General features: G+C 44.6%; 1 protein-coding gene and 1 pseudogene across 1 annotated transcript; one reads left to right on the top strand and one right to left on the bottom strand.

Annotated features, from left to right (window-relative positions):
* Positions 1-44,525: 44,525 nt before the first annotated feature.
* LOC125523371 (L-ascorbate oxidase homolog) lies at positions 44,526-48,351 on the bottom strand. The gene is made up of 8 exons (XM_048688417.2): positions 47,927-48,351; positions 47,701-47,810; positions 46,384-46,654; positions 46,198-46,300; positions 45,744-46,092; positions 45,251-45,616; positions 45,073-45,151; positions 44,526-44,988 (listed from the first exon to the last, which is right to left on the bottom strand). The coding sequence occupies exons 1-8, from the start codon at positions 48,056-48,058 to the stop codon at positions 44,776-44,778; spliced, it is 1,623 nt and encodes a 540-aa protein (XP_048544374.2). The 5' UTR covers positions 48,059-48,351; the 3' UTR covers positions 44,526-44,775.
* Positions 48,352-51,967: 3,616 nt separating this feature from the next.
* Positions 51,968-52,886, top strand: LOC147961150 (uncharacterized; annotated as a pseudogene).
* The last annotated feature ends 19,203 nt before the right edge of the window (positions 52,887-72,089 follow it).

Genomic DNA, 72,089 nt, shown 5'->3' with positions numbered 1-72,089 from the left:
ATTATCTCCTCTCATATATTTTAATATGAAAAAATTTCGAAGAGAGAAATAATTAAAACCAAAATCCTCATTTCAAAATTTGATAAAATCAAATTTGAAAACCGGGGAAATCCCCAACTCTCTCCGAGGGTCCTTGAGTTGCTTAGGATTTTGAGGATTGCGAGACGAAATGCAATAAAATATGATATGCAAGAATGATCTATGTATAACATTCCAAATTGGAAATTTGGGATGTTACAGTATTGTTGCCATCGAGGATAACAAGATGGGGTTTTTATCATATTGCATGAATTTATCCCTCTACATCATGTCATCTTGCTTAAGGCGTTACTCTATTTTCATGAACTTAATACTCTAGATGCATGCTGGATAGCGGTCGATGAGTGGAGTAATAGTAGTAGATGCAGGCAAGAGTCGGTCTACTTGTCTTGGACGTGATGCCTATATACATGATCATACCTAGATATTCTCATAACTATGCTCAATTCTGTCAATTGCTCAACAGTAATTCGTTCACCCACCGTAAAATGCTTATGCTCTTGAGAGAAGCCACTAGTGAAACCTATGGCCCCCAGGTCTATCTTCATCATATTAATCTTCCAATACTTAGTTATTTCCTTTGCTTTTATTTTACTTTGCATCTTTATCATAAAAATACCAAAAATATTATCTTATCATATCTATCAGATCTCACTCTCGTAAGTGACCGTGAAGGTTTGACAACCCCTTATCGTGTTGGTTGCGAGGAGTTATTTGCTTTGTGCAGGTACGAGGGACTCGCGCATAGCCTCCTACTGGATTGATACCTTGGTTCTCAAAAACTGAGGGAAATACTTATGCTACTTTGCTGCATCATCCTTTCCTCTTCAAGGAAATCCAACGCAGTGCTCAAGAGGTAGCATTGTCGCTCTCTAGCTAGTCGCTTCCCAGTCTCTTTGTAGCCTTCACTTGTACTAAGCAGGAATACTGCTTGTGCATCCAATTCCATAAAACCCAAAATTTATTTCATATGAGTCCACCATACCTTCCTATATGCGGTATCTACTTGCTGTTCCAAGTAAATTTGTATGTGCCATACTCTAAACCTTCAAATGAAATTATGTTTTGTATGCTCGAATAGCTCATGTATCAACTAGGGCTATCTATATCTTCCATGCTAGGCAAGTTATTCTCAAGAGGAGTGGACTCTGCTCCTCACTCACGAGAAAATGGCTGGTCACCGGGATGCCCACTCCCATGCTCAAACCAAATCAAAATAATTGCAAACAAAACTCCCCCGGGATTGTTGTTAGTTAGAGGCACCCATTGTTTCGGGCAAGCCATGGATTGATGCTTGTTGGTGGTGGGGGAGTATAAACTTTACCATTCTTCTTGGGAACCGCCTATAACGTGTGTAGCGTGGAAGATATCAAGATCTCTCGGTTGTTATGTTGACAATGAAAGTATACCGCTCAAAATATTATTCATCTCTATTTCAAAACCGAGCTCTGGCACCTCTACAAATCCCTGCTTCCCTCTGCGAAGGGCCTATCTATTTACTTTTATGTTGAGTCATCATCCTCTTATTAAAAAGCACCAGTTGGAGAGCACTGCTGTCATTTGTATGCATTACTATTAGTTTACACCGAGTATGACTGTCACTGGATCTCTTTTACCATGAATTACAATTTCTAGTCAACCCTTGATATTTAGGGGTGCTCTGCATTTATGATTTGTAGTCTCAGAAAGGGCTAGTGAGATACCATCTTGTTATATCATATTATGATTGTTTTGAGATAGTGTTGTCATCCGAGATTTATTATTATTGTTGGCTAGTTGATTATGCCATTGATATGAGTAAACATAAGACCTAAATGTTATTGTGAATATGGTTAGTTCATAATCTTTGTTGAAAACTTGAATGCTAGCTTTACATATTTACAACAACAAGAACAAACAGAGTTTGTAAAAGTTTTTCTTTATCACTTTCAGTTTGTCAACTAAATTGCTTGAGGATAAGCAAAGGTTTAAGCTTGGGGGAGTTGATACGTCTCCAACGTAACTACTTTTCCAAACACATTTTCCCTTGTTTTGGACTCTAACTTGCATGATTTGAATGGAACTAACCCGGACTGACGCTGTTTTCAGCAGAATTGCCATGGTGTTATTTTTGTGCAGAAATAAAAGTTCTCGGACTGACCAGAAAATCAACGGAGAACATTTTTGGAATATATAAAAAATACTGGCGAAAGAATCAAGGCCAGGGGGCCCACACCTTGTCCACGAGGGCGGGGGCGCACCCCTTGCCTCGTGGGCCCCCTGGTGCTCCACTGACCTCAACTCCAACTCCATATATTCACGTTCGGGGAGAAAAAAAATCAAGGAGAAGGATTTATCGCGTTTTACGATACGGAGCGGCCGCCAAGCCCTAATCTCTCTCGGGAGGGCTGATCTGGAGTCCGTTCGGGGCTTCGGAGAGGACAATCCGTCGCCATCATCATCATCGACCTTCCTCCATCACCAATTTCATGATGCTCACCTCCGTGCGTGAGTAAATTCCATCGTAGGCTTGTTGGACGGTGATGGGTTGGATAAGATTTATCATGTAATCGAGTTAGTTTTGTTAGGTTATGATCCCTAGTTTCCATTATGTTCTGAGATTGATGTTACTGTGACTTTGCTATGCTTAATGCTTGTCACTAGGGCCCGAGTGCCATGATTTCAGATCTGAACCTATTATGTTTTCATGGATATATGTGAGTTCTTGATCCTATCTTGCAAGTCTATAGTCACCTATTATGTGTTATGATCCGTTAACCCTGAAGTATCCCGATTATTGTCACTTCGGGGTTAACGGATCATAACACATAATAGGTGACTATAGACTTGCAAGATAGGATCAAGAACTCACATATATTCATGAAAACATAATATGTTCAGATCTGAAATCATGGCACTCGGGCCCTAGTGACAAGCATTAAGCATAGCAAAGTCATAGCAACATCAATCTTAGAACATAGTGGATACTAGGGATCAAACCCTAACAAAACTAACTCGATTACATGATAAATCTCATCCAACCCATCACCGTCCAGCAAGCCTATGATGGAATTACTCACGCACGGCGGTGAGCATCATGAAATTGGTGATGGAGGATGGTTGATGATGACGATGGTGATGGATTCCCCTCTCCGGAGCCCCGAACGGACTCCAGATCAGCCCTCCTGGGAGAGTTTAGGGCTTGGCGGCGGCTCCGTATTGTAAAACGCGATGAATCCTTCTCCCTGATTTTTTCCCTGAAAGTGAATATATGGAGTCAAGGTTGAGGTCGGTGGAGCGTCAGGGGGCCCACGAGGCAGGGGGCGCGCCCAGGGGGGTAGGGCGCGCCCCCACCCTCGTGGACAGGTGGAGGCCCCCCCTTACATGGATTCTTCTTCCAGTATTTTTTATATATTCCAAAATAATTCTCCATTGATTTTCAGGTCATTCCGAGAACTTTTATTTCTACACAAAAATAACACCATGGCAATTCTGCTGAAAATAGCGTCAGTCCAGGTTAGTTCCATTCAAATCATGCAAGTTAGAGTCCAAAACAAGGGCAAAAGTGTTTGGAAAAGTAGATACGATGGAGACGTAACAACTCCCCCAAGCTTAAACCTTTGCTTGTCCTCAAGCAATTCAGTTGATAAACTGAAAGTGATAACGAAAAACTTTACAAACTCTGTTTTCTCTTCTTGCTGTAAATATGTAAAGCCAGCATTCAAGTTTTCAGCAAAGATTATGAACTAACCATAGTCACAATAACATTTAGGTCTCATGTTTACTCATATCAATGGCATAATCAACTAGCGAGCACTAATAATAAAGCTCGGATGACAACACTTTCTCAAAATAATCATGAGATATGATATAACAAGATGGTATCTCGCTAGCCCTTTCTGAGACCGCAAAACATAAATGCAGAGCACCTTTAAAGATCAAGGACTGACTAGACATTGTAATTCATTGTAAAAGAGATCCAGTCAAGTCATACTCAATGTAAACTAACAGTAATGAATGCAAATGACAGCGGTGCTCTCCAACTGGTGCTTTTTAATAAGAGGGTGATGACTCAACATAAAAGTAAATAGATAGGCCCTTCGCAGAGGGAAGCAGGGATTTGTAGAGGTGCCAGAGCTCGGTTTTGAAATAGATACGAACAATATTTTGAGCGATATACTTTCATTGTCAACATAACAACCAAGAGATGGCGATATCTTCCACGCTACACACATTATAGGCGGTTCCTAAACAGAATGGTAAAGTTTATACTCCCCCTCCACCAACAAGCATCAATACATGGCTTGCTCGAAACAACGAGTGCCTCCAACTAACAAGAGTACCGGGGGAGTTTGTTTGCAGTTATTTTGATTTGATTTGCATAAAGCATGGGACTGGGCATCCTGGTGACCGGCCATTTTCTTGTGAGTGAGGAGTGGAGTCCACTCCTCTTGAGAATAACCCGCCTAACATGGAAGATACGGACAGCCCTAGTTGATACATGAGCTATTCGAGCATACAAAACAGAATGTTTATTTGAAGGTTTAGAATTTGGCACATACAAATTTACATAGAACGGCAGGTAGATACCGCATATAGGAAGGTATGGTGGACTCATATGGAATAACTTTTGGGGTTTATGGAGTTGGATGCACAAGCAATATTCCCGCTTAGTACAAGTGAAGGCTAGAAAGAGACTGGGAAGCGACCAACTAGAGAGCGACAATAGTCATGAACATGCATTAAAATTAATCAACACAGAATGCAAGCATGAGTAGCATATAATTCACCATGAACATAAATATCGTGAAGGCTATGTTGATTTTATTTCAACTGCATGGGTGAACATGTGCCAAGTCAAGCCACTCGAATTGTTCAAAGGAGGATACAACCCTATCATACCACATCACAACCATTTTAATAGCATGTTGGCACGCAAGGTAAACCATTATAAACTCCTAGCAAATTAAGCATGGCATAAGCAACTATAATCTCTAATTTTCATTGCAAATATGTTTCATTCATAATAGGCTGAATCAAGAACGATGAACTAATCACATTTACAAAAACAAGAGAGGTCGATTTCATACCAGCTTTTCTCATCTCAATCAGTTCATCATATATCGTCATTATTGCCTTTCACTTGCAAGACCGAACGGTGTGGATAATAATAATAGTGCACGTGCATTGGACTAAGCTGGAATCTGCAAGCATTCAATAAATGAGAGAAGACAAGGTAATGTGGGCTCTTTGTTAGATCAACAATAATGCATATGAGAGACACTCAACAATTTCATCAAGGTCTTCTCCTCTCGACCCCCAAAGAAAAAGAAAAGAAACAAAACTATTTACACGGGAAAGCTCCCAACAAGCAAAAGAAGAACGAGAAATCTTTTTGGGTTTTATTTTTAATCACTACTACTACAAGGATGGAAAGTAAACTAGCTAAAAGCTACAACTAGTTTTTTTTTTGTTTTTCTTAAGGTTTTTCAAAAGCACAAGAAGAAAGCTTAAAAGGAAAATAAACTAGCATGCATGATACAATGAAAAAGTATGAGCACCGACAACTGGCATGAGTGTGTGAACATGAATGTAATGTCGGTGAGAGATACGTACTCCCCCAAGCTTAGGCTTTTGGCCTAAATTGGTCTATGCCCATGGATGGCCTGGTGGATATCCAAAGTTGAAGCTGGGGTCATACTGAGATGCATCAGCTACTGCTTGAAGAGCTGCAGCTAGGAGGCGAGCTGCCCCCGTCCTCCTCTCGTACTCGTTCACCTCCTCCCTCGTTATAACATATCTCCTTTTTGCCTGAAAGTCAAAGAAAGTAGGAGCAGGGAGAGCGATGTGATAGGTGCGTCGTCTGTCAAAGATTAGTCGGTACTAGAGGCACTGATCGTTCCTCTCAACAAACTGATGATGAACCATGCCATTATAATCTAAATAAGCAGGAGGCAACTCAATATCATACCCACGTATGGGTATCTCAAGAAAAATCAGCTAAATGGGTTGCATAAATTTCACCGAAGAAATCTCCATTAATACTATTATTATGCAACCTACGTGCAACAATGGCCCCCAAGTTATATTGTCTATCTCCTAATAAAGCACTCTTGAGAACACTTAGGTCGGGAACACACATGTGACATGCTTCATCCTTACCATTAATGCATCTACCTATGAAGAGAGCAAAATAGTGTATGGCAGGAAAACGAATGCTCCCTATGGTAGCTTGTGTGATTTCCCTAGATTCCCCCACAGTTATACTAGCAAGAAAGTCTTTATATTCAGATTTGCGAGGCTCACTAGCACTACCCCAATGTGGGACTTTACAAGCAGTATTAAAATCTTCTAAGTCCAGGGTATAAGATTTATCATAAAGATCAAATAGGACAGTTTGAGAATTGCGTGATGATGTAAACTTAAATCTTCTCACAAATGAATCAGTTAAGTAGACGTATTGCCGGCACTTATCTGCCTCGAAGCTCTCCAAATTAGCATTACGCACATATGCGTAAATTCTTCCTTGATGCATGCCCGAACCATGAAATCCTCTGACAGCCATTCACAAGTCCGCACTTGAGCCTCCCTTGGTAGTTCATTGTCCGGCTCGCGTATTGCGGGCCTTGGGCCTTGCTTCCTTGAGGAATGATAATCCCCAAGTGTAGGGAATCATCATAGCAATTCCCAATGGTGGAAGTGATAAGTATGGATTGTCGAACCCACAAGGAGCTAAAGGTAAGATCAATATTCTCTCAAGTCCTATCTGCCACTGATACGACTCTACGTACACCGAACGTTTTCTTCCAACTAGAAACGAAAAATAAAACTACGTTGTGGGTATGAAGTGGATAACTTTGCATGATATCGGAGAGCTAAAATATGAAAGTAGGTGCTGTTATCATAAAGTTAGAATATATTACTAAATATTATAAATAGCGAGTGTGGAATAATGGTGGATCGGTGTGCGGAATTGTCCGAGGAAATTGTTAACAAGACCGATAGTCGTCATTGCAATTTCATATGAGGGAGAGGCATAAGCTAACATACTTTCTCTTCTTGGATCATATGCACTTATGATTGGAACTCTATCAAGCATCCGCAACTACTAAAGATCATTAAGGTAAAACCCAACCATAGCATTAAAGTATCAAGTCCTATTTATTCCCATACGCCATGTCCCGCTTATTCGTGTTTGTGTTTCAGTCACTCACGCAACGCAGACAATAAGCAAACCATGGACATATTGCAACACCCTACAGCGGGAATCCCTCACGCTTGCGCGACACGGAGGGTACCATAGGACAGCACCAAAGTAAAACATACAACTCATACCAATCTAGATCATCAATCAACCCAAAGACAAAGGATATCTACTCAAAACATCATAGGATGGCAACACATCATTGGATCATAATATGTGGCATAAAGCACCATGTTCAAGTAGGGATTACAGCAGGGTGTGGGAGAATGGACCGCTGAGGGAGTCCTGGATTAGGGGGTCTCCGGACAGCCGGACTATCTCCATTGGCCGGACTGTTAGACTATGAAGATACAAGATTGAAGACTTCGTCTCGTGTCTGAATGGGACTCTACTTGGCGTGGAAGGCAAGCTAGGCAATACGGATATCGATATCTCCTCCTTTGGAACCGACCTTGTGTAACCCTAACCCTCTCCGGTGTCTATATAAACCGAAGGGTTTTAGAACGTAGGACAACAACCACAACATACAATCATACCATAGGCTAGCTTCTAGGGTTTAGCCTCTCTGATCTCGTGGTAGATCTACTCTTGTACTACCCATATCATCAATATTAATCAAGCAATACATAGGGTTTTACCTCCATCAAGAGGGCCCGAACCTGGGTAAAACATCGTGTCCCCTGCCTCCTGTTACCATCCGGCCTAGACGCACAGTTCGGGACCCCCTACCCGAGATCCGCCGGTTTTGACACCGACATTGGTGCTTTCATTGAGAGTTCCTCTGTGTCGTCGCTATTAGGCTTGATGGATCCTACTATCATCGATAGCGATGCGGTCCAGGGTGAGACTTTTCTCCCCGGACAGATCTTCGTATTCGGCGGCTTTGCACTGTGGGCTAATTCACTTGGCCGTCTGGAGCAGATTGAAAGCTACGCCCCTAGCCGTCAGGTCAGATTTGGAAGTTTGAACTACACGGCCGACATCCGCGGAGACTTGATCTTCGACGGATTCAAGCCACAGCCGGGCGCGCCGCATTGTCGCGATGGGTATGACCTAGCTCTGCCGCCAAATAGTACCCCAGAGGCCGCGCCCGCATCAGCTCCGACCTTTAGCTCGGAGCCAACTGCGCCAATCGAGGACGGGTGGTTAGACACCGCCTCAGGGGTTGCATTCTCAACGGTGATCGAGCCAAACACCAGCCTAACCCTCTGCGCAGCCCGTGACTCCAAGGTGCCGGACTCTTTTTCTGACTCCAAACCGCCCGCGCCCCTGCCAATCGAATCCGATTGGGCGCCGATCATGGAATTCACCGCCGCGGATATCTTTCAGCACTCGCCCTTCGGCGACATTCTGAATTCACTAAGGACTCTCTCTTTGTCAGGAGATCCCTGGACGGATTATGGCCAACAGGATTGGGATGCGGACGACGAAGAAATTCGACGCCCACCCACCACCCACTTAATAGCCACTGTCGATGACTCAACCGACATGCTCGACTTCGACTCCGAAGACATCGACGGTATGGACGACGATGCAGGAGGCGAAGAGGAACCACCACCCACAGGGCGCTGGACGTCCACTTCATCATATGACGTATACATGGTGGACACACCAAAAGAAGACGACGACGAGGAACGGAAGGACGCACCAAAGGCTTGTTCCCTCGAGAAGAAGTCAAAGCGGCGGCGCAAGCGCCGCCCCAAATCCCGCCTCGGCAGAAATAACGATCATACAGACCCAGCGTTGGAGCAGGGTGAACCACTGCCAGACCACGGCAATACGGAGAATCGAACCGAATAAACCAATTCTATGAAAGATAATAGTCCGGACGACATAACGCCGGACAAGCACCCGGAGCAGCAGAATGCCCGTCAAAGGCTTGTTGCCACCGCGAGGAGTCTGAAAAAGCAGAAGCAAAGGCTCAAGGCTATGCAGGACACACTCCAAATCAGATGGAGTAAAGTACTCAACACAGCAGCGAAGTACGGCGACAATCGCCCCACCAAGAGCTACCCAAAGCAGAAGTTGCTACCTGAATTCGATGAGGACGCCTCAGACCCCCCACAACCAAAAATAAAAACAACCACCTGGCCGGATAGACGACCTCACGGCCAACATAGAATGGCAACCAATGCCACTCACAAGACAATACGCGATCCACGCGAGGGCTCGCACCAAAAGGACGGCGCAACCAGATCCATCTATGGACCACGCAAGCGCACCCCAACATACGATGTAACACAACAAACATCCGAACAATGCGGTACACCCAGATACAGGGGTGTCGCACACCCCCTATGTTTCACCGATGAGGTGCTGGACCATGAATTTCCAGAGGGATTCAAACCCATAAACATAGAGGCATACGACGGAACAACAGACCCTGGGGTCTGGATCGAGGACTATATCCTCCACATCCATATGGCTCGAGGAGATGATCTCCACGCCATAAAGTACTTACCCCTCAAGCTCAAAGGGCCAGCTCGTCACTGGCTTAAAGGCCTCCTCGAAAACTCCATTGGAAGCTGGGAAGAGCTTGAAGACGCTTTTCGGGCAAATTTTCAATGGACTTATGTCCGACCTCCGGACGCGGATGATTTGAGTCATATAACTCAACAGCCCGGAGAGTCAGCCCGAAAGCTTTGGAAAAGGTTTCTTACTAAAAAGAACCAAATTGTTGACTGTCCGGATGCCGAAGCCTTGGCAGCTTTTAAGCATAGCGTCCGTGACGAATGGCTTGCCAGACACCTCGGCCAAGAAAAGCCGAGAACAATGGCAGCATTAACAAGCCTCATGACCCGCTTTTGCGCGGGTGAGGACAGCTGGCTAGCCAGATGCAGCACCAGCGACCTCAGTACATCTGAAGTTAGAGATGGAAATGGGAAATCACGGCGCAACAGCAATAACAAATGCCGGAATAAAGAAGACAGCACGAAGAGCACGGCAGTAAACACCGGATTCAAAAGCTCTCGGCCAGGTCAGCAAAAGCCGCCCTCTAAAGGCGCCAGAGACAAACTGTCCAGCCTAAACAAAATTCTGGACCAAATATGTCAGATCCATAGCACCCCTGGCAAACCAGCCAATCATACCCACAGAGAATGTTGGGTCTTCAAGCAGTCCGGCAAGCTCAACGTCGTACACAAGGGGGAGGATACACCAAGCGAAGATGAGGATGAGCCTCTCAAGCAAGACACTGGGGAACAAAAGAAATTTCCACCAGAAGTCAAAACAGTAAACGTGTTACACGTGATCAAGGGAAGAAACAAAACGGCACTCCCAGAAAAATATGCCCAAAGGCCTATCACCGCGGAGTCCTGCCACTGGTCGTCTCAACCGATCACTTTCGACCATCGTGATTACTCAGCAAGTATCCAGCGTGCAGGATGGGCTGCCCTGGTATTAGACCCAATAATTGACAGATACCACTTCACACGAGTCCTAATGGACAGTGGCAGCAGTCTAAACCTGATATACCAGGATACAATCCGCGAAATGGGGATAGACCCAACAAAAAGTTGCCATAGCAATACTACCTTTAAAGGAGTAACGCAAGGCCCAGGGGCTCATTGCACGGGCTCCCTGCTACTAAAGGTTATATTCGGCTTCCCCGATAACTTCCGTAGCGAACATTTAACCTTCCACATCGCTTCGTTCCAAAGTGGCTATCAAGCACTACTCGGGCGTGAAGCTTTCGCTCGCTTTAATGCAATACCGCACTACGCTTCCCTCACACTCAAGATGCTCGGCCCACGTGGCATCATTACAGTGAACGGAAGTATTAAGCGATCTTTGCACGCCGAAGAGCGTGCGGCTGCCTTGGCAGCCGCACACTAAAAATGGCCTCACCAACTAAAGCATTTAACAGGTCATCATGACCTCGGACACGGTTAGACGAGTCCGGCGCAGCTATATGCAATTCATACCGGATCAATGGTCACACCCCTATTACAAATACAAGGGGCTCAACGCGCGCAGACAACTGGCAATTTTTACTCATCTTGAATTATACATGGTTTCTTTGAAAACTATCTTTTTGCACGACAACTTTTTCACCTAAGTTCCTCTCTTTTACAGATGATCATCGTGCTACACCCGTCCAGGATACGGCACAACGGAGACACAGGCGCAGACGTGTAGCAGGGACCCGCTCCAAGGATTCTTTTTAGATTAAGACCCTGCGTAAACCTTTTTTACTGTCTCTTGTTGATACATATCCACCGAATTCTCAACACAGTTGAGAAGGATGCTGACGTCTTGGCATGTGTCCACGTCAGAATAATGCACGTACCTGGACACAAGGGGCTTCTTACAAAGGGCACTATTTAGGCCCGGTTTATACCATAAAGACCGAATACCTTAGGGAGTGTTTGACGTCGCGAGTTTGGCCTTATATGCATCAGCTCCGAATCATTGTCTTTGGTCAAATGTTGGGTTTGCCCGTCTCCTGTGTTTTGGTGCCTTACGTTTTGCTTTATCGGCTAAGGTAGCACCAGGAGAACTACTGCGATTGTGCCCTGGTTCATCCGGACGAGCACCTCAGTAGAGAAAGCCGAAAACTGACTGTCATGATATAGCGTGAGACTGGTTAACCACTCGATGACCTATCGGAATGTTAGAATTCCTCCGCCTTAACGAAGGGCCGTTTTCCGGCCAGGCATGTACGCACCCCGTGATCGGGAGAGTGCGGAGCCACCAGGGGCTATCTAGTAGCCCCACTGTCAAACTCCTATGGCTAAGTGAAAGTGTTAAAGAATTATAGTCTGATTGCCTCGCTCGCTGCGCTATCACCTCCTTATTAGGACCAAGATGTTGGGTTAAGTGTGAACATGCGTTTTTTGCGAGCACCTCTGCATTATATGCGTGGGGGTTGAAGCTGACGGCTGCAATCTTTTAGGTTATACACATGTATACATAGACGGCCGCACAGGAGGCATCATACTACTTTCAGGCAAAAGTATAAACATAGCCTTATAAAAACTTCATAAAAGCATTGTGTTTACAATGAGAATAAATATCACTCAAACATAATATTCTTCGAGCACTGGGCCTCTATCAAACGAGCACCCTCGAGAACCTCCTCGAAATAATGCTCGGCAGCCACTCGGCCTATGGCCGAACCCTGCGCCGCGACAGCGGTAGCATCCATCTCCGCCCAGTATGCTTTAACACGGGCAAGGGCCATCCACGAGCCTTCTATGCACGCCGACCTCTTCATCGCATTAATGTGCGGTACCACACCAAGGAACTGCTACACTAAGATGAAATAGCTGTTCGGCTTTGGCTTTTCTGGCCATAGCTGATCCACAACGGACCTCATGGCGAGTCCGGACAACCTATTCAGTTCGGCCCATTCGGCTAGCTGGTTAGTCAATGAAAGCGAACGCTCTGGAACGTGGAATTGTGACCAGAATAGTTTGTCCACTTCACGATATGTCTGACCTTGGAAGTACTTGGCCGTATCGGCAACGCTCGCCGCCAAATCCATATACGCATCTGCCGAACTCCACAGCCGATCCAAAGGGGCATACTGTGGATCTCCGAACTTCCTCTGTAACATGAAGGGTTTCCCAGCCGCAATATCCCTGGCTTCCCGCAGCTCCTCCTTCTTCGCTCTCATAGCAGAACGGGTGTCTTTGTCCGACATCGTGGCCTTCTCAAGGTCCATTGCCTTCGCTCGGTTTTCTTTTTCAAGGACCCGACAACGGTCGGCAGTGTCTTTTAATTCTACGGCCATCTTGGCCATCTTCTCTTGGCTCTCGCAATGTGCGCCCTTCTCGGCTTTCAACTCTTCGGCTGCCTTCAAAGCAGCTGCATTACTAATCCTCGCTTGTTCCTTAGCTCGGGCAAGTTCTGCCTGCAAGGTTTCCACGATGGCAGCTCCATCTGCAGTCACAACATATTAAAGATACTGGCATCATGCTGCTCTTACTATGTGGCGTTCACCAGATAATAACACTTACCCTGTGCCTCGTCAAGCCTCTTGTTAACAAGCTCGATGTCGGCGTCTGCCGCATCCAGTTGCCGTTTTAATTTGGCAAACTCACTAGTCCAGCTAGCCACCGGAGCTTCCACCACCTGCACATAGGGGCAGTCTGGTTATTGCCTGGGAATATGATCCTCTGTTCGCCGCCGTTCTCGACGACAACCAGAGTCTCAGGGGCTACTATCTACACAGGCCACACCTAACATGTGCAGTACTATCACATATTATCTCACGTACCTCAAAGCCTGTCAGTAGACTCATAAAGGCTTCATGTAATCCGCTTTCGGCGGACGAAATTCTCTCCATCACCATACCCATCAGCGTACGGTGTTCTTCTGAGATGGCCACTCGCTCCACCAACTCCCTCCGAACGTCCGACCACACACCAGATGGTGTTGGACTCTTTTGTCTGCTCTCTTCGGGAGCCGGACGCTGGGGACTTCGGGGGTCTATGGGATTATCTTCTGGCCTCACCAGATCCGGAGAGGCCCTCCGTGACGACACTTCGGGGTCGCCCGCTTCTTGAGCGGAGGAGTCCGGGGGAGGCGTTTCGCTCTCCATCATCTCTGGAAGAAGATCCCCCGAAGACGAGCTCAGCTGAGAGGGGCTAAGGCCCGAACTGCAAGATATATGCGGTGGTTATTTTCTCAGAAAAAAGATAGCATAAGTTTACTATTAAATTATTTTGGATCACTTACGACTCGTTGGAGGCTGATCCCCCCGTGTACTTTGTGCGGCAAAAGCACCCCCCGAGGCAGGACCCTCTGTGGGAGACTTCTTCTCCCGTTTGGAGGCTTCGGCTTTCGGATCCTCGGAAGCAGTCCTTTTCCTCCCCCGGTTATCCTCCTTCATGGAGACGCTCATTCCCTCGGTTGGAACGGGCAGCGATGGGGGCCCGCGTCCGCCCGTATTATCCCCCCCCCCCCCCCGGTATCTTCCTTCGAGGGCTCTCAGCAAGGTGCGACCTCGAGCATCTTTTCCAATACTGGATTTTCCAAACCCTCAGGGAGGGGGGCCAAACACCGAATCATCTTCGCCTTTGTTAGCTAGTCTTGGTCAAAAAGCGAACTCTCAGAAATAACTTCATAACGAATAAAAGACAGTGTGTTCAGCCAGAGGATTTCTTACTTGTTCGGCGATGTGGTTACTGCTCAGGCCCACGTCCTCGGTAATATCCGGACACTCTACTTGAGGTCCGAAGAATGACTTGTACATCTCCTCGTGCGTCAGGCCGAGGAAACTATGAATAGCACGCGGTCCCTCTGGGTTGAACTCCCACAAGCGAAGGGGCCGGCGTTTGCAAGGCTGGACTTGACGAACCAGCATAGCTTGTATTACCACAACCAAATTAAAATCTCCCTTGAAGAGATCTCGGATGTGGCTTTGCAGTATAGGCACGTCCTTGGTTGGACCCCAGCTCAGACCTCTGCTAATCCATGACATCAGTTGTGGTGGGGGGCCCGAGCGGAAAGCGGGGGCAGCCGCCCACTTGGCACTTCTGGGAGCAGTGACGTAAAACCACTCCCGCTGCCATAATTCGGACACCTCTGGAAAGGAACCTTTCGGCCATGGAGCTCCTGCCATCTTGCCTATTGATGCACCTCCGCACGCTGCATGTTGCCCCTCGATCATCTTCGGCTTTACTTCAAAGGTCTTGAGCCATAGGCCGAAGTGAGGGGTAACGCAGAGGAAGGCCTCACACACGACAATAAATGTCGAGATGTGGAGAAAGGAGTCCGGAGCTAGATCGTGGAAATCTAGCCCATAATAGAACATCAAACCCCTAATGAAGGGATCCAGAGTGAGGCCTAGACCTTGGAGGAAGTGGGAGACGAACATGACGTTCTCGTTGGGTTCGGGAGTAGGGACAATCTGCCCTCGAGCAGGCAGCCAATGCGAAACCTCGGCAGTCAGGTATCTGGCCTCCCTCAATTTCTTAATGTCCTCTTCCGTAACGGAGGAGGGCATCCATCAGCCTTGAAGGCTGGATCCGGACATGATTGAAGATCCGGAACACCTAACCTGGGCTTTGGGTGTTAGAACTCGAGGCGGGGGAAGGGTTCGATTGAGCACGAGAGGGAAAAGCGAAAACCTTGTCCCTTTATAAAGAGGGTGAATATCAAGCGTCCTCTCCGTAGCCGTTTAGGACTTGCCTATAATCTAGGAGTCCTAGACACGGTTGGGTTACCCATGACCGTATTAATGAGAATCCCGTAATTGGGGGAACACGATCTCCGCTTCGACAAGACGTGTCAAGAAACCGCCTCGCGTTATGTGCGGGGCTGGTTAAAAGAAACGGTTCGAATAATAACCGGGCCATGACGTAACGTCATGCTACCAAAACAAGCCAGCAAATTAGATCTGTGAAAATATTATTCTCTCTACGGTGGAATGTGGAACTTATTTGGCAGGATCGGACACTATCCTCGTATTCAAATTCTTCTGTGACGTATTAGGAGAAGGAACCCGCCTTGCAATGCCGAAGACAATACTGCGCGCCGGACTCATCGTCATTGAAGCCTGGTTCAGGGGCTACTGAGGGAGTCCTGGATTAGGGGGTCTCCGGACAGCCGTACTATCGCCATTGGCCAGACTATTAGACTATGAAGATACAAGATTGAAGACTTCGTCTCGTGTCCGGATGGGACTCTACTTGGCGTGGAAGACAAGCTAGGCAATACGGATATGGATATCTCCTCCTTTGTAACCGACCTTGTGTAACCCTAACCCTCTCCGGTGTCTATATAAATCGAAGGGTTTTAGTCCGTAGGACAACAACCACAACATACAATCATACCATAGGCTAGCTTCTAGGGTTTAGCCTCTCTGATCTCGTGGTAGATCTACTCTTGTACTACCCATATCATCAATATTAATCAAGCAGAACGTAGGGTTTTACCTCCATCAAGAGGGCCCGAACCTGGGTAAAACATCGTGTCCCCTGCCTCCTGTTACCATCCGGCCTAGACGCACAGTTCGGGACCCCCTACCCGAGATCCGACGGTTTTGACACCGACAACCGCGTAAAAGAGATGAGGATGGTGATGATGATGGTGATGTTGATGAAGACGATCACCGCGGCGATGATTCCCCTCTCGGTGGCACTCCGGTGCCACCGAGAGAGAGGAGGAGAGGTTCTCCTCCTTGTGCTTCCTCCTCCATGGCCTCCCTTGTCAGAACCCTATAATTGTTTGTAACTAGTTACATGAGTGAGCATGAATCATGTCTAAATTTCAATGAATTTGTAAGGGGGGATGTTCAAACCCTAGCACCAATTGGAACTCAACTAGTTTCAAGTTAAAAATATTTTTCAATAAACCCAACTAGTTTCAAGTTAAAAATATTTTTTAATAAACCCAAACTGACTTTAGAAAAAGTTCATCATTTTTGAACTTGGCGAAAACCTCTAGCAAAAATGGTGCACATTTTTCCTAGGTCATTTAAGGTTTTTTTGGATTAAATCATAAGTATTTGAATTGGAGCATTTAATGGCTATAAATATTTTAAATGCTTCAATAATTCTGAAAACATTTGAGGGCTGCTAGTAAATATTTAAAAGGTGCCCACAAATTTTTTCAGGAGCTTTAAAATGGTTTAGTATTATTACTAAATCAAAAACAGAAAAGCAAATTAGGAAACAAAAATAAGAGAGAACGGGAGAAGTACATGGGCCTTACCTGCTACTGTAGTTCGCCCACTGGCCGGCCCAGCCCACCTGGCGACTTGCCAATCGTCCTCAACCCAGCACCAGGAGGACGATGGCATGTGTCCGCCGCGCGCCGGCCACCTCCTGCTTACCTGCTCGCCACTGGAGGCACCCGAGGGCGCCACACACCCCTCTCGACCCCCTACACCACCAGCAACATCGCCATCGTCATCGTCTTCCACCTCGGGCTCCGACCACCGCTGCCATCGATTCGCCGCATGCAGGACTTCCCCGAGCCCTCTTCAACGCCCCCTACAACCGTCGTGAGCCACTACGCCAAACTCCTCTCTCCCCGTGCTCATTTGCCCCCTCTGGCTGTCGCTTCCGTCAAGCCCGAGACCTCACTGCCACCGGCCATGGCGCCACTATGGCTACTGACGACATAGCTCGCGCCTGAGCGTGTCTCCGTGTTCAGTACTTCCCCAGGAGCACATAGCACCCACCAGTTCCTCCCCTAGTGCACTGTAGCGTCGACTCGATCGACGTCCGAGCTCCGGCCACCGCTTACATTGTCGTCGCCGTTGTTTTACACGGCCCCAGCACCACTCAATGGCTCCACCCGACGTGGGAGAACTCGGGGGGTCACGAAGGTGCTCTCCGCCACCGATTTGGTCGTCGGAGGAGCATTTCCGAGCCGCCCCGCCGTCTCTGTCATCACCGGCGACAAGCCGCCGGCTTAACCCCTGCTTAGCCACCACTAATGGCTTCCCCGTGGGGGCTCAGGCTCCTAATTAACCAAGGTTTAGGATTAGTTTAGTGCTAACTAACTGTGTTATCAGCCTAGACACTGACATGTGGGCCCCACCTCACTAACTAGTCTAGATTAGTACTAATTAACCTAGGTTAGATAGTTAGTCAATGACATACGGGCTCCAGTGGTCAGGTTTCACCTGGACGGGCCCTGTTGACTTGCTAACATCACAGTGACGTAATGTTGATGCAATAAAGCATTTTCTGGATTTAGCTTATTTTAAATAACCAGGAAATTCTAGAAAATGTTATAAACTTCAGAAAATCATAGAAAATCAACCATAACTCAGAATGAAATAAATTATATATGAAAAATGATCAGAAAAATCCAATCTATCCATTGGTACTGGTTTAATGCATGATAAAGCAACTTAACCTTGTTGTTTAAATCAAAACATGACAATGGCATTTTAAATGCTTGATATGGAGTTTGCATATGAACCCTTGGTTCATATGGACTTCATTTAAATTGTTGCTAGCTGCATTAGCTCGAATCACAGCATATTGCCATGTCACATTCATGCATCATATTGTTGCATTGCATTGATTGTGTTTCTTCTTTGTTTGTCGGTGCTTGTCCCCTCTCAGTAGGCGTAGTTCCGACGATGAGTTCGATGACACCGATGAAGAGATATACTATCTTCAGAAGTGCCAGGCAAGCAAAATCCCCTTGTTCATTCTGATACAATCCCACTCTCCCGCTTCTGCTCTCTTTTACTGCATTAGGACAACAACGCTTCAACTGTTACATGATGCGGTAGTTGAACCCCTTTCCTCTGCATGACCTGTCATTGCCACAGTAAATAGATGAAACCCACTAGCATGAGTAGGAGTTGTTTGAGCCCTGATGTGCCTACTCATTCATGCTTGTTTTCATGCCTGCTACAGCTTAGAGTTGAGTCAGGTCTGATTCATCGGGGATGAATTGGAATGTGGTGAACATGTCCTACTATTGAGAGCTAAGTGTGTGAACACGATTTGGTAAAGGTAGTGGTGAGAGGCCATGTAGGAGTACATGGTGGGTTGTCTCATTGAAACCGTCCTCAGGAACTGAGTTCTGTGTTTGTGATCCATGAACAGTTACTACCACACATTGGGTTCCGGTAACTCGACCCCTCTCGGCTTATTAATCGCCTCGATCTCTGTCCAGGAGTTGCAACTAGTTTCTGGTGTTTGTAGGATATGTGTTGGGGGCCGTGCATAGTGCTGACCCTAGGAACCCTGCTCTCATTGTTTGGGGCCGTGAGCGAAACCCCGACCGGATCTCCTTGCGGATGGAACCCAAATAGGCGATAAACCTGGACTAGACACTTGTGTGGTTAGTCAGGTCATGGCCGACTCCCTCGCCAGGCTTCCACTTGAAGGTTGCCGAGATACACGACGTGTACATGGTGGTAAGTGGCGAGAGCGTGTGTGAAGAAGTACACCCCTGCAGGGTTAACATCATCTATTCGAATAGCCGTGTCCATGGTAAAGGACTTCTGGGTTGCATGTACAATTCATAGACAAGTGAAAGTGGATACTCTAAAATGCGCAAGATGAGCGTGAGTACTATGGATGGCCTTCTCGTAGGGAGACGGGAGCGGAACCACAGTGGTGTATTGATATGGTGAATATGTGGACTCGTGTGCGCCACCTCAAAGAGTTACTTGCAGTCATAGTTCAGGGTAGCCATTGAGTCAAAGCTGGCTTGCTGCTGTTAAACTCCACCACCCCCTTTGTTGATACTGATGCATATGTAGATAGTTCTGATGTAAGTCTTGTTGGGTACATTTGTACTCACGTTTGCTTAATTTATGTTTTTGCAGAGAGACTTCAGTCTCGCTAGTAGTTCCGCGTGGACTTCAATGCTTAGCTTGTTACCTCAGCTACGATCTTGTACCCCTGGGAGGGTCTTGTGGATAGTTAGGCTTCTCAGCCTTTTTCATTTGTAGTTGTCTATACTCAGACATGTTTAAGCTTCCGCTTGTGCTATTGCTTGTATGACTTGATTGCTGGGTCATGAGACCCATGTTTGTAATATCTAGCTCTTCGGAGCCTAATGAATAAATACTCTGAGTCGTAGAGTCTTGTTGTGATGCCATGTTGTATTTGCACATATCAAGCATATTGTGTGTATGATTTTGAAATGCTTGGTATGTGTGGGATCCGAGAACCTAGTTGTTTATCCTCGGTAGCCTCTCTTATGGGGAAATGTAGTCTAGTGCTTCCACTGAGCCATGGTAGTCTGCTACAACCCGGTTTACCGGAGTCCTGCTAGCCCAGTTACTACTGCTCCAGAACACTTAGACTGGCTGGCATGTGATCCACTTCATTCATGTGTCTGTCCCTTCGGGGAAATGTCACGTGGTGACTTCCGGAGTCCTGCTAGCCTGCTACAGCCCGGGTTCCCGGAGTCTTGTTAGCCCAGTTGCTACATCCTGGATTCACACGCTGATGACCGACACATTCGATGCTGGTTCATGTATGCCTGTCCCCGTAAGTTAGTGCCACTTTGGGTTCACGACTAGTCATGTCGGCCCGGGTTCTCTGTCATATGGATGCTAGCGACACTATCATATACGTGAGCCAAAAGGCGCAAACAGTCCCGGGCCAGGTAAGGTGGCACCCATGGGAATACCGTGCATGAGGCCGCAAAGTGATATGATGTGTTACATGCTAGATCGGTGTGACTTAGAATCGGGGTCCTGACATCCCCCCTGGAAGGGGAGAGGTTCTCCCTCTGGTCCTTGGCCTTCATGGTGATGATGGCCCCTCCAGGATCCTCCTCCATGCCCTGCGGTGAGGATGGCCCCCTCCGGCAGGGTGCCAAAGAGGCTTGCGGCAGCGGAACTTCTGATCTAGGTTAATTTCTGGAGGTTTTTGTATATATAAGAGGTTTTGGCGTCGAGAACAAGTCAGGGGGGTCTCTGGGCTGTCCACGTGGTAGGGGGCACGCCCAAGGGGGGCGCCTCCCACCCTCGTGGGCAGCCCGGGACTCTTCTGGCCCAACTCTTTTACTCCTTGGCCTTCTTCTAGTCCAAAAATAAGCTCCGTCAAGTTTCAGGTCAATTGGACTCCGTTTGGTTTTCCTTTTCTGCGGTACTCTAAAACAAGGAAAAAACAGAAACTGGCATTGGGCTCTAGGTTAATAGGTTAGTCCCAAAAAACCATATAAAATATCATATAAATGCATATAAAACATCCAAGGTTGATAATATAATAACATGAATACTTCACAATTTATAGATATGTTGGAACCACCTTGGTACATTTTCCTAAACATATTTCTTCTTCTAAAAAAATCTGAAATTTTTAGTGACTCAAAATAAAAGTGAACCAAACTTAACAAAATTGATAGCAACTACTCCTACAAGTGCCTAGAGGCCATATCATGCATTAAAACTACTTTTGACCACATAAATTTGACATGCAAGCTCAAGAGCAGGGTCACCTAAGCAGCAAAAATTTACAATAAGTAAAGCACTAGAACTAGAACTAATTGGACCATTGGAGGAGTCACATACCCAAGAACAATACCCCAAAGCAGTTTTGTGAATGGAGGTTTGAGCAAGGAGATCGAAAATGGCAGCAAGATGAGCAAGAACTCGGGTTTGAGCTGGTGGGTGATTTTTTCTGGAGCAAGACGAAGTGTGTGGGTGCAAGAATAAGTGGAGGGGACCCACGTGGGGTCCACGAGGCAGGGGGCGCGCCCAGGGGGTAGGGCGCGCCCACCACCCTCGTGGGCACATGGTGGGTCCCCCTGGTATGTTCTCAGTGCCAATAATTCTTAAATATTTTGGAAAAAATCATATTTCATTTTTAGGGCATTTGGAGAACTTTTATTTTCGGGGTATTTTTTATTGTGATACATCTCCAACGTATCTATAATTTTTGATTGCTCCATGCTATTATATTATCTATTTTGGATGTTAATGGGCTTATTTTTACACTTTTATATTATTTTTGGGACTAACCTATTAACCGGAGGCCCAGCCCAGATTGCTGTTTTTTTGCCTATTTTAGAGTTTCGCCGAAAAGGAATATCAAACGGAGTCCAAACGGAATGAAACCTTCGGAAGCGTTATTGTTGGAACAAACATGATCCAGGAGACTTGAAGTGCACGTCAAGAAACAATCGAGGAGGCCACGAGGCAGGGGGCGCGCCCACCCCCCTGGGCGCACCCTCCACCCTCGTGGGCCCCTCGTTGCTCCACTGACCTACTTCTTCCTCCTATATATATCCATATACCCCGCAAACATCCAGGAGCACCATGAAAACCTAATTCCACCGCCACAACCTTCTGTACCCAAGAGATCCCATCTTGGGGCCTTTTCAGGAGCTCCGCCGGAGGGGGCATTGATCACGGAGGGCCTCTACATCAACTCCATGGCCCCTCCAATGATGTGTGAGTAGTTTACTTCAGACCTTCGGGTCCGTAGCTAGTAGCTAGATGGCTTCTACTCTCTCTTTGGATCTCAATACAAACTTCTCCTCGATTCTCTTGGAGATCTATTCGATGTAACTCTTCTTTTTGCGGTGTGTTTGTCGAGATCCGATGAATTGTGGGTTTATGATCCATATTATCTATGAACAATACTTAAATCTTCTCTGAATTCTTTTATGTATGATTGGTTTATCTTTGCAAGTCTCTTCGAATTATCAGTTTGGTTTGGCCTACTAGATTGATATTTCTTGTAATGGGAGAAGTGCTTAGCTTTGGGTTCAATCTTGTGGTGCTCAATCCTAGTGACAGAAAGGGAAACGACACGTATTGTATTGTTGCCATCGAGGATAAAAATATGGGGTTTACATCATATTGCATGAGCTTATCCCTCTACATCATGTCATCTTGCTTAAGGCGTTACTCTGTTCTTATGAACGTAATACTCTAGATGCATGCTGGATAGCGGTCGATGTGTGGAGTAATAGTAGTAGACGCAGAATCGTTTCGGTCTACTTGTCTCGGACATGATGCCTATATACATGATCATGCCTAGATATTCTCATAATTATTCGCTTTTCTATCAATTGCTCGACAGTAATTTGTTCACCCACCGTAATACTTATGCTATCTTGAGAGAAGCCAGTAGTGAAGCCTATGGCCCCGGGTCTATTTTCCATCATACAAGTTTCCAATTTATTTTATTTTGCAATCTTTACTTTCAATCTATATCATAAAAATACCAAAAATATTTATCTTATTATCATCTCTATCAGATCTCACTCTTGCAAGTGGCCGTGAAGGGATTGACAACCCCTTTATCGCGTTGGTTGCGAGGTTCTTATTTGTGTGTGTAGGTACGAGGTGACTTGCGCGTGGTCTCCTACTGGATTGATACCTTGGTTCTCAAAAACTGAGGGAAATACTTACGCTGCTTTACTTCACCACCCTTTCCTCTTCAAGGAAAAACCAACGCAGTCCTCAAGAGGTAGCAAGAAGGATTTCTGGCGCTGTTGCCGGGGAGATCTACGCCAAGTCAAGACATACCAAGTACCCATCACAACTCTTATCCTTCGCATTACATTATTTGCCATTTGCCTCTCGTTTTTCTCTCCCCCACTTCACCCTTGCTATTTTATTCGTCTCTTTCCCATTTGTTTTCTTGTACCATGGCCGATTCAAAAAAGGCTAAGGGGTCTCTCCCGGTTTTTACCTTGGATAGTCCCTCTGTCCTCTCTAAGCTCATAAATAATGATGCTATGGAGCGACCTACCGGGTTTATCAATGAGAGTTTGAATAATTTTGATGAAGATGATCCCGGAATTTTTCGTTATTTACTTGATGAATCTTTGAAAGGCGCTTGGGATAGGCTATTAAGAATTCGAGCTAGCTATGTGCCCCAATATCAAATTGAGGTTTACCTGAAAACCTTTTATATTGGTTTACCCTCTTCATTCAAGCAAGTTCTAGATTCTATCTTTGAAGAAGGTTTTCTTGAGGGGGATCCCATTGATACTTATGGAAGGATGAAAACTATATTTGGGCACCCCATGAGTGAGAAGGTTGAATCTACCTCCTTTTGTGCTTTTACCAAAATGAAACTATTAAAGAAATGAGGGCTAGCTTAGATGCCAATTTCCGTAACATGCTTAATCTCTCTTCCACTATCAACGGCCACGTGCTATCAATAAATAGAAAGATAAATGCTATATAAAAGAAATTTTCTCTTTTCTTTCCTAATACCAAAGATGTCAATACCTAGATCTATCCTTGCTTTTATGCCTAGCTAGGGGCGTTAAACGATAGCGCTTGTTGGGAGGCAACCCAATTTTATTTTTATTCCTTGATTTTTGCTCCTGTTTAGTAATAAATAATTTATCTAGACTCTGTTTTGGTTGTGTTTTTTGTTTTTAATTTGTGTTTGTGCCAAGTAGAACCGTTGGTAAGACTTGGGAAAAGTCTTTTTGATCTTGCTGTAAAAAACAGAAACTTTAGCGCTCACGAGAATAGCTGCCATTTTTTATTGGAGAGTGCTATTTAGTTAATTATTTTTGAAGATGATTAATAGATAAATTCCTCACGTACAGAAACTTATTTTAGAATTTTTGTGGTTCCATAAGTTTGCGTTAGTTACAGATTACTACAGACTATTCTGTTTTTGACAGATTCTGTTTTTCGTGTGTTGTTTGCTTATTTTAATGAATCTATGGCTAGTAAAAGAGTTTATAAACCATAGAGAAGTTGGAATACAGTAGGTTTACCACCAATATAAATAAATAATGAGTTCATTACAAAACCTTGAAGTGGTGTTTTGTTTTGTTTCACTACGGAGCTCACGAGATTCTCTTGTTAAGTTTTGTGTTGTGAAGTTTTCAAGTTTTGGGTAAAGATTTGATGGATTATGGAACAAGGAGTGGCAAGAGCCTAAGCTTGGGGATGCCCATGGCACCCCAAGGTAAAATACAAGGACACCAAAAAGCCTAAGCTTGGGGATGCCCCGGAAGGCATCCCCTCTTTTGTCTTCGTTCATCGGTAACTTTACTTGGACCTATATAGTTTTTGCTCTAGTGCTTCACTTATATCTTTTAGAGCATGGTGGTGGTTTTATTTCATAGAAATAATTGATCTCTCTTGATTCACTTATATTATTTTGAGATTCCTTTAGAACAACATGGCAATTTGCTTTTAGGCGTAAAAAAAACTTTCATATAAGTGCATTGAATACTAAGAGAAGTTTGATACTTGATGATTGTTTTGAGATATGGAGATGGTGATATTAGAGTCATGCTAGTTGAGTAGTTGTGAATTTGAGAAATACTTGTGTTGAAGTTTGTGATTTCCGTAGCATGCACGTATGGTGAACCGTTATGTGATGAAGTCGGAGCATGATTTATTTATTGATTGCCTTCCTTATGAGTGGCGGTCGGGGACGAGCGATGGTCTTTTCCTACCAATCTATCCCCCTAGGAGCATGTGTGTAGTACTTTGTTTCGATAACTAATAGATTTTTGCAATAAGTATGTGAGTTCTTTATGACTAATGTTGAGTCCATGGATTATACGCACCCTCACCCTTCCACAATTTCTAGCCTCTCTAGTACGGCGCAACTTTCACCGGTACCATAAACCCACCATATACCTTCCTCAAAACAGCCACCATACCTACCTATTATGGCATTTCCATAGCCATTCCGAGATATATTGCCATGCAACTTTCCACTGTTCCGTTTGCTATGACACGCTTCATCATTGTCATATTGCTTTGCATGATCATGTAGTTGACATCGTATTTGTGGCAAAGCCACCGTTCATAATTTTTTCATACATGTCACTCTTGATTCATTGCATATCCCGGTACACCGCCGGAGGCATTCACATAGAGTCATATTTTGTTCTAAGTATTGAGTTGTAAGTAAAAAGAAGTGTGATGATCATCATTATTAGAGCATTGTCCCAGTGAGGAAAGGATGATGGAGACTATGATTCCCCCACAAGTCGGGATGAGACTCCGGACGAAAAAAAAGAAGAAGAAAAGAGGCCAAAAAGAAGAAGAAGGCCCAAATAAAATAAAATAAGGAAAAATAAAAAATGAGAGAAAAAGAGAGAAGGGACAATGTTACTATCCTTTTTCCACACTTGTGCTTCAAAGTAGCACCATGATCTTCATGATAGAGAGTCTCTTATGTTGTCACTTTCATAAACTAGTGGGAATTTCACATTATAGAACTTGGCTTGTATATTCCAATGATGGTCTTCCTCAAATTGCCCTAGGTCTTCGTGAGCAAGCAAGTTGGATGCACACCCACTTAGTTTCTTTTGTTGAGCTTTCATACACTTATAGCTCTAGTACATCCGTTGCATGACAATCCCTACTCACTCACATTGATATCTATTGATGGGCATCTCCATAGCCCGTTGATACGCCTAGTTGATGTGAGACTATCTTCTCCTTTTTTGTCTTCTCCACAACCACCATTCTATTCCACCATAGTGCTATATACATGGCTCACGCTCATATATTGCGTGAAGATTGAAAAATTTTGAGAACATCAAAAGTATGAAACAATTGCTTGGCTTGTCATCGGGGTTGTGCATGATTTAATATTTTATGTGATGAAGATAGAGCATAGCCAGACTATATGATTTTGTAGGGATAACTTTCTTTGGCCATGTTATTTTGAGAAGACATGATTGCTTAGTTAGTATAATTGAAGTATTATTATTTCTATGTCAATATTAAACTTTTATCTTGAATCTTTCAGATGTGAACATTCGTGCCACAATAAAGAAAAAATACATTGTGAAATATGTTAGGAAGCATTCCACATCAAAAATTCTGTTTTTATCATTTACCTACTCGAGGACGAGCAGGAATTAAGCTTGGGGATGCTTGATACGTCTCCAACGTATCTATAATTTTTGATTGTTCCATGCTATTATATTATCTATTTTGGATGTTAATGGGCTTATTTTTACACTTTTATATTATTTTTGGGACTAACCTATTAACCAGAGGCCCAGCCCAAATTGCTGTTTTTTTGCCTATTTTAGAGTTTCGCCGAAAAGGAATATCAAACGGGGTCCAAACGGAATGAAACCTTCGGGAGCGTTATTTTTGGAACAAACGTGATCCAAGAGACTTGGATTGGACATCAAGAAACAATCGAGGAGGCCACGAGGCAGGGGGGCGTGCCCACCCCCATGGGCGCGTCCTCCACCCTCGTGGGCCCCTTGTTGCTCCACCAACCTACTTCTTCCTCCTATATATATGCATATACCCCGCAAACATCCAGGAGCACCACAAAAACCTAATTCCACCGCCGCAACCTTCTGTACCCAAGAGATCCCATCTTGGGGCCTTTTCCGGAGCTCCGCCGGAGGGGGCATTGGTCACAGAGGGCCTCTACATCAACTCCATGGCCCCTCCGATGATGTGTGAGTAGTTTACTTCAGACCTTCGGGTCCATAGCTAGTAGCTAGATGGCTTCTTCTCTCTCTTTGGATCTCAATACAAAGTTCTCCTCGATTCTCTTGGAGATCTATTCGATGTAACTCTTCTTTTTGCGGTGTGTTTGTCGAGATCCAATGAATTGTGGGTTTATGATCCAGATTATCTATGAACAATATTTGAATCTTCTTTGAATTCTTTTTATGTATGATTGGTTTATCTTTGCAAGTCTCTTCGAATTATCAGTTTGGTTTGGCCTACTAGATTGATCTTTCTTGCAATGGGAGAAGTGCTTAGCTTTGGGTTCAATCTTGCGGTGCTCAATCCCAGTGACAGAAAGGGAAACGACACATATTGTATTATTGCCATCGAGGATAAAAATATGGGGTTTACATCATATTGCATGAGCTTATCCCTCTACATCATGTCATCTTGCTTAAGGCGTTACTTTGTTCTTATGAACTTAATACTCTAGATGCATGCTGGATAGCGGTCAATGTGTGGAGTAATAGTAGTAGATGCAGAATCATTTCGGTCTACTTGTCTCGGACGTGATGCCTATATACATGATCAAGCCTATATATTCTCATAATTATTCACTTTTCTATCAATTGCTCGACAGTAATTTGTTCACCCATCGTAATACTTATGCTATCTTGAGAGAAGCCACTAGTGAAACCTATGGCCCCCGGGTCTATTTTCCATCATACAAGTTTCCAATCTATTTTATTTCTCATTCTCTTTCAATCTATATCATAAAATTACCAAAAGTAGTTATCTTATTATCATCTCTATCAGATCTCACTCTTGCAAGTGGCCGTGAAGGGATTGACAACCCCTTTATCGCGTTGGTTGCGAGGTTCTTATTTGTGTGTGTAGGTACGAGGTGACTTGCGCGTGGTCTCCTACTGGATTGATACCTTGGTTCTCAAAAACTGAGGGAAATACTTACGCTGCTTTCTTGCACCACCCTTTCCTCTTCAAGGGAAAACCAACGCAGTGCTCAAGAGGTAGCAAGAAGGATTTATGGCGCCGTTGCCGGGGAGATCTATGCCAATTCAAGACATACCAAGTACCCATCACAACTCTTATCCTTCGCATTACATTATTTGTCATTTTCCTCTCATTTTTCTCTTCCCCACTTCACCCTTGCCATTTTATGCGTGCCTTTCCCATTTGTTTTCTTGTACCATGGCCGATTCAAAAAGGGCTAAGGGCTCTCTCCCGGGTTGTACCTTGGATAGTCCCTCTGTCCTCTCTAAGTTCATAAATAATGATGCTATGGAGAGACCTACCGGGGTTATCAATGAGAGTTTGAATAATTTTGATGAAGATATGTCTAATCATTTTAGCAAAGCACTCAAAATCCTCATCATCCTTTTTCTTGGATGGTTTAGGCGGAAAAGGCATGGGTTTCTAAACCCATGGTTCTCTTTCTTTACTGTGCTTCCTAGCAATAAAGTATCTCTTATCATAACGTCGATTCTTTGATTGTGGGTTATCAAGATCAACAGCTGGTTCAATCTCTACATCATTGGCATTGCTAGGTTGAGCATTAACATGAACATCATCATTAACATTATCACTAGGTTCATGTTCATTACCAGATTGTGTTTCAGCATCAGAAATAGAAATATCATTGGGATTCTCAGGTGTGTCAACAACAGGTTCACTAGAAGCATGCAAAGTCCTATAATTTTTATTTTTCTTCCTTTTAGAGGAACTAGGTGCGTCAACATTAGTTCTCTGAGAATCTTGCTCAATTCCCTTAGGATGGCCCTCAGGATACAAAGGTTCCTGAGTCATTTTACCCCCTCTGGTCATAAATCTAACAACATTATCATTTTTCTTATTATTTAATTCATTGAGCAAATCATTCTGAGCCTTAAGTACTTGTTCTACTTGAGTGGTAACCATAGAAGCATGTTTACTAATAAGTTTAAGTTCACCTTTAACTCTAGATATATAATCACTCAAGTGCTCAAGCATATCAGCATTGCGATTTAATTGTCTACCAACATAAGCATTAAAGTTTTCTTGTTTAACAATAAAATTATCAAACTCATCTAAGCATTGGCTACCAGACTTATAACGAGGAATATCACCTTCATCAAATCTATAGAGAGAATTTACCCTTACTACCTGCGTCGGGTTATCAAGACCATGTATTTCTTCAATAGGTGGTAAATTCTTAACATCTTCAGCTTTATTACCTTTTTCTTTCATAGATTTCTTTGCCTCTTGCATATCTTCAGGACTGAGAAATAGAATACCCCTTTTCTTCGGAGTTGGCTTAGGAGTTGGTTCAGGAAGTGTCCAATCATTTTCATTACTCAACATATTATTCAATAGAAATTCAGCTTGATCAACAATTCTTTCCCTGAAAACCCAACCAGCACAACTATCCAGGTAATCTCTCGAAGCATCAGTTAGTCCATTATAAAACATATCAAGTATTTCATTTTTCTTGGGAGGATGATCAGGCAAAGCATTAAGTAATCAGAGAAGCCCCCCCCCAAGCTTGTGGGAGACTCTCTTCTTCCATTTGCACAAAGTTATATATTTCCCTTAAAGCAGCTTGTTTCTTATGAGCGGAGAAATATTTAGCAAAGAAGTAATAAATCATATCCTGGGGACTACACACACAACCATGATCAAGAGAATTAAACCATATTTTAGCATCACCCTTTAATGAGAATGGAAATAACTTAAGGATAAAGTAATAGCGAGTTTTCTCATCATTAGTGAACAGGGTGGCTATATCATTCAATTTAGTACGATGTGCCACAACAGTTTCAGATTCATAGCCATAAAAAGGATCAGATTCAAACAAAGTAATTAACTCAGGATCGACAAAGAAATCATAATCCTTATCAGTAATAAAGATAGGTGAAGTAGCAAAAGAAGGGTCATATTTCATTCTAGCATTCAAAGACTTTTCTTTAAGCTTAGCTAATAATTTCTTAAGATCAGATCTATCATTGCAAGCTAAGAAGTCTCTAGCAGTTTCTTCATCCATAACATAACCCTGAGGCACAATAGGCAATTCATATCTAGGGGAGAATCTTCATCATCACTTTCATCGATATTATCAGTTTCAATAATTTTATTCTCTCTAACCCTAGCAAGTTGTTCATCAAGAAATTCACCTAGTGGCACAGTATTATCAAGCATAGAAGTAGTTTCGTCATAAGTATCATGCAAAGCAGAAGTGGCATCATCAATAACATGCGACATATCAGAATGAATAGCAGGAGTAGGTGTCGCAAGTTTACTCAAAACAGAAGGTGAATCAAGTGCAGAGCTAGATGGCAGTTCCTTACCTCCCCTCGTAGTTGAGGGAAAAATCTTGGTTATTTTATCTTTCAAGTTCTTCATAGTGATCAGCAGATATAAATCCCAAGTGACTCAAAGAATAGAGCTATGCTCCCCGGCAACGGCGCCAGAAGATAGTCTTGATAACCCACAAGTATAGGGGATCGCAACAGTTTTTGAGGGTAGAGTATTCAACCCAAATTTATTGATTCAACACATGGCGAGCCAAAGAATATTCTCAAGTATTAGAAGCTAAGTTGTAAATTCAACCACACCTGGAAACTTAATATCTGCAGCAAGGTATTTAGTAGCAAAGTAATATGATAGTAGTGGTAACGGTAGCAAAAGTAACGGTAGCAGTTTGGTTTTATAGCGATTGTAACAGTAGCAACGGAAAAGTAAATAAGCGAAGAACAATATGTGAAAAGCTCGTAGGCAATGGATCAGTGATGGATAATTATGTCGGATGCGATTCCTCATGCAATAGTTATAACATAGGGTGACACAGAAATAGCTCCAGTTCATCAATGTAATGTAGGCATGTATTCCGAATATAGTCATACATGCTTATGGAAAAGAACTTGCATGCCATCTTTTGTCCTACCCTCCCGTGGCAGCGGGGTCCTATTGGAAACTAAGGGATATTAAGGCCTCCTTTTAATAGAGTACCGGACCAAAGCATTAACACATAGTGAATACATTAACTCCTCAAACTACGGTCATCACCGGTAAGTATCCCGATTATTGTCACTTCGGGGTTAACAGATCATAACACATAATAGCTAGTTGACTATAGACTTGCAAGATAGGATCAAGAACTCACATATATTCATGAAAAAACATAATAGGTTCAGATCTGAAATCATGGCACTCAGGCCCTAGTGACAAGCATTAAGCATAGCAAAGTCATAGCAACATCAATCTCCGAACATAATGGATACTAGGGATCAAACCCTAACAAAACTAACTCGATTACATGATAAATCTCATCCAACCCATCACCGTCCAGCAAGCCTACGATGGAATTACTCACGCACGGCGGTGAGCATCATGAAATTGGTGATGGAGGAAGGTTGATGATGACGATGGCGACGGATTCCCCTCTCCGGAGCCCCGAACGGACTCTGGATCAGCCCTCCCGAGAGAGTTTAGGGCTTGGCAGTGGCTCCGTATCGTAAAACGCGATGAATCCTTCTCTCTGGTTTTTTCTCCCTGGACACGAATATATAGAGTTGGAGTTGAGGTCGGAGGAGCACCAGGGGGCCCACGAGGCAGGGGGCGTGCCCAGGGGGTAGGCGCACCCCCCACCCTCGTGGACAGGGTGTGGCCCCCTGGCCTTGATTCTTTCGCCAGTATTTTTTATATATTCCAAAAATAATCTCCATTGATTTTCAGGTCATTTCAAGAACTTTTATTTCTGCACAAAAATAACATCATGGCAATTCTGCTGAAAACAGCGTCAGTCCGGGTTAGTTCCATTCAAATCATGCAAGTTAGAGTCCAAAACAAGGGCAAAAGTGTTTGGAAAAGTAGATACGATGGAGATGTATCAAACATCAAAAGTATGAAACAATTGCTTGGCTTGTCATCGGGGTTGTGCATGATTTAAATATTTTGTGTGGTGAAGATGGAGCATAGGCAGACTATATGATTTTGTAGGGATAACTCTCTTTGGCCATGTTATTTTGAGAAGACATGATTGCTTTGTTAGTATGCTTGAAGTATTATTATTTTTATGTCAATATTAAACTTTCGTCTTGAATCTTTCGGGTCTGAACATTCATGCCACAATAAAGAAAATTACATTGAGAATTATGCTAGGTAGCATTCCACATCAAAAATTCTGTTTTTATCATTTACCTACTCGAGGACGAGTAGGAATTAAGCTTGGGATGCTTGATACGTCTCTAACGTAACTATAATTTTTGATTGTTACATGCTATTATATTATCCATTTTGGATGTTTAATGGGTTTTATTATACCTTTTTATATTATTTTGGGGACTAACCTACTAACCAAAGGCCCAGTGCAAATTGCTGTTTTTTTGCCTATTTCAGTGTTTCGCAGAAAAGGAATATCAGACGGAATCCAAACAGAATGAAACCTTCGGGAGAGTGATTTTTGGAACAAACGCAATCCAGAAGACTTGGAGTGGACGTCAATGAAGCATCAAGGAGGCCACGAGGCAGGGAGGCGCCCCCCCCCCTCGTGGCTCCCCTGTCCGACTTCTTTCGCCTATATATACTCATATACCCCGAAAACATCAGAGAGCTCCACCAAACCCTATTTCCATCGCCGCAACCTTCTATACCCAAGAGATCCTATCTTGGGGCCTTTTCCGGAGCTCCACCGGTGGGGGAATCGATCACGGGAGGGCTTCTACATCAACACCATAGCCTCTCCGATGACGTGTGAGTAGTTTACCATAGACCTTCGGGTCCATGGTTATTAGCTAGATGGCTTCTTCTCTCTCTTCGAATCTCAATACAAAGTTCTCCTCGATTCTCTTGGAGATCTACTCGATGTAATTCTTTTTGCGGTGTGTTTGTCGAGATCCGATGAATTGTGGGTTTATGATCAAGATTATCTATGCACAATATTTGATTCTTCTCTGAAATCTTTTATGTATGATTTTTTATCTTTGCAAGTCTCTTCAAATTATCAGTTTGGTTTGGCCTACTAGATTGATCTTTCTTGCAATGGGAGAAGTGCTTAGCTTTGTGTTCAATCTTGCGGTGTCCTTTCCCAGTGACAGCAGGGGCAGCAAGGCATGTATTGTATTGTTGCCATCGAGGATTAAAAGACGGGGTTTATATCATATTGCTTGAGTTTATCCCTCTACATCATGTCATCTTGCATAATGCGTTAATCTGTTCTTATGAACTTAATACTCTAGATGCATGCTGGATGGCGGTCGATGTGTGGAGTAATAGTAGTAGATGCAGAATCGTTTCGGTCTACTTGTCGCGGACGTGATGTCTATATACATGATCATGCCTAGATATTCTCATAATTATGCACTTTTCTACCAATTGCTCGACAGTAATTTGTTTACCCACCGTAATACTTATGCTATCTTGAGAGAAGCCATTAGTGAAACCTATGGCCCCCGGGTCTATTTTCCATCATATAAGTTTCCAATCTATTTTACTTTGTAATCTTTACTTTCAATCTATATCATAAAAATACCAAAATATTTATCTTATTATCTCTATCAAATCTCATTTTTGCAAGTGGCAGTGAAGGATTGACAGCCCTTTATCACGTTGGTTGCAAGGTTCTTATTTGTTTGTGTAGGTGCGAGGTGACTTGCATGTAGTCTCCTACTAGATTGATACCTTGGTTCTTAAAAACTGAGAGAAATACTTACGCTACTTTACTGCATCACCCTTTCTCTTCAAGGGAAAACCAACACAGTGCTCAAGAGGTAGCAGTGTCGTGTCGTTCTTGAAGGCACCGCTTGGGAGGCTTCATCCTCTCATGGTGGATGGCTCCTTCGACCTCTAAAGGTGCTTCATTTTCTATGTTGTTTGCTTAGAGTCGTTTGGGGTGATGTAGCTATACTTTAACACCTTTTTATCCAGCCTTGGGTGTGTGTGATGTTGCGTTTGTATCGGTTGGGTTGTATTTGGCCATTGCTTTATATATAAAGCGAGGCGAAAGCCTTTGTCGGTGAAGGACTCCTCTTTGTTATCATAATGGCACATATGTGCTTGTGGGGATGTGTAGGCACAATTAAGCACATAACAACAGTGTAAATTTATACTAATTTCTTTTATTTATTTATAATGCATTATTCTTTGTATATAAATTTCATTGGAATAATTTGTCTATTATACTCAACAAATTAAGCACTTAATACTACATAGTGATTGACATATTTTTATCATATAATCTAATGTCGGTTGTAGAAGACGGGTCTTCACTAAATTTATATCATACTAGCAAAAGGGCCCGTGCGTTACAACGGAAGAAGAAAAATCATATGCCCATAACAGAATATGCATGAAAAAGACTATGTACCGCTAGAATGAATGTGAAGATAACATGTCAGCCGGTGCCCTGGAATTTATCAATTGTAAAACCCAAAGTAAGAGCATCTCCAATAATCGCGCCACCACCACGCCACCCACCCGCCGCCGCCAAAGTTCACCACCACTGTTACGTCACCACCAAAAACCAATTTTAGAGGAAGTTTTCATGAAAACTAAGAAAACAACTCACTCGTCAACTTTCCTAAAATTTACGGACACCCACAGAACCACTTTCACGGGGAATTTTTAACAGGACTTGTTGGAGATGCTCTAAAACTGGTATGAGACATTCCGGTCAACTATGAAGATATTTGTGATGACTTTGTCAATCGCAAGATGATGTGCTGGCTTAATCTTTCGAAGGTGCTCATATGGATAGGTGTGTGTACATTCATATTGATGAGTGTATGCTCGTAAATATGAGTGTCTGCGTGTGTAGTGTGCTAAAAGACCTTTTTAAGCATGCATAGATAATCATGTCAGTCAGTCAGTGTATGCCAAATCCAATAACCATGCATGAGGGCGCATACTTTTTCAACCTTTTGAAACGAAGATGCATAATAAAGGAGAGCAAGGGAGATGCAGCAAGGGAGTTCGTACGTGTTTGGAAGTGCCATAAAACAGCTAGCTGGATCCCCGAGCCGAGCACAGGACTGAATCACGGCGGATTTATTTGAGCAAGCGTGTTTCGCACTGCAACATTATTTGCATTCTCTGCTCATACTATTCCCCCTTACAAACTGAACAACCTATTAGCAATATAATTGAGGGTGCACTCCTTTTAGACAAGCCAGCAGCCATGAAAGCTTGGAAAGAGACACAGAGTCGTGCGCATCGCCGCCGTGATCAAGCATCAAAGCTGACTCGACCGTTGCCCGGTGCTAGCCGTCGAGTCGTGGTACTTGCCTCCTCAGCCCCATCGCGTCTGGGACGTAGATTTTTAAAACATTTGCATCCGGGCCCTGCTATCCTAACTGTTCAATATTGCTTTAAGATCTGTGCAACACAACTAACTTTCTATCTGAAATTTTCTCTTTTTTGTTTCTCTTGCATAAAATCTAAAAAACATTTTTTGTATATTTATTTTTAACCAAAAAATCTGAAAGATTTATTCTAAATTCTAGATAGAAAGCTTTGCCACGCTGCAAAGGTTTGAACTTTAAAACATGTTTTATGCGAGAGAAACAAAAAAGAGAAATGTGTTTGCACGAATCGCGAAACGCAGAATGAATGGCTAGATAGTGAGGGCCTGGGTGCAGGTGTTCTATTATATATTTTCGATCGCGTCTGCGCCTCAGGTACAGATGTACAGTCCCTCATCTCGTCCGACGACCATGATGCGCCTCCGGCCGCCTCTCGGTCACATGTCGTCATCTCTGGCTGTCACCGAACGCAGAAGCCCAACCGCGCGCAACGCTACGGCCATGGTATCCTCTGGTGCAGCTGCCGCCGAGTCCAACCGCGGCGACATCCTCACAACATCTGCTCGCCCACCCAGTTGCCGAGCCCGCTGCTGCATTTTAGTCGCTTTGCGGACAAGGCCGAGCTCCTGCAGCCTCGCCGCCTCCCCTGGACCTCTACCTTCGCTGCTCTGCCTCGCTGTGTGGCCCGAGCGCCCCATTGATCGGTCATGGAAATTCCCGGGCTCATGAAGAGCAGGGTTCCTGCTCATGCAGGAGGCGAGCGTGCATTGACTTTCGCCCATGCCGCTCAATACGCCGTTGGAGATGCGTTGTAACTCGGATGATCTGGAGGAGAGCATGCTCCTGTCCACCAGCCGCTGGGATGCGCTGCAACAGCTCCGGCCAAGGCAGATCTCAAGTTGTACAATCCTTTCGATTTAATTCGAACTGCCCGTGGGATCGGCCTCAGCTTTCGCCTCACTAGTAGAAAACGGAGTTTTAGCGACGGTTCATAAGGACCTTTAGTGCCGGTTTCATAACCGGCATTAAAGGGTGGGCACTAAAGACCCCCCCCCCTCCTTAGTACCGATTCGACACGAACCGGCGCTAAAGTGCCACCACGTGGCGTGAGCTCGCGCCCTGGTATGGGGGACCTTTAGTACCGGTTGGTGTTACCAAGCGGTACTAAAGGTTTTTTTTTTGAAAATTTTGGAAAAAAAAAATTTGATTTTTTTATTTTTAATTTTTTTTTGAATTATTTAATGATTTAGTCTCTAATCACCTCTCTTAACTGCTCAAGTGTGGATGACTCATTCCAAATCATCTAACTTCCTGACCGATCACCCATCCCTCTCACTACTCCAGCCCGAGCACGCTTAACTTTCGGGTTCTATTCTCCTTCGTTTCCAAGTCTGCACTTATTGTTTTCCTGACAATGTAAGATGTCAATCCTATTAACCTTCAGGAGTTTAGCTTGAGCATGAAGTCACACATTTCACCGTTTGAGTTTGAAACTATTATTTTTAAAAAACAGTAATTATTTAGTAACGCTAATATTTTTTGAATAAGTTTGACCATAGTTTGACCAGATTTGACCAAAATTCAAAAAATTGAAATAATTATTTAGTAACACTAATATTTTTGAATAATTATGTAGTAGCATTAATATTTCTTGAATAAGTAGTTTGACCAGATTTAACCAAATTTTTTTAAACAAACTGAAATTTGACCATATCTTTTTTTCCTTTTGGAATTTGAGGATTCTAAAAAATTCCAAACAGGCCGTAGGCGGTCTCCATCGGATGCAGATTTTCGTGCTGAATTTTTTGATATATTATACGTTTTTTTTCCGACATCGTATGCAAAAGTTATAGCCGTTTTACATTTTCCCTACACTTTTTGCAAAACATGTCCAAATTGTAGTTTTTAAATTTTCCTAACTAGTAGATGTAGTAATATAACTACCTCTCGAAGGATTTTATTTTTTGAAGTTTTTATAATTTTCTTTTGATTTTTTCAGAACTGAAATGGCGACACACGGGGGGGGGGGGGGGGGTAGAGTTTGAAAATTGCCCTATAGTGCCGGTTTGTGTCACAAACCAGTACTATAGGTCAGACCCCTTTAGTATCGGTTCATGGCACGAACCGGTACTAAAGGTTAGACCTTTAGTACCGGTTTGTGCCACGAACCGGTACTAAAGGTGATCGTGGGGCCCCGGCCTGACGCCAGCCTGCCACCACCCCTTTAGTACCGGTTTGTGCCACGAACCGGTACTAAAGGTTCAACACGAACCGGCATTAATGCAAATTCGTTCGAACCGGCACTAATGGTACCATTAGTACCTGGCCAAAATCAAATCGGCACTAATGTGCTTCACGTTTGACCATTTTTCTACTAGTGCCTCCTCATCGGGCGGCTTCGTCAGTGGCTTCTCCGCCTCCTCTAGGCGGGTATTTGTAGAGATGCACCTTACGTGTGTTTTTTTAAACAAACTAACAAACATGCCTGTGCGTTGCAACGGAAAAAAACAACACTCACACGCCATTACCCAGTGAGCATGACTAAAGACCTTACCCTCATGCCCAGAGCATGGCTAAAGACCTCACCATCATGCCTACCTAACATAATAAGCATGACTAACATACCTCATCCTCATGTCCACATCCTCTATTTTAATATAACAGCAGACACATGTTTCCGCTTGTCGTCCTCGTCGCCGGTGGTTGTAGTACCAGTTGTCGTCTTTGTCATCCTCGACACCGGTGGTCATAGTACCAGTTGTCACTAACCAAGGTTGGCCAGGTCCAATTGCTGGAGTGTTGAGCCGCCTTTGCGTCCAGCGAAGATCAAGAGCGTTGAACAAAGTTTTCTTTACCATCTGGCTAATATAATAGGTAAAAGCATTGCACATTATATATGCCGGTATCATCTTGTAAATTGAGTAGTTGGTGTCAGAGAGACTTTGAAACCTTAGTTGGAATCCTCATGCATTTTTCACAGGAGTCACTGATTCCTTCCATATCCCTAGTTTAGTAAATTGAACTAAAGCAATGTATCAGGTAGGAATATTTCAAAAAGTTGCCAGGTTTTATTAATAGGTATGGATTAAAACAATGTAGCTACAGTACCTCATAGTTAAAAAAATCATGTTTTAATAAAATGTTTGCCTTTTTGAATTTAGAGTTCCAAAAATATTGGTGTTTTGAAAATGTTTGCAAATTCGAAAAAATAATCATAACAATACCTCCTAGTTTTAAAAAATTGTTTGTGTTTTAATAAATACTCAGGTTTCAAAATAAAATAAAAATAGAAACATTGTTATTTTTTGCAAATTTGAAAAATAATCACAATAGTACCTCCTAGTTTAAAAGAATTGTTTGTGTTTTAAAATATACTCAGGTTTCCAAAAAAGAGAAATATTGTTCTTTTTAAAAAAAGTTCGTGTTTAAATTTTTATTAACAACTTTACAAAATTTCCGCGTTCTAAAATATATTCACTTTTTCAAAAGAAAAATCCTCTCGCTATCTGCCGTAAATGTAAGCTTATTTTAAAGATTTGCGCTGCTAATTAACCAGAAATTCTTTTCTATTCTAGTGGCTGGCCCATTGCGTCCTGTGATTTAATTTTGACAAAAATGAATAGGGAGAACGAGAAAACTCCCTTACGAGGAGAAGACCTGCGACGTGCGATATTTAGCTAGGTCCCACCGTAACCAAAAAACCTGGAGAAACAAACGAATAGGGAGAATGAGAAAACTCCCTTACGAGGAGAAGACCTGCGACGTACGAAATTTAGCTGGGTCCCACCGTAACCAAAAAACTGGAGAAACAATCCTCCCTTTAATATTAGGTAAAGAAGAGGCACCTAGTCCAACTACACGGAGGAAGCAGACGAAAAAAGAGACACCGTACGTGTGTGTTTCCTTTTTTTTCGAACAAAAAATATGTTCGCCCGTGTGTGTGCAGATCTCCAGTAGCAACAAATTGTTTTCTCATCCTTGCGTCGGCCCAATAGAAAATAGAAAAAAAAAGTCGTTCTATGCAGGTCCAAGCCCAACAACGAAACTAACGAATCTAGGAGCTACGTAAACGATTTCCGTGTGACGTAACGACAGAACGACCGCGGAGCAATAGTATCACCTCGGATGTAGAAATAATATAGATGAAAAAAACTAAAAGCGTAAATTCAGGGAAAGAAACGTATTGTGATGGTGAACCCACGGAGTCAATCCGTGCTTTATTATTATTATTATTATTATTATTATTATTATTATTATTATTATTATTATTATTATTATTATTATTATTATTATTATAGGGAAATATGTTGCAGGAAGTGATCTAAGTTGTTTTTTTGGACAACACCTCTTAATCATCTTTGGTTAGACACAATTCTTACAAAAAATCAAAAATCAAAAATCAAATGTCCTCACAAATTAATATGTGACACTTGATGAAATGCAAGTATATGTATGTGTTAATGCCTATTTTAGTTTACTTAGGTATAGTAGCAAACGGTTGGAAACTTAAAGAGATTTCTAGAGTACATGACTGGAGATTTTAGGTGTTAAGGAAATGAGAGGATTTACCCGTTACTAAAAAAGAGTATCAAATTGTCTATGAGGGTATTTTTCCCTCAAAACGTTGGGAATGCTTGTTTGCTAGCTATTTCTTTCATGGCTAGATATGCTCACCATTTCCCTTCATAAAACAATTGTATACTTTGCCCTACAAAATTTCAAGCCTGAACTCTTGTGTTGTTTAATCTACAATCCTCAAATACCAAATTGGTTCGACTGAACCCTTGAACTGCTGGAACCACACAAATTACCCTCCCCCTCGACTTGGTCTAAGGCTCGTTTCGACCCAACTAGATGACATGTTGTCATTTGACCAGATCGCCTACTCTAGTCGGCACACCACATCAGCTCAAGAGTTAAGTAAAATACCCCTAGCTCCCATTTATCTCAACCTCGCTCCGCTTTTACCTTTCCTCTCTCCGCTAGCCAAAACCCTAACCTTATAGAAATATTAGAGCCAAACTCGAGCAATGGGTGGGAGTATCCAATGGTGGTGCAAAGTGGAAGCTCGACATTGTCAGGTGAAAGTGCATCTAATCTCCAGATGGTTTTGGTAATTCATCACAACATATACATCACTGAACTAATGCCTACTCAAAGAATATTTCTGGAAAAGTTCAATCTAGGTACAACAATTGGAAGTGAATGTGGACCCCTCAAAATGCTAAGTACATACATTGGCAAAACTCCAAGACTATCAAAAGGGGATTAAGTTTTGATGATGGTCTAACTGCTCAAATGCTTAGACATATTGCTACAAAATCCTCAATCACACTCTCATATTCCACTATGTCCAAAACCCTAAAGTCCATCTCGGTCCCACCAAAACACACTCATCTGGATCCACCGAGATACCCTTGACATAGCCATTGCCAAACCCTAGCATCTCAGTCTCACCGAGTTGGCCCTTCGGTCCCGCCGAAGAGCACTTGCCAACCTTCTGTTACCAATTGAAATTGACTCAGAATTTCCAATCAGTTTTAATTGGTGACACCGAAGTGTGGAAAGTGCTTAGGTTAGCTTGAATCGGCCTCATCTAAAGGTTCCATCTGGTTTCACCGAAAAGCCTAAAGTTCAAACCTTTTGCATAGATCATGTTCACCGAGTGGTTTCACCTAGTCCCACTGAAGTGTGCACAAAAGTGTGTAATAGTTGGATTTTTGGTGTTGCCTATATATACCCCACCCATTCCACCAACTCCCAGAGAGCGACCAAAGCAAAGCATACACTTCCCATATCCATTTTTCTCAGAGAGAGCTCCATATCCTTTTGTTGAGACCAAAGGGATTCCGCTCCAACCATAGAACTTTGATCTTTAGCCACATCAATTGTTTTCCACCCAAGTCCCTCTCCTACCACATACTCAAACTCATTGAGAGAGTATTTGAGTGTTGAGGAGAATGTATTTTGAAGCACAAGATCAAGGAGTTCATCATCAACAACATCTATTACCTTTTGGAGAGTGGTGTCTGCTAGATTGGTTAAGTGTCACTTGGGAACCTCCAAATCATGTGGAGTGAACCAAGAGTTTGTAAGGGAAAAGATATCACCTAGGCACGAAGATCTACCGGAGTGAGTCTAGTCCTTCTTGGCCATAAGCCATGGTGGAATAGGCAAGGTTGCTTCTTCATGGACACTTTGTGGGTGGATCCCTACATGGACTCTCGCAGTCGTTATCCTTCATGGATTGAAGCCTTCATTAACGTGGATGTACGATAACACCATCTATCGGAACCATGGGAAACATCTTCAAGTCCCCATAGCATTTGCATATCTCCAAACCATTCCTCTACTTACTATCACTTGCAAAGTCGTTACTTTCTGATGCTACTCTATTTAGAATTGCATGTGTAGGGTGCTTGTAGACTTGTTAAAATTGCTAAAATCTACCAAGAACTAAAATTGGGAAAAAGCTAGGATTTTATTTGGAAAGTAGTTTAATCACCCCCCCTCTCTAGGCCTACTTGTGATCCAACATCAGGGAACAACTATAGACCCAACAAAGGAAGGAAGTTGCACTTGTTACCAAACATGGAGCACTTGCTGCGCTACAAACCCACTGATGTGTGGTTGAATGGAGAAGGTGAAGGTGGCGAGGTGGATTTATTGGAGTTTTAGCAACCCACTGAGGAGGTATTTCACTTGTTAAGATCTTGGGTGAGTTTAATTTGTGCTCCAAGTTCTATGCTTTAGGGATTTGTTGCGCTCATTTATCTGAGATGTCAAATTGGTTATAACATCGTTTGCAGCTTCGGGGGATGTGATTTCTTGCTTGGTTTAGCCCGGCTGTACCACCATATTTGAAGGAGATGTTGAAAATTTGCAGACATTTCTTCTTGCATGGTTACCTTTAATTGTTAGATTGACCATTATGGATTGGACCTGGTTGGATTCACAAACTTATTGGCAATCTTTGTGCTTCTCACAAGTGCATTCTCTCCCCTTTTTGGACAAGCGCGTACCTTAATAAATGTGGTTATATGTTAGCTTTCAAACCGTGATGTTTTCTTCAATAAACACACCCAAAGGACAATGAGACCATGTGCATTTTGCCCTTGCTCTATCTCCCTCATCTTGTATGAACTTAAATTCTTTTCTTTCAACCACGCCATAGTGTATGATTGCATCTTTGAAAGCCTTCCCACAAAATGTCACACTCAAGCTAAAATTAATCACTTCGTCTTTGTTTGTTAAACCTTACATATGTGGACACACGCCTGATAAGGTGACCATCACTATCTTCGTGATAAGATTCATCATCTCAAGCACTTGAATCATATTCATACTTGTCTCATGGCTTAACTTCATTCACCATTTTAAAATCATACTCACATGTCAGTCTTTCATTTGCCATCTTCTTGCTCTCTTTGAATTTCCTATAATCTTATCTAATAGCATTTTCCTCATCATCATATAATGAGCAATACAATGGCGCAAAATCATTGTCATCAGAGTTGCTTGGTTCTTAAAATAGCCTTTTTCTTTATTGGCTTATTCTCATCAGCAACATCTATGGTTCCTCTTAAGCTGCACGTGATTGAGCTTGCTCTAGATCAACACAATCATTGTGAGATTCATCAATTTTTGTACTTCTTCAATATTCTCATCCTCCCCATCACTACCTTTTTCATGCTCAACCGATAGATTATCCTGTGCTTTGTACCCAATCCACAATCAATGCAACATAAGCAGGACGTAGGGTTTTACCTCTTTGAGAGGGACTGAACCTGGGTAAAACATTGTATCCCTCTTTGTCTTGTTACCATTAAGCCAAGATCACCAGCTCAGGACCCCCTACGCAAGATCCGCATGATTCAACTCCAACAATGTGTGAGTAGTTCGATAAGGTCATGGGTTGAGGCATAGCCCTGCCACCCGATGTATTTGTTGGAGGGATCAATGGAAGTACTTTGAATTTGTATATGTGATATAAAATTGTTTCGTAAGTTATCTCTTGTCTCGTCCGCGTTCTTCGTCCCTGCAAGTACCCAGGATCATGCAGAGCGGGCCACGGAGAGGCTAAGGGTAGGGATACCATGAAGTGTTATTCTAAACACTAGTGACAGAAAGGTTTAGTATGATAACACAAATCCTATCCTTGGGACAAGAGATGTAGTGATTAAACACCAAATGCTTTTGTCTAATTTCTATCTTAATTACCGGGGCAACCCCGTGTGACGGACATGGTCTTTCGGCTTGACAACTGATTCTTGACACAGGACGTGTGACGATCAAACGTAATTTGGACACATCGCTCACTTCTATATGTTGGAAGCACATCTAGATGGATGACTTTCAGGGCACAAATTAATATCATGATGATCCGTTTGACAAATATATGGTTGTAAGAAAAGTCCTCATACCCATGCCTATTTTTATTATAACTGTTTTCAGTTTTAACTTGATTTTGATCCGGTCAATTGCAAAAACTTGGTAGAAACCTCTGACTTCGAGGGTGCCTTTTTCTCATGTGTTCGATAACTCAAGGTCACCTATGGGGAAAAGGCGAGAATCCTTTCTGCTTCTTTACCAGATTACTAAAGGGACTAATCATCAACACATCTACACCATTTTGGTGAGAACCCGAGGGCCACCTCACTCTCATTGTAGGCTTTCTCAAAATCAATTTTGAAGATGACTCTGCTCGACATTTTTGAAGCTCACATATAGTCTCATGTAGGACAACAATCCCATCGAGTATATTTCGTCCTGGTATGAACGATGTTTGAGTGGAGTAGACCACATGGTCAACCACCCCATTCGACTGGTTAGTTGTCACCTTCATAGAAATCTTAAAGATGACATTCATAAGACAAAATCAACTGATAAATATTGTTGGATCCAACTTGCATATCAGCAAAATAATTTTCTCGAAGTTTAGAATATGTTAAGATTTTTATGTGTAGTTAGTTAAACAACTATAGCATGTTCCCCTTAATCACATCCCAGAAAGGTTGTTAAAATTCAGCCAGGAAGCCATCCCAGAAAGGTTGTTCAAATTCAGTCACGTTGATACCATTTGATCTCTTACTCTCACACAAGGTTGGTAATTTGCCAGTTTAATTCTTACTCACACAAAACACTGGCTATTTGCTTGTTTAATTCAAGTTTTTTTTAATTTGCTTGTTTAATTCAAGCTCATCTACATATATCCATACCATCAACGAACAATGTAGTACTACCTCTATAACTAAATATAAGGCGTTTTTGCAGTTCCAAATAGGAGAGCAAGCAAGATGCTTGCCATACGTAACATTTTGCCTACAATTTCCAGGAAAAGAATCACGAATAGCACCGACACGCCGCTACAAATACAGACCATCTCAAAGCTTGTTTCCTGTCAAAAGAATTTGGAGCTCAGCAACCTGATTCTCAGATTCAGTCACCCCTTCATGACACGGAAACTGAATTCAGAGCGGCCTGGTCCGGCGGCCGGAGGCGCGGCCGCAGAGCAGTGCGTTCTTGGGGATGGGGTTCTCGTCGCGCCACGAGTTCGCCGGCGAGTATACCCGCAGGTAGAACTGCTGGCCCAGGTACTGCCTGCCCCAGCTCTCCGACCGAACGTTCCACATCCCCACGTTGTCCAGTGGCATGTATATCGCTGTCCACGCCCCAGGATACACCTATGAAGCACAAAGTTCAGAACTAAAATCAGACACCGTAGAGCTGCTGCTTGGTTAGTCGGCTGTCACCGGAGACGAACATACCTGCAACGTGTACCGGGCGATCGCGTCTCTCAGGTTGTAGCTCTGACGGCTCGCCGGCGTCCACTGCCCTCCGTCCATCCTGCAATTCATTTTCCATCCAGAAATCAATGATCAGCCATACAAATCACTGTGTTAAATCAAGCCCATGATTTGCAAGAATGGCAGCAAGCGAACGCACCCGACGACCCAGAAGGCATAGCCGTCGATGTGCCAGGACTGCACGGAGCCCTCAGCGTTCTCAAAGACGACCTCAACGTAGTCCCGCATGTTGGACGCCATGACGGCCGTCTGGAGGTAGGCGGGGCCGCCGGATGGGGCGTCGGGCATGCTCCCCGGCGTGAACACGCCCTGGATGTTGTAGAAGTCGGCCACCTTGAGCGGGGTATCGGTCGGGATGAAGGACACGCTGTTCACCGCGTACCTCAGCTTGCCGTTGATGGTAACCCGCGAGTTGGCGAGCCTCATCGTTCTCGTCGTGTTCACTTGGCCATAGTGGTACGACCCCTGAGGGTTCGGCCTCGGTCCACTCGCCGTCAGGTTCCACCTGCGTTCATCATTCAGAGAGTTTCAGTCATTCAGAGTCCCAGCATATGTATGTGACTTCATTTTTTTTTCAGTCATTCAGAATCGCAGCATATGTGACTTCAGTTTTTACAGTCATTCAGTCTTACCGGATTGATCTGGCCTGATTCAGAGACCAGTCGATCTCGACGGTCGGCCCGGGGGGAGGAGGCAACGCTGCGGGGACGCCATTCGAGTTGCTGTAATGGAGCATGGCGGTGTTGGTGAGAACGGGGTTGGTGAAGCGCGTCGAGACGACGATGGTGTAGTCCTGGGGTGGCTGGTCGGCCTTCACGAGGAACGAGTAGGACTGGCCTAGGTGGATGTCGAGCGACGAGTAGGTGTTCTGCATGGTGTGCGATCCCTCCACCTCCACCAGGAGCAAGGAATGGCCCTGGATCCTTATGTTCACCGAGGTCGAGATGCCCACGTTTGACACCCGAAAACGATATGTTTTCCCTGGCAAAATTACATGAAGCTAGTTCAGTACAACCATGTCTCTGTCTTACCAAATATGAAGTGCTTATCAACTATTTTTGGGCTGCTTTACTCTGATGATTTTACCTTGGTCTACTGTGAACCTATTGCCATTCGAGCCATGGCCATTGATAAGGAGCCCGTCAGGGAACGGAAGGTCGTTACCACTGTCCAGAATGCCTTTCAAGTCCTGCAAAGTTTCGAGTTTCAGTTCAGGTTTACCATTCTTTTCGTGAAACGTCGCACTTCAATGCAGCAAAAACATGAGCTTACAGTGTGGTTGAGCTTGAACCAGTCACCGGCCAAGATGGTGAAATCACCGGCAGGGGGGTTGAACGGAACGGGGATCCTCGGGCGGCTAAGGACCCTGATGCCACCGTACCCGCCAGCCGCCTTATGGAACGCGAGAGAAGGGAAGTAGTAGTAGCTCCCGATCTGGTCCTTGAACTGCATGTTGTAGGTGAAGTTGCCCCCCGGAGGGATCGGGCAGTTTGTGCCGTACACGCCGTCTTGCCATGAGCTCCTCCTCTGCTGAATCCCCTGCCTGCAGTGTATGCACCGTCAGACCATGTTACGCTATTCATTTACGCAGTCCAATCGTCGTCGTTCCAAACACAGTTAAAATTCAGCATCGCTAGCCTAGCTGATAAACAGAACTATTTAGAAGCAGCTTCATGTACTTCTTTCACAATAGTAATTCACGTGGCTTTTCTTGGCGATAAGGCCCAAGTTGGGGGATATAAGTTACATGGTTACCACACTTGGAAGGCAAAAGAAGCCAGGAACCGCATCGGCCTGGTGCACATGCCAAATGCTGAAAACACACTAGGCCCACTGATACCAGTTGCACACTTGTTTCTTTCGTTCACCACTGATCTGATCTGTAGTGAAAGCGAAAACACGGCCGAAAGAAGTTGAAAAAAATGTTATTATTCATGAAAGGATAGAGATGGCACTGGATCTGAGAAGGGCATCAGATCCGGTCTAGAGCTAAACAAATGCCGACATTTGTTTGCCTGCCCTGAGGCTGGGACAGCTCATTACCAGGGACATCCGTCACGAGCTCTGCCAGTGCCGAGGCGCAGCGCTTACTAAATGGAGATTTACACATGTGTCTGCTCGATCTACTGAACCAAATTTAACTGTCCACTTGCACTGTTGCACTGTTGCGCAGGTGATGTCCTGGGCTGGGAGTCGGCGTATTCTTCCGTATATGTTCACATTTGGAAAATAACTCTCCATGCCAACAACGACGTATATAGGTAGCAGTGTAAAAAGAGAAAGGCATTTACCCGGTAGTTTCAGTGAAGAGATGCTGTAAAAACAGAAAGGGGAAAAACATGGCCATACATTTCGATTTCACAGCTTAATCTAGACCATATATACATGCGAAGGCATGAATATATGTGTGGCAGTTAAATAAGCTCGGAAATGAGCCGACCGGCGGCATTCCAGCAGGAATGCAGCGTGGAGAGAGAAGCATCTGTGCCGAGCTTCAAATGAACAGCGGCTAATTTGGGGAGAGGCACCGACACGCACAGTGGAAACGTACGGACGGGCAGGAGGAGAGGAAGAAGAAAGGATAATTACCATGAGAGGAGAAATGGTGCGGGCAGGTTGTTGAAGACGTTGATGATGATGTTGTCGTTGGTGACGGCGTCGATCTGCGGCCCCGGGAACTGCCCGTTGATCAGGATCCCCTGAACCCACCCGCGGCTCAGCAGAAACAGAGCAAGAAGGAGAAAGAAGAGGATGTAGGAGAAGAGGACGAAGATGCAGAGCAATGCGCCGCCGCACTGCCGGCGTACGTACGTACCTGCTGCTTGACGCCGAGCGGGTAGATGTCGCCGAAGGTGACGTTCCAGGTGTAGAACCGGTAGGGGTCCTCGGCCCTGGCCGCCGCGAGGAGGACGAAGACGCAGAGGGCGGCGGGAGACGATATCTTCATTTCCAGCCTCTGTCGTCAACACGCGCAAACTCCTACCACCGACGGGGCTGCCCACTGTGCCCTCCTCTCAGTAGGAGTGACGAGCGTGCAGTGGAGTGAGGTGGGTGGGTGGCGGGGGGCGGGGCGCAGCCGCACAGGGGTCAAAGGGTGGCAGGGAGGAAAGGGATGGGTCGATCTGGCCGGGCGACGAGGGAGAGAATATAAATGAGGCACAGGCGGGGTCTGCGGGGCAGTGATGGCGAGCATTGGTTGGCTGGACGGGGAGGATGCGTGCGTCCGCAGACGTACGCGCTTTGCCAGATTTCTGGCCGGGCTGGGATCCATCGCCGGAGGAGAGAGAGAGAGAGAGAGACGGTGGCGCGCTCGTGGTTTGAGGGAGGGGGCAGGGCGGCAGTGGCGTGAGTTGGCACGACGGCCTGCTGCTGCGTGGGTGGAAACGGCGGGACGCGTAGCGAACGGCGCAAAATCCTGCGCGTACGCGGCCGAGGCATGATTTGGATACCACCATGAATCAAGGGATAAACTTGGTAAAAAATTGTTGTGAGCGTGCTTTGTGGGATCCCAAAAATCGCCACGCTGATATTTAGCATTTGCTGAATATATTGCATGCTGATCGGGCAGTTATCAGATCTTTCCGCTAATCTCGCGCAATGCTGCCAACTTTTGGCGTTGTCCATTTAACAACGGTAATGATAAATTGGCAAACATTCGCCGCGGGAGGTCCCGGTGAATGCCTGCACGGCCATCTGATCAAAATCATGCTGATGGTATTTTTTTTAAATGTCGTCTGTGCAAAAAACTATTATGCTCTTCCGAAGAAAATGACATCTCTTTCAATTAAAGTTGTGAGGAAAAACGTTTGCAAATGTCATCCATTCCTGGCGAATGTTTCAAGATATTGCGGTCCTTCAAAAAACCAATCATGTCAAGCATGCAGTTGCATGACGATTAATTTATTTTTTTGCGGGGGTTACAACAATTATTAGTTTCCCAGATAAATTCGACATGCCTCGTGATCTTGTTGTATAGCTGACTACATGGGTGAAGTTCACTAGGGGAGGTCCCAGCAAATGCTTGCACAGTTGTCCGATCAAAATCATGTGGATGGTAGTATATTTAGAAAAACAAAAATGCTACACACACGGACTCCCGGACTTTACGGACTCCCATCTCACGGATTTTAACTGGTGGGCTGGGTGCCCAGGCCCGTAAACCACCCGTAACCCTCCGTCGATGTAGCAAAGCCGTTTAAAAAAATATCTTTTATGTCAAAAGCGGCTATGCACTTCTGAAGAAAATGTCATGCCCTATAACTAAAATTGTCAGAAAAACATTTGCAAATGTCATCCTTTTCTAGAGAACATTCATCAGATATTGCCGTTCTTTAACAAAGCAATCATGTCAATTTGCATCATGAGCCTTCCGACAATTGTTATTTCTGCACAAACTCTACCTGCTTCATGACCGCGTTGTATAGCCGACTAAATAGACTTGATTAATGATGGCTTAAATGGTTTCCATGTGGCGTAACTAATTCACTCATAATCAAGTTTTAAATTTGGCTCACATTTCTCTGAATTATTTCAAGTTCTACCACTCTATTTTTTCAGTGGTAGGCCGTGTCCGTCGACTATGAGTTGTCTGTGACGACTTCATCAATTTGAAGATCTGCTGGCTCAATCTTTCAGAGTTGTTCATAGGAACAAGGTTGCGTGCATTCGTTTGTCATGCACTATTTTCTTTTAATATGACTACATACACAACTCGAAAATCTCCCCTATAGCTGGCCAAACGGGCCGGGCTAATCAGGCCAGCCCGCGAGCACTCCGACACAGCACGAGCTAAATGGGCTGTACCTGGGCCTGGAGCCTGGGCACCTGGGCCGGCACGGCACGATCCATTTATTGTTTTTATATAATTTTCAAAATTATTTTCTTAAAAAATATAATTTTCAGAATTATTTTATATATGTATATCTAAAATACTGCCCAATATGCCTAAAAATCAGCCCAACAGGCTGAAAACTTGCAGCCCAGCGTGCTAAACAGGCCAACATGCCGTCCTGTTTACTTAATTAGGTTGTGCCTGGACCTGGAGGCGGAGCACGTGAGCCGCACGGGCCGACCCGTATAATAATTGTACCCTTGCGGGCCGGGCCGGGCCAGACACGATTACAATGGACCGGGCCGGGCTGGCCTGTTTGGTCAGGTATGATCTCCCCCATATATGTGTGGGCAGACAGTCCGGACACACTGTCTAGACAGAAGACACATCTCCAATAGGCATTCCCAAAGCAGCTTCATTTGGCTGGGTTCTCCCAACCGCCTTAAACCTAGCCATATACGAAGTGATAATAAGTTGTTTGGACAGTAATTATAAAAACCGGAGCAGACCGATGTTTTGACCAAAAACGCAGAACCAAGGCCTTGTCTGGGTTTTAAGGTGGGCTAGTCTTGTATATAAAATTAGCAAAACACCAAGAAAATTGTGTGTAAACTAGCAGTAGAACTTTTGACCTTGAGTCACTGCACGCCCAAAGACCAACCAACTGGGCTAGCTACAATTTTTTATTTAATAATTGATTAGAATGAATATTACATGTATTCATTTTATCAGAGTTTGGAACTTTTACAAGAATAACTTAAATATTCTTTTTTTGTCGATATTAAACCCATTGAACAGGCGGTCCCACTATTAAAAACCTAACCCAATAGCCTCACCAGCTCGACTGTCGGTTCAGTTTTTAAATTATGGTTCATATATGTTCATCAAGACGCCACTTTGGCATGTCCTAGTTTGCCCGATCGTTGTCGCCATACATCAAGGAGCATTTGTGGAATTGTTAGAAAAAAAGGAGCATTTGTGGATTCATCGTGAAAGCCTTTAGGTTCGTGATGTTGTTTGAACTATGTACTAGAGATTCTTCTTCGATTAACCAACCAGTTTTGTCTAAGGCACATAATGTGCCTTAAGTATTACACATCTAAGTGACTCAATCAAATATAAAATCTCTATATAAAATTAATGACATATAAAACTTATATGTGTTTTTTATTTATTTTAATGACAAATATTTTCGAACGGAGGGAGTACACATTTAGACGTGCTTTAACAAACCCGTAATGCAAAACTAGTGGCGCCGCATTGGATCCGCCCCTGACGCGAAAGCGCCTAATGATCAATCAGACAGAGACGGAGAGAAAAGGACGAGACGCAATTTGATTGCTCTTGATCGTACGACGGCATGTCCGCACGTGATCCGCACAGAAATTAATTAACCCAACCCTGAACTAATCATCCTCCACGTTCCGTCGCTTGTGCCTCGATTCGCCCACCACTGGCCTCCCTCCGCTCCGCAGGGACCGACATGCGTCTGCTTGCACGATCGCCCAAGAATCAAAACGCGTTTCGACGAGCAAACCGCTACGCGCACCCGTCGTTCGCCCCACCCTCTCCTCTCCTCGACCCTCCGCCGGAATTTCGAAGTAGCAAAGCTGAGTTGTACTGCATCACGTACTCTGCCTGCTGGCTCTCTCATCAGACCCCGAGCTCTTGCCGCGCCGGGGCTAGCGGGAGAGTCGACAGGGGATGCATGCGTCGCCTGCGTCGCCGGCGCGGGCAGCGGCTGGGGATGCCCGCGAGTGCGGTCGATCAGCCGGCAGCCACAGCCCACAGAGGGCCATCGGCCACATGTGGGCACGCATCTGAGACCTACGCGGCTTGCGCTCCCGTGTCCCGACCCCCGATCGTATTGCTTGCCAGCCGCACACATTGGCTCACCAACTGACATGGCCATCAGTCGCACGGGTCGCCACTACAAGAGGGCAATGCTTTGTTGCATGAGAGCATTTACAACCGGCTCCCCAACTGACCCGGCCATCCGGGCAACGCCCCGTGACAGAAACATGACTTAAAGCATCTCCAGCCGTTCGGCTCCCAGGGCGCGTCGAAAAAGAATCGTCTAGGGACGAGCCGACGCTGGATTGGCGCGTGGGGACGACTTTGTTCCCAGTCATCGGTCCATCGGTCGCCCCGGATTCGACGATGTTTTGTATAAATATATGCAAATACGGCGATTTTTTGCATGAACTCGACGAAACTTTATTGAAAATTGTACAAACAACACGCAAACTACGCTTGAACTACGTCTAAACTACGCCTAGCCGCCGCCGTCTACATGTCGAGAAGCCTGTAGAAGCGGGTGTAGTCGCCGCCGTCGTCATCGTCGTCGCCGTCATCGTCGCGCGGCTGGCTTGGGCCGGCGTCGTCCCTGCTGCAGCCCTGGCCAGGGTCGTCGAGGCGCGGCGGCGCGCTGGTCCTCCTCTTCGCTGTCGAGGACGATGACGCCGCCCTCCTCGCGCCCGCGGTACCGGGCCTGGAGCTCCGCGTACGCCCGTCGCTGGCGGCGTACCTGCTATCGGACATGGTCCTCCTTCGCCCACTTGAGGGCGGACTCGTCGTCGGGGGCCGCCATCTCGACATGCTCCGGCTTCACCGGGGGCAGCCTCGGCTCCTGCTTTGGCCGGACCAGGCGGAAGGAACCGCGCGGGGAGGCCCGGGCACCCTCGTTGATGACGAGGGCGCCGAGCGGGATCTCCTCCGGCTCGGGCTTGACAGGGCGGAGCGCGGCCAGCGAGCCGGACCCCGACGACAAGGACGACCCAGGCTCCATCCGCCGCGGCGTCCAGGAGCTGCCACGTCGATGAGAGAAGGTCGGCCGCGACGGGTACTCAAGGCGCGACACGTTGTCGGTCTCGATGTGGTCGAGGACGGCTTTGAGGGTGCGGCCTGGCACGCCCCACCACCCGCGCCGCCCGTCGGCGTTTAGACGGCCGCGCGGGATAACGCCGTTGGTGGCGGCGATCCGCTCCTCGCGGCGGCGTTGGAAGTACGAGGTCTAGAGGTGGTGGCTGTCGGCGGCGTAGCACGGCTCATTCCACTACTCCTCCGTCATGGACGAGCGGATGCGGGCGATCTCGGCCCGCCGCGCCGCCCCTTCGGGCACTGGTAGCACCGGGCCGCCGCCGGCGCTCAGCCTCCACGTCCCCGGCACCCGCATGTCCGGTGGCGCCGGGTTCTCAGCCTCGTACAGCAGGCGCGCCTCCAGCTCTTGGAGGTGGCGGCGGTGAAAGCCGTTCGCCGCCGCGCCGTCGCCTGGGTACCTCTCGGCCATCTTTTTCGTCGGCGGGAAGAGGGGAGAGTCTGTGCTTTCTGCGCCGGAGAGGGGGTAAATGAGAGCTGTGGCGTCCACCGGCGGGGAGGTCGGCTTTTATAGCCGCAGCTGGGCGGCGACGGGGCTGCATGCCGGGCGACGCGTGGCGGGATGCGTGTCACGACGTGTTCACTGCGCCGCCCGTGAGGTATCAATGGAGGCTGACCGGCGCGGCAGCCTTCACATTGATTCCCGTGGGAACCGAGGCGATGAGGGCAACGAAGCGGCGTCTCGCTGACTCGGCGGGTCCATCCACCTTCGCACCAAAAAATGTCCGCCCAGTCCAGACCACTGTCACGCCGAGTTCAGCCTGGGTCCGCCGGCGCCAGTTCCAGCCCAAACCGGCGAAAATCGGGCTCCTGGGGATGCGACTAGGCCGATTTTTGAGTGCCGACGCGGAAAAATCACCTGGGGAGGGCCTGCTGGGGGCGCGGCTGGAGATGCTCTTAGCTGGGCTCCTTCGGCCAGCCGCGGATGTCTGGGCTTACCGGCACCCCTTGAACCAAGCCCGATCACAGACGGCTCGATCAGTGCCTGAAAAAAATGCTTAGGGCATCTTCAATGCCGACCCTCAAACCTTCCACAACTGTTCGGACCACACTGTCTGGACCACAAAAGCTAACCAACACGGGTTTGTATCGGTCCGGACGTGTTTTCTCCCGCAAACCGGAGACAAACATGGGAAGGTTTGCGGCAGTCCAGACCACTGTCACGCTCACTTCTAACCGCCCTGGCCCACCAAATACATATCCCCCCGCGTGCTTCCCGCCTGGTGTCAGCTGCCCGCATTCATGAAGTTGTAGAGCGCGCTGCTCCACATTGAAGGCGGCTCAGGGCGGACGTAACCTCTCACTGCCTTCGCCGTTGAAGTGGCACGCCGACCGAGGGCACCTCCCACTGTGTGCCCTAGTGGCTTGTGGGGCCCACATTCAGCTATTTGACCAAAATTCCGCCTCTATAAATTCTCTAAAATTGGGAAACCAATAGAGAGCCACCCAAAAATACCTTTTCTGCCGCCGCAAACTTCTGTTCTTGAGAGATCCCATCTGGTACCTTTTCTAACACTCTGCTGAAGGAGTAATCAACCATGGAGGGGTTCTACATCAACCTTCCTGCCCGTCTGATGATGTGTGAGTAGTTTACCATAGACATACGGGTCCATAGCTAGTAGTTAGATGTCTTCTTCTCTCTCTTTGATCTTCAATACAATGTTCTCCATAATGTTCTTGTAGATCTATTCGATGTAATCACTTTTTGCGGTGTGCTTGCTGGGATCCGATGAATTGTGAGTTTAGGATCAGATTATCTATAAATATTATTTGAGTCTTCTCTGAACTCTTTTATGCATGATTATTATAGCTTTGTATTTCTCTTCAGACTATTGATTTGGCTTGGCCAACTAGATTGTTTTTTCTTGCAATGGAAGAGGTGCTTTGTGATGGGTTTGATATTGCAGTGCTCAATCCCAGTGACAGAAAGGGACATAACATGTATTTGTATCATTGCCATTAAGGATAAAATTATGGGGTTTATTCATATTAATTGAGTTTACTTTGTCTACATCATGTCATCTCGCTTAAGGCGTTACTCCGTTCTTTATGAACTTAATACTCTAGATGCATCCTGGATAATTTTTTATTGTTCCATGCTGTTATATTATCAGTTTGGATGTTTTACAATCATTTTATAGCAACTAGCACATATGCCCATGCGTTACAACGGGAAGAATTGATGTTTTGTGCAAGCATAATGTCCCACATCACCGGATTCACTATGAAGAACATGCCACAATGCAGCATCCTTCTACAAAATGAAGATAAAAAACATGGTGCAATTTAGCCGTGTTCATATTTTCTTTGCCGGGCATAATCTCCAATTGATTCCATTTAAATATAATCCTTCCTTTAATTACCATGACGTCCTCACCCGTTTTAGTAGGGTTCCTTTTCTAATTTAGTAGCCCCAACACATTGAAGCCTACATATCCTTTCTTTTACTTATCCTACCTTTTTACCTCAAGTCCTTCCTTTAACTAGCCTCGTCTATTTGAATATTCTATTTATTAAGATCACAATCGTTCTTTTAATTATTCCATCGGTTTACCCATAATCCTTTCTTTAATTATCCACATCTGTTTAAATTTTTTATTTAAGCCCACAATCGTTCCTTTAATTCCCACAATGTTGATTTATTTTGACCCAATTATTTTTAGTGGTCTCTATGAAAGCCCATAAAAGGCCCATCAACATACAAGTACCTGGCCTAGATCGACCAAACGAAAAGGACTAAACCAAACCAAGAATACTTATTCCCTTTAATAGTAGGTATAGACTTTATATCATTTTTTGGGACTAACCTATTGACATACTGCCCAGTGCGAGTTGCTATTTTTTGCTTGTTTTTTACTTCGCAGAATATCCCTATCAAACGGAGTCCAAAAGCAGCGAATTTTTTTGGAGATTTTTTCGAACCGGAAGACAACTTGGGAGCCAAGGAAGCACTAGAGGGGAGGCCTATGGGGCCCACAAGACACCAGGGCGCGCCAGAGGGGCCCCTGGCGCGCCTGGATGGGTTGTGGGGCCCACGAGGGGGGGGTCTCCTACACCGACTCTCAGCTTTATAAATACCCAAATATTTCAAAAACCCTAGGGGAGGTGATGAAACACAATGCCAGCCGCCGCAAGTTCCAGAACCACAAGATCCAATCTAGAGCCCTATTCCGGCACTCTGCCAGAGGGGAACACGATCATAGAGGGGTTCATCATCCTCATTGGTGCTCCTCCGATGATGCGTGACTAGTTCACCATAGACCTACGGGTCCGTAGGCAGTAGCTAGATGACTTCTTCACTCTTTTTGATTCTCAATACAATAGTCTCTTGGAGATTTATTTGATGTAATGACATTTTGCAGTGTGTTTGTTGGGATCCGATGAAGTTTGAGTTTATGATCAGATCTATATCCATGAATATTATTTGAGTCTTCTTTGATCTCTTATATGCATGATTATTTATAGCCTCGTATTTATTCTCCAAAACTTTGGTTTGATTTGACCAACTAGATTGATTTTTCTTGTAATGGGAAGAGGTGCTTTGTGATGGGTTCAATCTTGCCGTGTCCTCACCTAGTGACAAAAGGGGTAGCGAGGCACGTATGTATCATTGTTATTAAGGATAAAAAGATGGAGTCTATTATATTCCTACATGAATAGATCTTGTCTACATCATGTCAGCGTTCTTATTGCATTACTTCGTTTCTCCATGAACTTATTACACTAGATGCATGCTGGACAGCGGTTGATGTGTGGAGTAATAGTAGTAGATGCGGGCAGGAGTCGGTCTACTAATCTTGTACGTGATGCCTATATTCATGATCATTGCCTTGGATATCGTCATAATTATTTGTTCTTCTATCAATTGCCCAACAGTAATTTGTTTACCCATCGTATGCTATTTTCTTGAGAGAAGCCACTAGTGAGATCTACGCCCCCAGGTCTATCTTTTATCATGTTGCTTTCAGATCTATCTTTCATCACATTTGTTTTCAGATCTATTATGCCAAAAAACCCAAAAATACTTTGCTGCACTTTTTATTTACTTATTTCATTTCACATTTTATTCAGATATATTTATCCAATCTCATACAAACCAATCTATCTTTTTACCATGGAGGGATTGACAACCCCTCTTACGCGTCGGGTTGCAAGTATTTGTTCTTTGTGTGCAGGTACTGTTTACATACTGTTTCTTGGTTCTCCTACTAGATTGATACCTTGGTTTCATAACTGAGGGAAATACTTACTGTAGCTGTGCTGCATCATCTCTTCCTCTTTGGGAAAATACCTGTTGGGAATCGTTGCATGGAAAACAAAAAAATTATACGCACACACAATGATCTATCCATGGAGATGCATTGCAACGAGGGGGAGAGTATGTCTACGTACCCTCGTAGACTGATGACCCACAAGTATAGGGGATCTGTCGGGGATATATCCCGCGGCATAAACCGGCCAGAAGTATAACCCGGCCGGACTAGGCGTTTCATTGGTAAACCGCCAGAGGATTGGCGGTTTACATGTCTGGCGGTTTACGTGTCTGGCGGTTCACTGGTATGACGATTCACGAGCCTGAAGACTCATTGGTGACCCGACGCGTGTTCCAGATGGATGACAAGGCCCAAGGCCCAGCATGCCGGTTTATGTTAATGGTGGGCCGGTTTAAGAGAAAAGGCATGAAGAACATTTATCTTACAAGGAGTTAAGACCTGGACTTGTATCCGGTTTGTATTAGAGATAGACTAGTCCTAATCCTAATAGGACTCCACATGTAAGCCGCCCCTTCAACATATATAAGGAGGGGCAGGGCTCCTCAAAGGGGGACAAGATTCACAAGTTCCACAAGTTGGACAAGTTAGGTTTAGACAATAGCTCTCGAAATAGAGCACTCTTGTAACCGTGATCATCATCATCAATATCAATGAAGCAGGATGTAGGCTTTTACCTCCACCGTGAGGGGCCGAACCTGGGTAAAACATCGCGTCTCTCGTCCCGCTCAACCCCTCTCAAGCTACCACATAGATGCGTTGGCCTCGCGACTAAGTCCTGACACTAAGGACATCTGTCGTGACAATTCCACGACAGTTGGCGCCCACCGTGGGGCCTGCGAACGGTGGTGTTGAGTTCTTGGAGGGATCTTCCTCAGGGATCGAGAAGCTCACGACTGACCGGCTGAAGAAGAACCGGCACAAAAATATCTATGTTCCTCGATCCAGATCGGAAAAAGTTTCAACGACAGCGTGCATGGCAAACAAGGGTTGATCTTTGCTCCGCTATGGCTGTTACCTGGATCTGTCTGTGCAAGGTGACAAGCAGTCGGAAAAGCAGATACGAGATTGAAATTGAGAGGATTAGGGTTGCGGGTTGTGCGGCACTGCGTCTGGCGATCCATCGAAATTCGATTTCTGCTGCTGTTGCTGCACGCCACCGAGCCAGACAGGAGTTCACGTTCGTGTCATCGAAGAGTGCAGCGCTACTGTTACACGTATGAGCGTTATCCGGCTCATGAGATGTCACATCCCGATGAGTTAGGGTTGCAGCTAACCCGACCAAGATCAACAGAAAATTTTATTAGGCGCCGTCACAGAAATCAGCTAAATCTGTGCCCGAGTTGGATTGACACAAGGGTCGCCCCGAAGCCAATCTGTAAACTAGTCTGCTAAAGCCTACAGCTACTATTTTTTTTGAATGTTGACAGTTGCTCTGCCAAATTCATTGATCAGAAGGAGACAAAAACAAGGAGACAGCCCAAGCCTGCAGCTACTATTGATGAGTAGTAGTGCTACTACTAGTGTTACACGCGCATATACGGCCAGCAAAAAACCTGATAAAATAATGGATTGGTCAACGACCAGGACAAGGACAGGGACGGGGAGATGGATTCGGACACTGCTGCCTCGCCGCCTCCGAGCCGGCCGCCGCGAGCTGCCACTTCCGCGGGCTGGGCAAAGCCGCTCCCGCCTCTACGGCCAGGGGCCTTATCTTCAAGCCGGAGGCGCCAAGATGCCGCGAGATGCCCTCACCGGCCTCGCTAGGTCTGCCTCATACCTGCCTCAAACCGGCGCTACAAACCTCGACTCACCAGAACTGCTTCCGCGGCCACGAGCCCCCCGCTCCGGTGCGTCCTTGTCACTGCTGCAATCGGTTCGTCGTGGCGCGTCCTTGTACCTGCCAACGTTAAGGGCCTCGCCGTCGCCGTGGCTCGTCGCCTGTGGTAAAAGTCGCCAAGTTTACAGTCCCGCGCATGGAGCAGACCGCGGCCTCGCCTGCTGAATCGTTTGCAGTTTAATAAAAAATAGAGGAGGACCACGACCCGGACGGGCATGGGTTATCCACGGCCACCACAATTGGGTCAAACCCGCCTGGGTTGACCCGACCGCTCCCCCGCTGCGGCGACTCCGTCATGGCCGACACGTCACTCCATCACCTCGCCCCTATACCATGACCCGCTACTGCTGCCTGCATCCCGGCGGACATACACACAAGTCATCTTTTGTCCAAGACAAACAGGACAATGGTTCACTGTTTATGGAGACATGACAAGATCATCTCTCATTCAAACATCATGTGATATTCATCCAGTCTGTCTTAACAGTACATATTAATTTGTGAGAACAATTATTTTGTCCCGTAATATTTTTACGCAGGATAGTCATTCAAGACAAAGGTGTTGTACAGCTGATATGGAGTACGCACCAATATAAACTTTGCACTGGCGTTCGTCCGTGCCATGCTGCTCGACGGATACACGTGCGAATCGCCGCCCCCACTATTCGGATTACATCCGTCCGCGCATGCGGCCGACTTGTTGTCCGCGCCGGCTTACAAACGTCACAGCCGGGTCACCAGTCCGTACCGGTTTACCACACTGCGGCCAGTTCACCTGTGACTGATTTCAATTTCACCTAGTGATTATCAACTTCATGGAGGGTTACTTCCGGTCTAAACGAATCAGGTGCTATCCATCTAAAGTATATTTTATTAGCACATATTTTTTTTCAAAGAACAATTACTTTGATCTGTGTATTTTTATATACAGGACAGTCATTCACTACAAATATGGTTTATACCATGGGTATGGAGCACGGGCTGACAATATTTCGCCCGGCGATAGTCCATAACATATTACCCGATGAGTGGACGCGCACAAGCTGCCGTCCGTACGGCCCGGTCTACATCAACTAGCTGGGACTGCGCCTGTGATTGATTCGCGCGTCCGCACCGGTTTACAACACCACGGACGACTCGCCCGTCTGCTCTCGCGGCCGGTTCACGCGTCCGCGCCGGCTTACAATGAGGAGGATAACTTGCTTCTCCGCACTGGCATACAGCACCGTGGCTGACTCATCTATGTTGCCTCTGATGCTGCGGTCATTTTTACCGTCCGTCTCTCGCGGCCTGGTCTACATCAACACACCGGGCCGCACCTGTCTGCATGAGCTGTTTATTGGGTATCAGCAAGTCACAGCTTGGGTAGCCCGGTTTTTTTTTCAAATTGGAGGCAAATTATCGTAAACTGCCATTTGCACTGGATGGCTCAATGGGCAGGCGCACAAGTCGCCGCCACTACAGTTTTGGTTAAACTTCAAATCGCCAGTTGGAAGGAACCATTGGCCGAGTTGTTGACACGGCTCGTATGGGATCATTTATAACCCACCGCAGTCACCTCAACCTTCTATGGATTCACATTGTGCTATCAACGCCAATGATATACAAGTTATGCCGGTTTATATCACGGTCAAATATGGAGAGTCTCAAGCCAACTCCTCGAGTCACCTTTGAAACTCGGGGGCTACGATGACATGACTCAGCGAATCTTGCCGGTTTTAGCAAATTTAAGAACCCCAGGACGATGGAGGGAAGGATAACCCGGTCCCGGAGGCTACTGTTATATTGATGAAAGTTTAAAGGCCGTCAGAAAATTTCCGTTTTAGAAAGTATATGACAGTTATAAAATCCCGGCTCGATGAAGAAGTTCCAGGTCATCAGAAATGACTCCGGTTTAGAATCCGGCTCAAGAGACATCTTTCTCCCACAAAGCTCTGAAGCGCACAAATCCGGTTTAACAATGTCCGGTTCAAAAAGGAATTAACTTCTCGCAAGTTCGAGTTTAAAGGCCGTCAGAAAATTTTCGGCTAAAAATGAAGATTCCGGTTTAAAATCCGGTTCAAGGGAAAGATGTCTCCCACAAAGCTTTGAAGCTCTCAATATCCGGTTCAAGATCCCGGTTCAAAGAAGAATTTATCTCTTGCAAAAGTTAAAAATTGCCGAAGAGGACCTGCTGCCATGATGCGCGGTTCAAACATGGATATCCTGCCTTATTGGCTTATCATATTATTGATCACTTGGGGGCTTGGTCGTATCCAAACCATAGCAACACCTTTTGATAGGCGTAAAGCCACAACATCACTTGGGGACTTGTGGTCACGTCTGAACCATAGTCACGCCTCTTGATGGGCGAGAGCCACCAGGTCACTTGAGGACTTGGTCACGTCTGAACCAGTAATGCCTCTTGATCGGCCTAAGGCCACATAATCACTTGGGGGCTTGGTCGAACCCGAACCATTGCCATGCCACTTGATCGGCATAAATGCCATGGTTTCATTTGGGGACCTGTCTGACTTGAACCATGGCTACACCTATTGGGAGCTTGGTCGTGTCCGACCATGGTAACGCCATCTGATCAGCTCAAATAAGCCTCTTTTTGCAAATGGTTTTATCATTGCTTTTGCTTGAAATTTTGTTTTGATAAATATTTCTTTTGTTGCGTTTTTAAACCGACATTGTTAGTCTGGTTCAACTGTCAATTACAAATTGACGGAACACGGTCAAATCTTAATCCGGAGGCTATCTGCCCGGTTTGATTTTTTGTTACCATCCTATTATGGAGTAAACCGGTGTTTATCAACCCGGCTCGGCTTTCAACTACAAGTTGTCAGTACACGATCAAGTTATAATCCGGAGACTATCAACCCGGTCTGGTTTGACTACGAGTCGCCAGTATTATATATGGTTTAAACCGGTGTTTATCACAACCCGGTACGGTTTTATCATAAACCGGCACAATATGAAAGGAGTTATCATTACTCAAGATTGGGGTTATCACTCTACTAAAAAAGTTGGTAAACCAACGATGTGATTCAATGTCACAGGTATGATCTATTTTATATTTGATTATTTTTAAGTGCAGCCTTGGTTGTAAACACGGGTTATATGTTGGGTGTTATGACCCGTCCGGCGGTAAACCGCCAGGAACTTTAAACTTGTTGTATGCAGAAACAGGTTTGTTAAACCGGCCTGGCTTTGGACTATAAGTCGCCAGTATATATATTTGGATTGCGCCATTGGAATCATGCGCTTATAAATCAGTGGGTCATATTATTCAAATAGCCAAACTTGGCTGAATTTTCATTATGATATTGAATGAATAAGGTTTTCATACTGGATTATATTATCTTGAATAGCCAACATGGCTGGATTTTTATGGTTATTAATAACCGGTATTATTAAGTTTTCAAAGTCACTTTAGCGCAATGGCTATTATTTTATCAAAGGATATGATTTATTCTACAATGAAAGGAATAGTCCCGAGTCGTTGCAGGCTTACAACCCGGCACTTGGGGGCTACAATATTCAAATTGAGATTACATGCAAGTCTCATGTCGCTGCAAGCATGCACCATGACACTTGGGGGCTAATGCAAAGTCATTTTTTACTAGTCTTATTGAAGACCCGACTCATCATATTATAATGAGCCGGCCCTTGGGGGCTACCAATTGCTCCTGTCAACAATTCAAGGTACACAAGTTTTCGTCCATAATATTGAAGAATACATTGCTCACTTGGTAAAGCACAAATCTCTTAACCTTGTGGACATGGGTTCAAGCCCTATGATGGAAGCTACATTATAATATGTTATTTTCATTAAAGTATATATATCAAGTCCCGGTTCAGTATTATCTTACTAAGCCGGCCCTTGGGGGCTACACGTTGATGTTCAAAGTTTACAAGATTATATTTACAAAGTCCCTGCTCATTATTGCATAATGACCCGGCCCTTGGGGGCTACACTGGTTGAAGTTTTTATGAGCATCAAGCAATTACAAGTCCCAGGTTGCTGCAAGCATGTGGAGTATTCAGTTTATATGATTGAGATGAACTAATCGGATTTCTTCAAGGTTGAAACACTTATTGGAGCAAGTCTTAAGTTATCATTATGTTCTCCTCTTAAGACTTGGGGGCTACAGGTATTATGCATATAAAGGAGGAACATCTTCATTTTATCAGTTTTGAGCAAATCAGGAAGATCAATTACATGACCCGGTGTCGACAACAATTATGACCCGGCACCATCAATATTTATAAACCGGCTATTTTGGTAATATTAAACCGGAAAGTTTTACATCTTCAAACCGGCTGAATATCAGATAAGTATTTTCAGACCCATATTTCTTAAACCGGCGCTTTGGGAGCTGAGTCAAAGGAGTTATTCTTCACAATATTTCTCGGTGACAAACCAATGTCGGAAAATTGATTATGAAGCTGGTCTGTTGACCCGAATTTCCCAGAAGGAGGAAATAACAAGGACTTAAGGATGATCAGGTACCGGTTTACAAAAATTCTTAACCCGGAGCATAACCTGTCAAATTTGTTCTTGTGTTTATTTTGCAGCATAAGTTTACCATGAATAAATCCAAGCTAAACTTGAGGGCTAATGTCGGGGATATACCCCGCGGCGTAAACCGGCCGGAAGTATAACCCGGCCGGACTAGGCGTTTCATTGGTAAACCGCCAGAGGATTGGCGGTTTATGTGATTGGCGGTTTACATGTCTGGCGGTTTACGTGTCTGGCGGTTCACTGGTATGATGATTCACGAGCCTGAAGACTCATTGGTGACCCGGCGCGTGTTCCAGATGGATGACAAGGCCCAAGGCCCAGCATGCCGGTTTATGTTAATGGTGGGCCGGTTTAAGAGGAAAGGCATGAAGAACATTTATCTTACAAGGAGTTAAGACCTGGACTTGTATCCGGTTTGTATTAGAGATAGACTAGTCCTAATCCTAATAGGACTCCACATGTAAGCCGCCCCTTCAACATATATAAGGAGGGGCAGGGCTCCTCAAAGGGGGACAAGATTCACAAGTTCCACAAGTTGGACAAGTTAGGTTTAGACAATAGCTCTCGAAATAGAGCACTCTTGTAACCGTGATCATCATCATCAATATCAATGAAGCAGGATGTAGGCTTTTACCTCCACCGTGAGGGGCCGAACCTGGGTAAAACATCGCGTCTCTCGTCCCGCTCAACCCCTCTCAAGCTACCACATAGATGCGTTGGCCTCGCGACTAAGTCCTGACACTAAGGACATCTGCCGTGACAATTCCACGACAGGATCTATCGTAGTCCTTTCGATAAGTAAGAGTGTCGAACCCAACAAGGAGCAGAAGGAAATGATAAGCAGTTTTTAGTAAGGTGTTCTCTGCAAGCACTGAAATTATCGGTAAGAGATAGTTTTGCGATAAGGTAATTTGTAATGGGTAACAAGTAATAAAAGTAAATAAGGTGCAACAAGATGGCCCAATCCCTTTTGTAGCAAAGGACAAGCCTGTACAAACTCTTATATAAAGGAAAGCGCTCCCGAGGACACATGGGAATTATCGTCAAGCTAGTTCTCATCACGTTCATATGATTCGCGTTCGGTACTTTGATAATTTGATATGTGGGTGGACTGGTGCTTGGGTACTGCCCTTCCTTGGACAAGCATCCCACTTATGATTAACCCCTATTGCAAGCATCCGCAACTACAACAGAAGTATTAAGGCAAACCTAATCATAGCATGAAACATATGGATCCAAATCAGCCCCTTACGAAGCAACTCATAAACTAGGGTTTAAGCTTCTGTCACTCTAGCAACCCATCATCTACTTATTACTTCCAAATGCCTTCCTCTAGGCCCAAACAATGGTGAAGTCTCATGTAGTCGACGTTCACATGACACCGCTACATGAAAGACAACATACATCTCATCAAAATATCGAACGAATACCAAATTCACATGACTACTTATAGCAAGACTTCTCCCATGTCCTCAGGAACAAACGTAACTACTCACAAATCATATTCATGTTCATAATCAGAGGGGTATTAATATGCATAAAGGATCTGGACTTATGATCTTCCACTGAATAAACCAACTAGCATCAACTACAAGGAGTAATCAACACTACTAGCAACCCACAGGTACCAATCTGAGGTTTTGGAACAAAGATTGGATACAAGAGATGAACTAGGGTTTGAGATGAGACGGTGCTGGTGAAGATGTTGATGGAGATTGACCCACTCCCGATGAGAGGATCGTTGGTGATGACGATGGTGATGATTCCCCCTCCTGGAGGGAAGTTTCCCCGGCAGAACAGCTCCACCAGAGCCCTAGATTGGTTCCGCCAAGGTTTCGCCTCGTGGCAGCGGAGTTTCGTCCCGTGTGCTAGCTTATGATTTTTTCCTCGACGAAAGACATCATATAGCAGAAGATGGGCATCAGAGGGCTGCCAGGGGGCCCACGAGGCAGGGGGCGCGCCCCCACCCTCGTGGATGGTGGGTGGCCCCCCTGTGGTACTTCTTTCGCCCAATATTTTTTATATATTCTGAAACGTGCTCCCATGAAGTTTCAGGACTTTTGGAGATGTGCAGAATATGTCTCTAATATTTACTCCTTTTCCAGCCTAGAAGTCCAGCTGCCGGCATTCTCCCTCTTCATGTAAACCTTGTAAAATAAGAAAGAAAAAGTATTGTGACATAGTGTGTAATAACAGCCCATAATGCAATAAATATCGATATAAAAGCATGATGCAAAATGGACGTATCAACTCCCCCAAGCTTAGACCTTGCTGGTCCTCAAACGGAAGCCGAGATCGAAAAATATGTCCACATGTTTAGAGTTAGAGGTGTTGATAAAATAAAATACGGACAAGAGGGCATCATGATCATTCTTATAACAACAACATACATAAATATTGTCATACAATTTCTTATGCTAAAGTAACAATTCATTCACAATTTCAAGTATGAATCAGAAACTTTATTGAGAACCAACAAACTATAATCTCAGACATTGAAGCAATTGCAATTTATCATAACATCAGAAAGAGTCAATATAAGAGCTTTTCAGCAAGTCCACATACTCAACTATCATTTAGTCTTTCACAATTGCTAACACTCATGCAATATTTATGGTTATGAAGTTTTAGTCGGACACAGAGAAAGATAGGGGCTTATAGTTTTGCCTCCCAACCTTTTACCTCAAGGGTAATGTCAACAATAATAGTTCATGAAAACTCACATCCAATTAGCTATATATATCAGGATCTTTCCAACACATTATGCTTGCCAAAGGATAAAATGTAAAAAGGAAAGGTGAAGATCACCATGACTCTTGCATGAAGTATAAGACAAGAATAAAAGATAGGCCCTTCGCAGAGGGAAGTAGAGGTTTTCATGTGCTTTTATGGTTGGATGCACAAAATCTTAATGCGAAAGAACGTCACTTTATATTGCCACTTGTGATATGGACCTTTATTATGCAGTCCGTCGCTTTTATTTCTTCCACATCACAAGATCGTATAAAGCTTATTTTCTCCACAGTAATAAATCATACATATTTAGAGAGAAATTTTTATTGCTTGCAAGAATGACAACTTACTTAAAGGATCTTACTCAATCCATAGGTAGATATGGTGGACTCTTATGGCAAAACTGGGTTTAAGGATATTTGGAAGCACAAGTAGTATCTCTACTTGGTGCAAAGAATTTGGCTAGCATGAGAGGGAAAGGCAAGCTCAACATGTTGGATGATCCATGATGATATAATTTATTTCAGATGTAAGAAAACATAACCCATTACATTGTCTTCCTTGTCCAGCCTCAACCTTTTAGCATGTCATATTTTAATGAGTGCTCACAATCATAAAAGATGTCCAAGATAGTATATTTATATGTGAAAACCTCTCTTTCTTTATTTCTTCCTATTAATTGCAACGATGACCAAAACTATGCTTGTCAACTCTCAACAATTTTTATTCATCATACTCTTTATATGTGAAGTCATTACTCTCCATAAGATCCATAAGATCTGTTTATTTCTTTTTATTCTTTCTCTTTTATTTTATTCCCTCAAGATCATAGCAAGATAATGAAGCCCTTTACTCAACACTAATCTTTATTATATATAGCTCATGGACTCAATTACATAGAAGGATCATAAAGCAAAACTCAAAACTAGATCATACTAAAACTTTATTCTACTAGATCAAGATATTACCAAAAGGATCGGACTAAGAAAAACGGTAAAGATAAAAGTGTGATGGTGATACGATACCGGCGCACTCCCCCAAGCTTGGTAGTTGCCATGGGGAGTGCCCATACCCATGTGTTTTTGATCTACTACAGTTGGAATTGATATTTTATCGCTCTCTGGTAAAAAAATGATAATTATTTTTGTGAGCACATACTTTCTGTTTTTATCAGCAAGATCAAACAACAATCACCCAAGAAGATCCTAAAGGCTTTACTTGGCACTTTATTGAAACAAAATCTATAAAACAGGATTAATACAATAACTTAATCATGAGGACACACAAAAATAGTAGGGGTAAATGTTGGGTTGTCTCCCAACAAGAATTTTCTTTATTGCCTTTTTAGCTAGGCATGATAATTTCAATGATGCTCACATAAAAGATAAGAATTGAAACATAAAGAGAGCATCATGAATAATATGACTAGCACATTTAAGTCTAACCCACTTCCTATGCATAGGTATTTTGTGAGCAAACAACTTATGGGAACAATAATCAACTAGCATATGAAGGCAAAACAAGCATAAAACTTTAAGCACATAGAGAGGAAACTTGTTATTATTTCAATTCCTACAAGAATATTTTCCTCCCTCATAATAATTTTTAGTATCATCATGAATGAATTCAACAATATAACCATCACATAAAGCATTCTTTTCATGACCTACAAGCATAGAAAATTTACTACTCTCCACACAAGCAAAATTCTTCTCATTCGGGATAGTGGGAGTATCATAAGAAACTCGAATACTATAAATTGTTTCCACATTAAAAGAGTAATTGTCGTGGGTTTGTCACGGCAGATGTCCTCGTGAAAGGACTTAGTCGTGGAGCCATCGCTACGGGTTAGCTTAAATGGGTTAAACCGGACAAGGGACACGAGGGTTTTTATACTAGTTCGGCCCCTTCGATGAAGGTAAAAGCCTATGTCTAGTTGTGTTGGTATTGCTAGGGTTTCGATGACCAGGGAGCGAATCCGCTTTGCCTGGCTCTCGAGTTGTTGTGTAGTTTTCCCTAAACCGCTGCCGGGTCGTCCCTTTATATACAGAGGTTGACGCCCGCCGGTTTACAGAGTCCCGAGGCCGAATCATAAACGTGTCCGGCTCGGTCTCTATCCTTCCTACCTTACAATGCAAGTTACATAATAAGGTCGGTTTACATCTCCAGGCCTTAACTCACCTTTGGGACTTGGGCCTTCGTAAAGCGCCATCATTCTTACGTCTCCATGGGCTTCTAATCTTCATAAAGTTAATCCGGCTACTCCCGGCCGGTTTACGTCCAGTAGTAATATCCCCAACATTAGGCCCCAAATTGGTTTGAACTTATTCATGTCAATCTTCAACACTCAGAAAAATTCCTCCTTTGCATCTTTGCCTTGATCTTGTAAACCGCGGTGACGTCATACTCTAGGATCATGATAAATCGTAGTGACATCACCTTGTTATTTAAAAATGATACATCTCACCTTCAGTTAATGAACCTCCGACAATCGAGGTGACCGCTCCTGTTAGGTATCCAATATTCGGGCTCCTTGATTCTCGCGCCTGTCACCTCCCCCTTTACCTTATAAATAGGGCCAAGGGTCATTTCCTTTTTTCCCCTCCATCTCCTCGTTTCCTCTTCCTCCTTGCGACACCCCTGCACCCGAGCGCTGCCGCCATCGCCAAGCTTTCGCTTCCGCCTCTCCGTTGGCCGCTGCATCGACCTGGTTGCACCAGAGAGCCGCGACGTACCTCCGCTGCGTCAACAGCTGTCGTAAGTCCTTCCCTTTCCTCCTTTGTAGATCTACCTAGGGTTTCAGTGTTCATCGAAGTTCATCGAAGCTCTGGCACTGTTCTTCCCTGTTCCTCCTTAGTCCATGGATAAAAACTTCAAGCTTGATGTATTCCGTGTAATAGCTATAGCATTCCTTATCTTTTGCTATCACAACAAACCCTTATGCGCATAAAAACTGATCTGGACCCCTGTGAACCGCTTCGGGACCAACCTTTTTAGGTCTAAATCTTTTTGCTTTTCCTGTCTTACGGTAGATCCAAAATTTCCATGTAATCTTGTGAAACCTGTTTTACCTTACTTAGTCGTTCTTTCCTTAGATCTGTATCTTCTTCATTACATAGGCGGTTTACCTTTGTAGAAAGCAATCTATCACATACCATTAGTCCCCTTGTAAACCGTCAACCCCTTGATCTCCGTTGTCATATTCCGGTTTAATAACATGTGTATATCTCTTTTCCCACTTATCTCCTTGTCATTCGTAATTATATCATCCTCTGGTTTACCAATTTCACATACTTGGATTCCTTTGTTCTGTTGCACCTTATGCATCACTATGAATGAATTGTAAACCGGCATTTCTTTCCAGATTTTCACTTGCAATGGCCAAGCAATTTTATTCCTGCAACTGGGCTCCCTCCCGGGTCACAGAGGAGCAACTGAACGGAATGGTCAAGATCGGCACTTTACCAAAGAAGAATGAGATCCGGTGGCGAGTTCCTGGGCCGGAAAATCCTCCCACCCCTAAGCAGGGTGAGGTAGTGGTGTTTGTTGATCACATAGGCCATGGTTTCAAACCGCCCGGATCAAAGTTTTTCCGGGATGTACTTGGCAGCTTTTAACTCCACCCTTAAGACATTGGACCCTACTCGGTATCCAATATATGCAACTTTCAAGTTTTCTGTGAAGTGTACCTACAGGAAGAGCCAATTGTTGAGCTGTTCCGGGATTTCTTTCATCTGAACCGGCGCACTGAATTTGTAGACAGACCCAATACCGAACTTGGTGGCGTCTCCATTCAGAAAAGAAAAGAGGTTGAATTTCCTCACGCGAAGCTGCACAGTCACCCAAAGAGTGGAATCAAACTTGGTTCTACTGTAAAGAAACCTCCCCTAAAGATGAGAATCCTCTGCCGGGTTACCGTGCCCACCGGCTTGCCAATACTCATCCACTTCCACAATGTCTAAGTGCCCAGGAACAGGCCCCGTATGCACCTCAACTCGCCAAGCTGAGAGCCTTCTTGGCCAACAGTTTAATAGGTGTAGACTTTGTCCGTTGCTGGATATCCTGGAGTATCTTGCCGCTAAGTCGCCACTCCCGCTTAATGTGCGAGTACACTGGGGAAGCAGAAGACTCCCAATGTCATATCAATATTCAACTAACAGATGAAGAAGTCATTGAGGCTGTCAAGAAGATATTGAACGAATCGGAAGCTGTCTGTCGCCAAACCGGTTTAGAACCCTTTTACACACAAAACAAACCGCCTTTTGTAAGAATTGTTCTTCCGCTTTACACCTGATATCTTTAGACTGTCCAATCTTTGAATACTCTTCTGCTTATTTTTAAACAGGGTGACGATCCGTTCTGGAAGAAGAAACCTCAAGAGAAAAGCGACAAAACCTTCCTGCCCTAAAACCAAAGCTGTCAAGAAAACCACAGAGCGGAAGGCACCTGAACGCATTAGTATGGAACTGGATGACGACCCAGATGAACCGGAAGTTGAGGTAGAACTTGATTCACTTGGTTCACTTTTCATGCATCTCATTGACAATGATACTTATTAGGAGGACGTTGAAGGCAGCCAAGCCAACGATGAAGAGGTAATTATCCTTTCCTCCGGTTCAGACTCCCTGCCAACACAAAAAATCCATCAAGTGGTCCGGAAAGTAAGCTTTTCACATCCTCTTGCTCACTTGGATCCAAAATTTATTTTGAAGAAGCAGCAGCACGATGCTCGCCGCACAACCCGACACAGCGGTCAAAAGGTTACTTCGACCGGTTTACCAGACACCCCTGTTCGAAAGCGCCGATCTGAGGTCTCACCCACTTCTGACACTTCTTATCCCAAGGCAGGCTATTTCCGACAACCTCTTAATCTGTTCGATTCGAATTATCAGGTGACACCTCCTTCATCCTCTGGCGAGTCAACAGCAACCCAACTTCCTCCTCTCAAAACTGTAGCTAGGTAAGTACTTCAACCCCTTCTTTTGGTGTTTTCATACTTTATATGCTATGCTTAAATTTCACATTTTATTCTGTTTTAGAGCCAAAGCCAGACCCAGCAAAAAGGCTCGGGTGAACAATCCACCCGAAGACCAGGTGGTCATTGAACCGGAGCAAACGGTTGAACCGGAGCGAACGGTTGAACCGGAAGGTCCAAATCCTGAAGCTACCTTTGATGAACCACCCCCTCAAGATCACAATACTGATGAACAACCAGAAGTTGACACTGTTGTGCCTGATGATGAACCGCCAGATCCAATCTGGGCTGATGATAGATATTCTAGTCCGGTGAGAGCTACTGACACCCCATCAACTCCAGAAAAGACAGCTGGAGACAAAGAAGGCGAAGTTATCATTACTAGTATTGTTCACACCTCCCCTGGCCATCCTGTAATTTTGGCCAAACATAGTGCCAAGGAAGAACCTGCTGCCATGGAAAAAGGAAAATGGAGCACCGACTTGTCAAGCTATGCCTATCTTAGCGCTCAAGAACTCCACACTGGTTTTCTAAACCGTCTGCACTCAAACCGTGATTATGAAGCCGGTTTGGTGAACCTGATGAAGGAGCGCTATGAGGTATTTTCATCACTTCCCCTTTCATAAATCCAATTTGTAAATATCAACTCAAGTAGCCACCAAGGGCCGGTTTATGATAACAATCATAAATCGGGACTTTGTAATATCTCAATCCTTGCATGCTGATCCTCCATATGTCAAATGATCTTTTGAAGTAAACTAGACGTGACCATTATATTCCTGTAGTGTTCGCCTGTGTAGTCCCCAAGGGCCGATTTATCTTTCCAAGGTGAACCGGGTCTTTAATCCATGCATCCATTTGAACAGATGTACATTAGCCCCCAAGTGTCAAGGCTAATGCTTGCATTGTACTTGAGACTTGCAAATAAAATTTTAATGATA

The sequence above is a fragment of the Triticum urartu genome, chromosome 7A (assembly GCF_056163025.1).
Source record: "Triticum urartu cultivar PI428250 chromosome 7A, HENAU_Tu73, whole genome shotgun sequence".
In the NCBI taxonomy this organism is placed as follows: Eukaryota; Viridiplantae; Streptophyta; class Magnoliopsida; order Poales; family Poaceae; genus Triticum; species Triticum urartu.
Note: the sequence above shows the minus strand (reverse complement) of the source record. Positions and strands in the feature narration are given on the sequence as shown.

Bases quoted from the DNA above. Each gene is read 5' to 3' on its own strand.
- LOC125523371 (XM_048688417.2), bottom strand. From the start codon at position 48,058: ATGAAGATATCGTCTCCCGCCGCCCTCTGCGTCTTCGTCCTCCTCGCG. The intron at 46,301-46,383 runs GTAAGCTCATGT...GAAACTTTGCAG, and splicing joins GGTTCAAGCTCAACCACACT to GACTTGAAAGGCATTCTGGA. The intron at 45,617-45,743 runs GTAAGACTGAAT...TGATGAACGCAG, and splicing joins AATCAGGCCAGATCAATCCG to GTGGAACCTGACGGCGAGTG.